The sequence below is a fragment of the Camelina sativa genome, chromosome 11, assembly GCF_030686135.1.
Source record: "Camelina sativa cultivar CO46 ecotype springtype chromosome 11, ASM3068613v1".
In the NCBI taxonomy this organism is placed as follows: domain Eukaryota; kingdom Viridiplantae; phylum Streptophyta; class Magnoliopsida; order Brassicales; family Brassicaceae; genus Camelina; species Camelina sativa.
In genome coordinates, this window is record NC_141890.1 from 31,714,413 (window position 1) to 31,786,501 (window position 72,089).

The 72,089-nt window shown below is 40.9% G+C and overlaps 4 protein-coding genes and 1 long non-coding RNA gene across 7 annotated transcripts; 2 read left to right on the forward strand and 3 right to left on the reverse strand.

The window, feature by feature from the left end:
* The first annotated feature begins 14,327 nt into the window (after nt 1-14,327).
* LOC104724583 (heavy metal-associated isoprenylated plant protein 30) lies at nt 14,328-16,450 on the forward strand. Of its 2 annotated transcripts, none has more exons than XM_010443097.3 (4): nt 14,328-14,539; nt 14,679-14,869; nt 15,582-15,657; nt 15,940-16,450. In XM_010443097.3, exons 2-4 carry the CDS (start codon nt 14,732-14,734, stop codon nt 16,260-16,262), a joined length of 537 nt encoding a protein of 178 aa, XP_010441399.1. In that variant the 5' UTR covers nt 14,328-14,539; nt 14,679-14,731; the 3' UTR covers nt 16,263-16,450. The 2 variants fall into 2 exon arrangements, with proteins under 2 accessions (XP_010441399.1, XP_087327075.1); XM_087470949.1 differs by having other exon boundaries at nt 14,414-14,539; nt 14,684-14,869.
* A 4,494-nt stretch (nt 16,451-20,944) lies between these two features.
* LOC147934681 (uncharacterized) lies at nt 20,945-23,235 on the reverse strand. Its single transcript, XM_087472739.1, has 5 exons — nt 22,613-23,235; nt 22,099-22,228; nt 21,736-22,023; nt 21,432-21,653; nt 20,945-21,349 (listed from the first exon to the last, which is right to left on the reverse strand). The coding sequence occupies exons 1-5, from the start codon at nt 23,233-23,235 to the stop codon at nt 20,945-20,947; spliced, it is 1,668 nt and encodes a 555-aa protein (XP_087328865.1).
* Nucleotides 23,236-26,239: 3,004 nt separating this feature from the next.
* LOC104724585 (heavy metal-associated isoprenylated plant protein 30-like) lies at nt 26,240-33,426 on the forward strand. Of its 2 annotated transcripts, none has more exons than XM_010443099.3 (3): nt 26,240-26,415; nt 26,698-26,865; nt 27,114-27,390. In XM_010443099.3, exons 1-3 carry the CDS (start codon nt 26,361-26,363, stop codon nt 27,116-27,118), a joined length of 228 nt encoding a protein of 75 aa, XP_010441401.1. In that variant the 5' UTR covers nt 26,240-26,360; the 3' UTR covers nt 27,119-27,390. The 2 variants fall into 2 exon arrangements, with proteins under 2 accessions (XP_010441401.1, XP_010441400.1); XM_010443098.3 differs by lacking the exon at nt 27,114-27,390 and adding an exon at nt 33,131-33,426 and having other exon boundaries at nt 26,243-26,415.
* On the reverse strand, nt 29,730-30,681 carry LOC147934682 (uncharacterized). The gene is made up of 2 exons (XR_015570913.1): nt 30,427-30,681; nt 29,730-30,107 (listed from the first exon to the last, which is right to left on the reverse strand). It is a non-coding gene; the product is annotated as an uncharacterized LOC147934682 (long non-coding RNA).
* Nucleotides 33,427-36,632: 3,206 nt separating the features above from the next.
* On the reverse strand, nt 36,633-37,406 carry LOC109127371 (uncharacterized). Its single transcript, XM_019231994.1, has 3 exons — nt 37,207-37,406; nt 36,912-37,103; nt 36,633-36,840 (listed from the first exon to the last, which is right to left on the reverse strand). The coding sequence occupies exons 1-3, from the start codon at nt 37,404-37,406 to the stop codon at nt 36,633-36,635; spliced, it is 600 nt and encodes a 199-aa protein (XP_019087539.1).
* Nucleotides 37,407-72,089: the final 34,683 nt, after the last annotated feature.

Sequence of the window (72,089 nt, forward strand, 5' to 3'; positions counted from 1 at the left end):
GTGGCAATCCATTGCATTTGACTAATTATAAGAGTTTGGGTTGAATTCGGAGTGTTTAGACAACACTTAAACCGGTTTTTTTCCAAAAGAGGCTTAAACCAAGAAAACAAGCTAAAACCGAGAAAACATTGATTCGAAGCAGTAAACAGCTTCGTTACTGTTTATAGGGTCAAAATATGTAACAATCCAATGCATTTGAATAATTGTAAGAGTTCGGGATTACTTTGGAGTGTTTAGATAACATTTACACCCATTTTGTCCCGAAACATGCTAAAACCGAGAAAACATTGATTCGAAGCAGTAAACAGCTTTGTTACTGTTTCTAGGGTCAGAATGTGTGAAAATCCATTGCTCACTAGTTGTAAGAGTTTGGGATGACTTTGGAGTGTTTAGATAACGCTTATACCCATTTTGTCCCAAAACAGGCTAAAACCGAGAAAATATTGATTAGAAGCAGTAAACAGCTTTGTTACTGTTTCTAGGGTCAGAATGTGTGGCAATCCATTGCATTTGACTAATTATAAGAGTTTGGGTTGAATTTGGAGTGTTTAGACAACACTTAAACCGGTTTTTTTCCAAAAGAGGCTTAAACCAAGAAAACAAGCTAAAACCGAGAAAACATTGATTCGAAGCAGTAAACAGCTTCGTTACTGTTTATAGGGTCAAAATATGTAACAATCCAATGCATTAGACTAATTATAAGAGTTCGGATTGAATTTGGAGTGTTTGGACAACACTTATACCCATTTTGTCCACAAACAAGCTTAAAACGAGAAAACAAGCTAAAACCGAGAAAACATTAATTCGAAGCAGTAAAAAGCTTTGTTTGTGTTTCTAGGATCAAAATGTATGACAATCCAATGCATTTGACTAATTGTAAGTTTTCGGGATGAATTTGGAGTGTTTTGACAACACTTATACCCTTTTTTCCCGAAACTGTCTAAAACCGAGAAAACATTGATTCAAAGCCGTAGACAGCTTTGTTTGTGTTTTAGGGTCAAATGTGTGACAATCCAATGCATTTGACTAATTATAAGAGTTTGGGATGAATTTGGAGTGTTTAGACAACACTTAAACCCATTTTATCCCAAAACAAGTTTAAACCGAGAAAACATGCTAAAACCGAGAAAAATTGTTTTGAAGCAGTAATCAGATTTGTTACTATTTCTAGGGTCCAATTATGTAACAATCCAATGCATTTGACTAATTATAAGAATTCGGATTGCATTTGGAGTGTTTAGGCAACACATATACCCATTTTGTCCCAAAACAAGCTTAAAAGAGAAAACAGGCGAAAAACGAGAAAACATTGATTCGAAACAGTAAACAGCTTTTTTTGTGTTTCTAGGGTCAAAATATGTAACGATCTAATGCGTTTTACAAATTAGAAGGGCTAGGGTTGAATTTGGAGTGTTTAGACAACACTTATACCCATTTTGTCCCAAAAACATACTGAAACTGGGAAAACATTGATTCGAAGCTGTAAACAGATTTTTGTGTGTTTCTTGGGTCAAAATGTGTGACAATACAATGCATTAGACTAATTGTAAGAGTTCGGGATGAATTTGGAGTGTTTAGACAACACTTATACCCACTTTGTCCCAAAACAGGCTAAAACAGAGAAAACACTGATTTGAAGCAGTAAACAATTTTTTTTTTTGTGTGACAATCCAATGCATTTGACTACTTTTAAGAATAAGGGATGAATTTGGAGTGTTTAGACAACACTTTTACTCATAATGTCCCGAAACAGGCTAAAACCAAGAAAACATTGGTTCGAAGCAGTAAACAGCTTTGTCACTGTTTCTAGGGTCAAAATGTGTGAAAATCCAATGCATTTGACTAATTGTAAGAGTTTGGGATGAATTTGGAGTTTTTAGACAACACTTATACCCATTTTGTCCCGAAACAGGCTAAAACCGAGAAAACATTGATTTGAAGTAGTAAACAGTTCTTTTTTTGTGTGTATACAATCCAATGCATTTGAATAATTGTAAGAGTTCGGGATTACTTTGGAGTGTTTAGATAACATTTACACCCATTTTGTCCCGAAACATGCTAAAACCGAGAAAACATTGATTCGAAGCAGTAAAGAGCTTTGTTACTGTTTCTAGGGTAAGAATGTGTAACAATCCATTGCTCACTAGTTGTAAGAGTTTGGCATGACTTTGGAGTGTTTAGATAACGCTTATACCCATTTTGTCCCAAAGCAGGCTAAAACCGAGAAAACATTGATTAGAAGCAGTAAACAGCTTTGTTACTGTTTCTAGGGTCAGAATGTGTGACAATCCATTGCATTTGACTAATTATAAGAGTTTGGGTTGAATTTGGAGTGTTTAGACAACACTTAAACCGGTTTTTTCCCAAAAGAGGCTTAAACCGAGAAAACAAGCTAAAACCGAGAAAACATTGATTCAAAGTAGTAAACAGCTTTGTTACTGTTTATAGGGTCAAAATATGTAACAATCCAATGCATTAGACTAATTATAAGAGTTCGGATTGAATTTGGAGTGTTTAGACAACACTTATACCCATTTTGTCCACAAACAAGCTTAAAACAAGAAAACAAGCTAAAACCGAGAAAACATTAATTCGAAGCAGTAAAAAGCTTTGTTTGTGTTTCTAGGATCAAAATGTATGACAATCCAATGCATTTGACTAATTGTAAGTTTTCGGGATGAATTTGGAGTGTTTTGACAACACTTAAACCCATTTTATCCCAAAACAAGCTTAAACCGAGAACACAAGCTAAAACCGTGAAATCATTGTTTTGAAGCAGTAAACAGATTTGTTACTGTTTCTAGAGTCAAAATATGTAACAATCCAACGCATGTGACTAATTATAAGAGTTGGGTTGAATTTGGAGTGTTTAGACAACACTTATAACCATTTTGTCCCTAAACAGGCTAAAAAAGAGAAAACAGGCGAAAACCATGAAAACATTAATTCAAAGCAGTAAACAGCTTTTTCGTGTTTCTAGGGTCAAAATATGTAACAATCCAATGCATTTTACAAATTATAAGGGTCGGGTTGAATTTGGAGTTTTTAGACAACACTTATACCCATTTTGTCCCAAAACAGGCTAAAACCGAGAAAACATTAATTCGAAGCAGTAAACAGTTTTGTTTGTGTTTCTAGGATCACAATGTGTGAAAAACCAATGCATTTGACTAATTGTAAGAGTTCGGGATGAATTTGGAGTGTTTAGACAACACTTATACCCATTTTGTCCCAAAACAGGCTAAGACCGAGAAAACATTGATTTGAAGTAGTAAACAGTTCTTTTTTTGTGTGTATACAATCCAATGCATTTGAATAATTGTAAGAGTTCGGGATTACTTTGGAGTGTTTAGATAACATTTACACCCATTTTGTCCCGAAACATGCTAAAACCGAGAAAACATTGATTCGAAGCAGTAAACAGCTTTGTTACTGTTTCTAGGGTAACAATGTGTGAAAATCCATTGCTCACTAGTTGTAAGAGTTTGGGATGACTTTGGAGTGTTTAGATAACGCTTATACCCATTTTGTCCCAAAACAGGCTAAAACCGAGAAAACATTGATTAGAAGCAGTAAACAGCTTTGTTACTGTTTCTAGGGTCAGAATGTGTGAAAATCCATTGCATTTGACTAATTATAAGAATTTGGGTTGAATTTGGAGTGTTTAGACAACACTTATACCCATTTTGTCCACAAACAAGCTTAAAACGAGAAAACAGGCTAAAACCAAGAAAACATTAATTCGAAGCAGTAAAAAGCTTTGTTTGTGTTTCTAGGATCAAAATGTATGACAATCCAATGCATTTGACTAATTGTAAATTTTCGGGATGAATTTGGAGCGTTTAGACAACACTTAAACCCATTTTATCCCAAAACAGGTTTAAACCGAGAAAACAGGCTAAAACAGAGAAATCATTGTTTTGAAGCAGTAAACAGATTTGTTACTGTTTCTAGAGTCAAAATATGTAACAATCCAACGCGTGTGAGTAATTATAAGAGTTGGGTTGAATTTGGAGTGTTTAGACAACACTTATAACCATTTTGTCCCTAAACAGGCTAAAAAAGAGAAACATTGATTCGAAGTAGTAAACAGCTTTGTCACTGTTTCTAGGGTCAGAATGTGTGAAAATCCAATGCATTTGACTAATTGTAGGAGTTTGAGATGAATTTGGAGTGTTTAGACTACAGTTAAACCCGTTTTATCCCTAAACAGGTTTAAACCGAAAAAACAGGCTTAAACCGAGAAAACATTGTGTTGAAGCAGTAAACAGCTTCGTTACTCTTTCTAGGGTCAAAATATGTAACAATCCAATGCATTTGACTAATTATAAAAGTTCGGGTTGAATTTGGAGTGTTTATACAACACTTATAACCATTTTGTCCCTAAACAGGCTAAAAAAAGAAAAAACAAGCGAAAACCAAGAAAACATTGATGCAAAGAATTAAATAGCTTTGATTGTGTTTCTAGGGTTAAAATATGTATCAATCCAATGCATTTGACTAATTATAAGAGTTCTAGTTGAATTTGGAGTGTTTAGACAACACTTATACCCATTTTGTCCCGAAACAGGCTAAAACCGAGAAAACATTGATTCGAAGCAGTAAACAGCTTTGTTACTGTTTCAAGGGTCAGAATGTGTGAAAATCCAATGCATTTGGCTAATTGTAAGAATTTGGGATGAATTTGGAGTGTTTAGACAACACTTAAACCGGTTTTTTCCCAAAAGAGGCTTAAACCGAGAAAACAAGCTAAAACCGAGAAAACATTGATTCAAAGTAGTAAACAGCTTTGTTTTATCCTAAAACAGACAAGACCGGTGCACCCCATGGTGAACTACTTCTTCTGATAAATCTTTTCTCCAACAATTCTCCCAATTGCTTTAACTCCGCTATTTCTGCCAGTACCATCTGGTAAGGCGCTTTAGATATAGGAGTCATCCCTGGTTCTAGCTCGATGATGAACAGATCTGACTTATCCGGCGGCACTCCCCGTACCGCTTCAAACACATCAACAAATTCTTTAGCTATTGGAATATCGTCCAATTCTGCATTTTCCCTAACTTCATTTGTTGTGATTGTGGCTAAGTATGGCTCACAACCTTTCTCCAGCATCCTTTCCGCCTGGATTGCCGAGATAATTAAACTTCCCAAAGTTGATCTTATTCCCTGGAATCTCAATGTTCCTTCCTTCCTCTCAAAACTTACTAGCCTTGGGTGACAGTTAATGTGAGCCTTGTACTTTCCCAACCAGTCCATCCCCAAGATAACATTGTGTTTCATGAGTGGAACAATGATCAGCACCATTGATGATGACCGAGATTTTGTGAACCATACCAGACGGGTACATCGCCTGCCCGCCGGCTGCTAGGACCATTGCATATCCGGTGTTTGGTTCTTGCCTGAACCCACCTTTCCCTATCATTTCAGGGCTCACAAAACAGTGTGTGGCCCCTGAATCAAACAAGTTGTGCGTTTCCACACCCCCTATACTTAAGGTCCCTACACATTCCTCTAGAATACTAAGTACCCATGTCCCCCTTTCACATGCATTATGATGCTATGTAATGCACAAATTGAACGTAGAAAAGTTTTCGTAGCATACAAGTAATCATCCTGAAATCCCCAGTAGCACTTTTCTCGGACAGCTCATACACGCGTGGTGCAACGGTATGTGTCTTTGGTGGTGGCGGTAGGGAATTCTTGCCACGGTTCCCACGTTGGTGGGTCTGTCTTTCCACATCATGCTTCAGACATTTCCTCCTAAAATGTCCCTCTTATCTGCATAGGTAGCAAGACCTAGGCCCATCGCCATTTTCCATACTCGGACAGTTCCGGATCGCTTGATCCTTGCTTCCACAGCGACAACATGCACCCACGGCCATCCAGGAAGAACCGCCATTGTGTTTTCCGCAAGTCTTACACTCACCATACTTGGCGTGAGACCTTGCGTGAGTCGAACGCAAAGAAACCCTCTCGCGTCTAAGTTGTTTCTCTTCCTCCAGCCCAGCTTCAATCATGGCCGCCCTTTCCACCACCACAACGACCGAGTTAAAGACACCGTTCACGCAATAGTTGCGGATATCCACCCTTAACTCACAGATAAAATGACGGACTTGTGCTTTCTCATTCCCGATTTCCTTTCCAATAAAGCGCCTACGGCGGCTGAATACAACATCATATGCATGTACCGTCATATCACCTTGTACCAGGTTCAGGTACGCACTTTCCAGTCAGTCCTGAGCCTCCGCGGGAAAGAATTTCTTGTTGGATTCCTACTCAAAGTCCGCAAAGGTTAGGACTTGACTACCTTTCCATTTCTCAACCGTCACCCACCAGTCAGGTGCTTCCTCTTCAAGGAAATGGACGGGAATGTCCTTTTGATACTCCTTCGGGAAGCGAGTGGAATTGAAATTTCTTACAAATGGACTCATCCACTCGTCAGCCATGATCGGATCCAAACTTCTCAGAAAATGTTTTGTCCTCAGTCTCGAGACTTGCTCCAACGCATCCAAGTAGTCCCTTCTCTTTCTGGGAGAATCTTCAGGACTCACTTCGATGGTCTCCGTAACAATCTTGCTACGTACCGCTGGTACCACAGGATCCAGTACCAACTCCTTTGTGAGTATGTCCAACTGCGCCATCATTGCCTTCATTGAGTCCCACTGTTCCTAGGACGATGGTACGGCATTTGGTTGCCCATTCACGTCCGTAGCACCGCTACTCTCCGGCTTATCATGATCCGGCTATTTCTCTCCAGCCACAGGTCCGGCTGGATTCTTGGTGTCCTTGTTCCTTGCCTCCACGTCGACTAGTGTCTCTGCGGCATCAATGGTCTCATCGGCCACTTCCTTTCCCTTCTTTTTCTTTTCCTCGTTGCTCTTACCCATCTGCAAAACTTAGGCATTTTAGTCACGATTAAGTTTTAAAAAACTGCAAACAGTAAGAAAAACTACCGCGAAATCCCAATAAGCCGATGAGTGGTGATACCCAAAACCCGCATTACCGGTCCTGTAACCAAGCATGCTCTGGTACCAACTTGAAAGACCCCGACCCCGGACCATCCATGGCTGGTGTTCATTGTCTAGGGATAGTTTGCTTGTGGCATGTTAAACATTCTGTAGACTAGGAGACGCCTCTGACATCAATTACTCCCATCCTTAGGACTTCTATCTTTCTGATTGTTATTTACATTTCTGAGACCGTTTCTGATCTTGCTGTCTAGTTCATGCCTAGAATCGTTTTTGCTTTTACTTATTCATGTTCGCTTCTTGTCATGCATTTTCGTTTCTAGTTCTGTAGTTCATTTCCGTTTTGCATTCTGATCATTCTAGGATTGTTAGACAAACACTCTATTTGAATTGGCTTAACTTGTGATACTTTGATTGCATCTCAATTGTTAGTAAAATTTCCCAACTGGATTGACACCTTAAGTATTACAACTGCATAAGGTTAATTGAACCTGCTAGGACATAAAAAAATCCTAGTATCATCTATCAACCTAATAGAAGCCAAACCCCAAACAATCGAGCCACTAGAACATCCTCATCTTCATCGCTCTTATTCCATGATCACACTTTGCTTTTACCCGCGGAACAACACAAACAAAGTATTACCAGAAATACATAGTTAGGCTATCTGAAAGACCCCGACCCGAACGTCCAAGCGTCCGCGATCATGGCTTCCGTTCGGCCCCATTCCCGGCCAAATATCGATTGACTCGCTCACTTAGCTTTGGCCTGCAGCCTTGCCTTGTAATTTATGCGCAGCGGAATATACTTTTGCCCTTGACCCATCCCTTTGTGACTTAGCCATACAACCAACCAACCCCATAGGCTTTGCACATATTAGAGATGGGGACTTATAGTCCCTTCGGTTCACGGTGAACGGTTGCGTTATCGGCTTTCCAAACCACTCGTATTCCCGAAGCTTGGCACCGGAGGTACCGTTAGTTGACCCATCGGTCATACCATTGAAATCAGTCGACTTGCCGGTCTTGGTATCAGAGCTAGGTCCGATCGAATGATCCGACCACATAATCGAATCACGGATCAACCACCAACCAGGCCAATATTTCCGAACGACTTGTCGACCACCCGTCCAATCAATCCAACCAACGGCTCATATCATTTATCATTTGATCACCCAATCCGACTAGCGATTGAATCCGACCATTGGAGCGGATCGTCGCTGACCTTTTGATCAGTTCGACGCTATGATCAAATCGTCGATCATCGTGCGATCAGTTCGGCTCTATGATCGAACCGTAACTTATCCTTTGATCGTTTCGACCCGATTGTCGAACCGTTTCTCATCTCATCGTACCTTCGATTTAGAGGTAGCATGCGCATCAGTTTGGACGAGTATCGAAGTACTCGCCGAGCCGCACCCCCTTTTCTTCTTAGGCATAGATGGACAAATGGATGGATGATGGTGTGTTGGAGTGAAGGCTATACCCTTTATTTATAGGGTCCTAACTGAAGTCTAGGCCCCAAAAGGCACATGTCCGACAAGTCCCTTTGATCGCTCTCGTTCGATCATGCACGTTCGGCCGTGCCTGTTCGATCACCGCGTCCCTCCATCCCAACCGCTCAAGAGCTCCCCAGCTGACCTGAACACTGTCCACCGTTGTCCAGCTGACCGACCCTGATCGAGCTCCTTGGCAGCTGGTCGAGCTAGTGGTAGTTGTCTGCCAGCTTGCCCAGGTGAGCTAGCTAGTATACCAGCTGGTTTAGCTCAGCTGAGCTAAGCTAGCTTGTTCATTGAACTCGTTGAGCTTGTTCAGCTCATATTCCAGCTGGTTGAGCTAGTAAATTAGCTACTGAAGCTCATCTAACTATCATTTTCCTTAGAGGAAATTGTCCTCCTTTAGGATCGCGGGACACGGGCGTTACAAGTCTACCTAATTAAAATGAATTTGTCTTGAATTCGGTGGGTGTAGGATTTCCCGACCTTTGTTCACTCGAGACTTGATCTACTCCTGATCCATCTATTTTTGGGACTTGGTCATTTTCCTTGATCTACGTCTTTCCTGACGTAATCTATTTCCCTTGATCTTGTTCAGTCTCTGAATAGATCAAGTATTTTTCCGTCCTAGTTCCATCCCTACTAGAACAATTTCCCAACAATGGTCCTTCCCGGACTCGATCGTCATTCCCGATCTTTGGTCGTATTTTCCCCGACCTTTGGTCGATATTTCCCTGACCTTTTGGTCGATAATTCATGTTCTCCTGACCTTCTAGTCGATATACTATGTGTTCGATGTTTTGAACAATCGCTCGATTCACGAGCGCATCTTGGCGAATATTTTCCCGTTCCCAAGCATGTTTTCAATCTTATCAGAGATTTCAATTTTGTCCTAACACATAGCACAATTGCATACGTCCTTATAGGATCGTGCATGCTCTGATACCAACTTGAAAGATCCCGACCTGGATGTCCCAGCGTCCGTGATCACGGCTTCCGTTCGGCCCCATTCCCCGTCGAATATCCATTGACTCGTTTACTTAGCTTTGGCCCGCGGCCTTGTCTTGTAAACCTTTATACGCAGGGAAATATAACTTTACCCTCAACACATCCCTTTGTGACTTAGTCATACAACCAAGCAACCCGATAGGCTTTGCAAATATTATAGATGGGGACTTATAGTACCTTCGATTCATAGTGAACGGTTGCGTTATCGGCTTCCCGAACTACTCGTGTTCCCGAAGCTTGGCACCGATGGTACCGTTAGTTGACCCATCGGTCATACCATTGAACTATGTCGACTTTCCGGTCTTGGTATCAGAGCTAGGTCCGATCGAACGATTCGACCCCATAATCGAATCGTCGATCCACCACTGACCAGGCCGATACTTCCGAACGACTTGTCGACCACCCGACCAATCAATCCAACCTACGGCTCGTATCATTGATCATTTGATCACCCGATCTGACTAGCGCTTGAATCATCAATCAACCCTCGATCGATCCGACCATTGGATCGGGTCGTCGCTGACCTTTCGATCAGTTCGACGCTATGATCGAACCAACGATCAAACTGTGATCATTTCGATTTTATGACCGAACCGTTACCTATCCTTTGGTCGTTTCGACCCGATTGTCGAACCGTCGCTTGTCTTATCGTACCTTTGATAAAGAGGTAGCATGCGCATCAGTTCGGACGAGTATCGAAGTACCCGCCGAGCCGCACCCCCTTTTCTTCTTAGGCATAGATGGACAAATTGATGGATCATGGTGTGTTGGAATGAAGGCCACACTCTCTATTTATAGGGTCATAGCCGAAGTCTAGGCCCCAAAAGGCACCTGTCCGACAAGACCCTTCGATCGCTACCGTTCGATGGTGCACGTTCGGCTGTGCCTGTCCGGCCATGCCTATTCGATCACCGCGTCCATCCATCTCAACCGCTCATGAGGTCCCCAGCTGACCTGCACACTGTCCACCATCGTCCAGCTGGCTGAGCTTGATTGAGCTCCTTCATCTCATATTCCAGCTGAGCTCTTTCAGCTCATAGTGATCGAGCTCCTTCAGCTCATAGTGTACCAGCTAGTTTATCTCAGCTGAGCTGAGCTAGCTTGTTCATCGAACTCGTTGAGCTCCTTCAGCTCATATTCCAGCTGTTTGAGCTAGTAGCTTAGCTACTTAAGCTCATCTAGCTATCATTTTCCTTAAAACAAATTGCCCCCTTTTAGGATCGCGGGACGCGGGCGTTACACTATTCTCCCTTGTATTGGGCTATACACACAAGCAATAAGATCTTCAAGCACAAAAAATAATCACAAACAATTCGCAATCAACCAAACCACAAAGCCCACATAACAGTCATCGGCTGTGAACAAATGTCGACCAACCCACAACTCGTGTTGATCGATGCAACTTCCCCTGTATCGACCGATGCAACTCCACTGCGTCGACCGATGCACACCTTGCATCGACTGATGAAACTTTACTGCATCGACTGATGCACTCCTTGCATCGATTGCTCGCGAATCCTCGCGACTGCGTCGATCGACGACTACCTGGCATCGATCGATACAATTGCCCTTGCATCGATTACAGACGTTGTCATCGACCTAGATTCGTCTTACAACACCTCCATTCGACATGAACATCACACTAACCAAAAAAGCCATAGAAACAACGAAAAACACAAACAAACAAGGAATCAATCCACCAAATCACAGAGAAACACAAAAAACTCAGAGATCTCTTGCTCAGATAGGTCATGGTCATGCACTCACCCTGAAAATGACGAATCTGATTCTAAAAGCACGAAATCATACCATATTAAGCCCCAACAAGCTCTCAAAACTCGGATCTCAATTCCCACAGAAGAACATCTCAAGAAACGGCACCAAAATCTCACAAAACTCAAAGGAAAACCTTTCTCTCTTTTTTCTATCTCTTAAGAACAACAAAGAACGGCCAAAACCCTCAATGATATCGAGTCTTTTCCTTTTATACTCGGCTTTGGGGTTTTCCAACCCCAAAACACAACAAAAAAGATTGTTTTCTTTACTCGTTCCTCAAAAACGAAACTTGCATCGATCAATGCACACTCTAAGCCGGAATTCCGGTTTATGGGCGTTATAAAATTAAACTATTTTAAAATATATCTAATTAATATATTTTAATAGTTTATTTCATTGTATAAATATTTAAAAATAGACTTGCTACTCAGTCAAAATTATTATTTAATATATATTATTCAGTTAGAATTTTAGATTTGTTATAGTATAAATGTATAATAATATAAAATATGTCACTAGCGAAACACGTGAAATGATAAATATATATTTTATACACTTTTTGTGAATTGCATATGATTGTAAATGAGTATTTAATGTTAAATAATAATTTAAAGTGTTGATATTTATTTGTAAACATAAATATATTACAAATAATAACTTCAAATTTTGATATTTATTTAAATTATAAAAATTAATTGTGTAAATCTTACAAATAAAATGTTACTTTGATAAATGTATTTTTAGATTAATAATAGGGGATAGGTGTATGAGGAGAAGAAAGAAGAGAATAATTATTATCATTATTCTAATATTAATAATAATATAAGGGAATTTAAGAATAAAGGAATAAGGAATAATATAAATAGAGATGAGACGAGATAGTGGTTTCTTAATCAGGGCCATGCAGCAGAAGCAGGAGCAGCACATGCTCCATTTCTCTAACTCATCCACCTTTATCAACATTGATTCTCTAAGATCATCCATCAATATAGATATGTCTTTTCAAGTTTACAATATGTGCGTGGGAATATCGCGTTCCCCCTCCTGATATTTTCTCTAGTTCGGACGATGCTGACACATATGAGATTTGACATGTCCATATGTATATGTTCTTCAAATAAAATAAAAAAGGTTTTGTTTATATCTACCGACGATAAGGATTTATGAGAATATATAATATCATCTAAATAGCATCGATGGATTACTGTCCGTCTAGATTAAATGGAAGCTGTACTATAATTGTCTATTTTTAAAGTATTGTATAAAAACATGCATTTATATATTCATTTTTTTTCAAATTAACATTTCCTTACATAAAGATACAATATCAAGATTTAAATATAATTGCTAATTTAAAATTATGAAATTCTCCTAAAAAAGACAAAGTCATTACACCACTAATCTCGGAATATCGTTTCATCTGTTTCAATTCTTGGAGTGATTAGAACAAAACATCATCAATCATATTATATATATACTCTCCTAGAACATGAGCTGTGAAGTCCAGGATGTTGAATGCAGGTAAGCGACAAGACATGGTGATCGAAATTACAAACAAATGAAAAGAAAAAAATTGTATATATCAGTACTTTAATTTTCTATTTCATTATTTTTATTTTTAAACATAGCTTTATACATCTATATATATATTCTAAACGACTTACATTTAAAAAGTATCTATCTTATAAAACTTACTTAATATCTTTACTATAATCTTATTTATAGCAATGTGTACTGGATAATGCGGTTACGGCCACTTTATTAGAGATGATTAATTAAGCCTTAAACCCGGAAAATTATATTCTTTTGATTTGATTATATATCATGCTAAAAATATAGAGCTACATTTCTTTAGAATTGCATTTTTTTAAACATTTGATACCATCAGTGAAAAAAACAAAATTTGATACCATCACACTATGTCTTGACTCAAGACTAACGCTTTTCAATAAATTACTGGATTAATATCCGGGCTAGAACACAGGTTAAAATAAATTTTATTTATATTATAATTTTTATATAAAATATAATTTTATGTGATTGTTTTTAAAAGTTTTTTGGACAAAACATTATACAATAAAATCATATGCTAAATATGATAGCTTGAAAAAACACACAAATTTTGTAAGTTTTATAAGTACCCGTGCTATAACACTAGTTAAATATTATTTTATACAAAATTTGTATATTGTATATTTAAAAATAAAATTTTAATATATTGTATTAGGTTATATATGTGAAATTATTTCAACAATGTATATTCTACATCATGACTTGAATGTCATTATAAGACATACTTTTGTAAATTTGGTTTTTAAAAAGCTAATTATTATATTATGAGTAATTTAATATATTATTATACTTTTTGTTTTAATATATTTGGTTTCTTGAAATTCTTTCATATTATAGACATATTATTGACATTGCTATAACAAATCAATTTAGAGTGATAGTTTCTAACTTTTATATCAAGTTTCAATATATTAAAAGTATTTCAAAATAAATTATTTAAAGTTTATTTTATTATATAAAATTATAAAATTCAACAAAAAAAATATGAAATTGAATTTAAATATTCAAATTTTGACCTGTTACGCAGTAAATTTATTAATTCAATAGATATTATTTTTAAAGAATAATATTACTAAAGTTTGAATATTTTATAGATTGAACCATTTATATTTGTTTTTAAAAATTCAACTTATGGTATATCCGAAAATAAAACTATTTTTTAATTATAATAAATAATATGATAATTTATTTATTTCACAAAATAGACTCATATATAAAAATAAGAGGTGAAGTATAATGATAATTAACAAATAAATATGTTAAGTTAGATATCAAAAGATTTTATTTGATGAATAATTTAATAAATGAAATTAATATGGTTAGTTAGATGATATGATTTTTTACAATATTCTTTTTAAGACTTTCGCTATAACCTATTTGTAACTAATTAATTTATGAATTAATGTATAACCTATTTGTAACCAACTTATTAAAATTATATAGTCTACAAAATAATGGGGTGTACTTTAGTTTTATTATAAAGGAGATTACTTGAACAAACTTTAATTATGACAATTGTTACTATATGATATCCAAAATAGTTCGCCAACTCATCATATATCTTCATCAACTTGCCTTGCATATAAAACTCATTATACGTGTTGAGTCACATATCTACAAGTAAATGACTTTGGAATATACAAAATAAATATTACCTTGGAGATCACATCTTTTCTATTTTTTTGGGAGGGTAAAGAACAGATCACAACTTCTTACAAAGGTAAGTGATTCCAAAGGCATATCTCCCGTTCTGTATAATCTTATCATTTGTTTAAAACCCCTCTCCATGCATTCATTTTGTTTCTATATTTATTGGTTCCTTTGTAAGTTTCTTGACTATTAATCATCTCTCTATCTAGCAAAGTGAGTTTGTACGTACGTATAAATATAGAGAGAGCATCCAAGCAGAAAAATGGGTTTGCGCTCCTTCATATCCACCATCACATACTGTTTGTTCCTACGCTATCCACACAGGAAGCCAAAACTCAAAAGTGTGAGCCACCTCAACTATTACCACACCATGCCAATGGCTCACCCACTTTCTTTACAGGTATTCTCTTCTTATACCTCTTTTTATCAACCACAATTTTCATGTATATATATAGTTTTGTCTCAAGTTGACCCTATGATCACAGTTTAGATTTTCATAATTAATATGGTAACTATATGTCTAGTGAAACGAAGAGTGCAACTGATTTTTGCTTTTAGGGAAACAGAGGTATGAATTTGTTTAGTTTGTGGTGAGGCATGGTATTGGTAGAGGAGCGCTATGTATAGTTCCCTAGCTATGTTGTTTTAACCAATTAAGGAAAACGGCTAGATAAGAAAAAAGACTTGGCAAATCAATTATGGTGTGATTTACTTTTTGTCACCAATTAAGTTGTTTTAACGAAACATATGTATATTAAAAGTTCAAACACGATAGCTAATCTCCTTAACTATTTTTATCTATCGTTTATAAGGAAAACGGCTAGACAAGGAAAAAAACTTGGCAAATCAGATTCTCGCAAAAAGAATATTTTTCCTTTGGCTGTATAAATTTTACTTTTTGATTTTGAGTGATTCGTTAATGGGAATCGGACAAAGCTGAAACGAAGTGTCATAAGTTTGTCTCACTAGTGGATGTTGCTATGATTATATATATCCTCTGGCTGATTCAGCAGGGAGTTGGTCGTTTAAATAATTGTTCATCTAATTACCCTATTTCTTTGATCATAGATATTAGTACTAATTAGTTTCTAATATATGAATGGTGCTAACAGACGATAGACCTGAAAGTAAGGATGTGCTGCAGTGGATGCGAGAGGGTGGTCAAGCATGCCATTTACAAGCTGAGAGGTATTGTCATTATAATTTAATGTTCTATTCAAAAATAACTTATTAATTATTACTTTTTCTTCTATTAGATGTTTTCGTTAAATACACGAGTATTAGAAAAAATTATGTGATACTGTATAGTATAAATTATGGTCATAGAATAATTACTTTAAATTTTCCAGAAATTTTATAATATAGAAAAAAAATTGCTAAAACATGAGCATCCTATATATATAAAAGATGAAGTAACATTGTCAATATCAAAATAGTAACTAAACGGGCGTTGTGTTTGTTGTGGTGAAGGGGTGGACTCGGTGGAGGTGAACCTGGAGATGGAGAGAGTAACGGTGGTTGGGTACGTAGAGAGGAAGAAGGTGCTCAAGGCGGTGAGAAGAGCTGGTAAGCGAGCCGAGTTCTGGCCGTACCCGGACATGCCTCGCTACTTCACTTCCTCCGACCATTACTTCAAAGATACCACCCGTGAGTTCAGGGAGAGCTACAACTACTATCGCCATGGCTACAATCTTAGCGACCGTCATGGTCATATCCATGTTACCAACCGTGGCGACGACAAAGTGAGCAACTTTTTCAATGACGACAACGTTCACGCCTGTCGCCTTATGTGATCTTCCTCTATTTTTAGGGTATCTACGGGTTTATGCATGTTGTATCGTCTATAGGGTTGATCAATTAGTTTTTTAATGCATAAGCATATAAAAGCTAGAGTAAAAGAAACTTGCATACATGATATACTCAACTTATTCCTAGAGCTATTCTTCAGATTAAGAAATCGATATAGTATTTAGTGGTCAAATTCACAAAGACTCACTATCACACAATAGATTATCAGTATTAAAATTAAGCTAAACAAAATTGATTATAATTAAAAATAGTAAAGAAAATAAAACCGTTAGTAAACCGATTGGAAAAAGAGCTAAGGTTTAGGAATTTAATTTGTGACACCCCTGTTTCAGAGACATTCGGAGATATTTAAAAGAATTGATTTGGCCACCTATATCACGAAAATGCACTTATATTTCTGTCAATTATATTATCGAACCTCAATATTCAATGATCAACACACTAGGAATGCACAAAACTACTTAATCTAAACTTAAACAAAGATTTGATTTATGTAACAAACTTAACTAAGCAAGGCAAACAAATTGTAAAAAGCTCAACAAATAAACCAAGAAAGAAATAGAAAATCAACTCAACAGTAACTAAAGGAGAATGTCAGGGTTAAGGTAATTGATTAGGAGTGAGATAAGAGATGGATTATGGAGTATCAAACAACTTAAACTAAGCAAGATCCCTAGGCAATAGAACAATAGCAAGACTAACACATTTCCATGCAATTAATCTCTTTACTAATCAATCAATCATCAACTTCTTCCAAAGGAAATTAAATGATCAATAAGCATTACAATCAAGTCTATCTAGCCACTAAGTACCCTAGTCAACAATTTCTAAAGGTAAGGAATGCAAAGCACTTAAAAGTTTTGGTTAATATCAATTACCTTAACCGTTATTTCCTTTGTGTATAGAGATCATGTGCCCGGGTGTAGACAGGAGGTTTGGGACAAACTAATTCAAATTGTCTCTCTTAGGCAAGATCATTGGTTTATGATTGGTGATTTTAATGAACTAACAGGTAATCACGAAAAAACAGGAGGCGCAATAAGACCAGTTTCGTCTTTTCTTCCGTTTATTTCAATGATCTGTGAGTGTAGTATGTTAAAATTTCCGTGTTATGGGGATTTACTTTCCTGGCGAGGTAATCGCTGTAATAACCAGGTGGTACGGTGCAGGTTGGATCGCACTCTAGGGAATGAAGATTGGCATTTGTTTTTCCCTTGTTCGCGTGTGGATTACCTAGAAATGATAGGTTCTGATCATCGCCCTATTCTAGCCTCTTGTGCGAAGTCTGGGGGACGGAGCTTTCGTCAATTTCGTTTTGATAAGCGTTGGATGGGGAAAGAGGGGTTTTCTGGGGCCGTGGAATCGGGGTGGAATCGTACCAAAAATTTCAGAACCTCGGTGTTTGTGGATAAAATTAGAAATTGTAGGAATTCTATTTCATGGCAGAATGTTCTGAATAGTAGAACACTTATATCTTCCCTTAAGACGGCTTTGGAGGATGCTAAAAACGATGATTCTATTTCGACAGCGGAGATTCATATTATTGAGAAGAAGTTAAAAGATGCCTATCATGATGAGGAATTGTATTGGCAACAGAAAAGTCGAAAATTTTGGCTGCGGGTTGGTGACAAAAATACTAGCTTCTTTCATGCTTCTACTAAGCAAAGGAGGGTTATGAATAAGATTGTAGGGCTGTTCAATTCAGAGGATGTTTGGGATGAATCGAGTGTGGGTATGGAGAGGATTGCGACTGATTATTTCAATAAGCTTTTTGCACATTCGGATGTGTGTGGTATTTCAGAGATGGTACAGGCGGTTAATCCATTTGTTACAGAGCGTATGAATAGGGAATTAACTAAGGATATCTCAGAGATGGAAGTTCGTAAGGCTTTATTTGCAATGCACCCGGAGAAAACTCCAGGACCGGATGGGATGACAACACTTTTCTTTCAGAGGTTTTGGCCTCATCTTTAAGGAGATCTGGGTTGCTCTGGTTAGGGATTTCTTTCGGACTGGGAAGTTTGATCGCAGGATTAATGAAACTAATATTTGTCTGATTCCAAAGGTTGAAGTGCCTAAAAGAATGACAGAATTCAGGCCTATTAGTTTGTGTAATGTGAGTTATAAGATCATTTCAAAAATTCTTTGCTTCTGGTTAAAGAAGATTCTGCCCTCTATTATATCAGAAACACAATCGGCTTTCGTTTCTGGTCGGTTAATCACAAATAATATTCTGGTGGCCCAAGAGATGTTCCATGGTTTACAGACCAATAGGATGTGCACTTCGGATTTCTTGGCTTTCAAAACGGATATGAGCAAGGCCTATGACCGAGTTGAATGGGATTTTTTGAAGGCGGTCTTAATTAGGTTAGGCTTTGACTCTTAGTGGATTTCTTGGATAATGTGGTGTGTCAGTTTGGTTTCCTATCAAGTTTTGCTTAATGGTCAACCCCGTGGCTCCATTTCGCCAAACCGGGGTTTGCGACAGGGGATCCTTTATCCCCATACTTGTTTATTCTTTGTACTGAGGTGTTGATAGCTAATATCAAAAAGGCAGAAAGGGAGGAAAAAATATTGGGTATTAAGATTGCCCGAGATTCTCCCCCTATCTCTCATTTGCTTTTTGCTGATGATAGTCTTTTTTTTTGTAAAGCGGATGAAGAACAATGTTCAACGGTCATGAATATCATAGGCAATTATGGTAAAGCATCCGGCCAAGAGGTAAATTTGGATAAGTCCTCTATTATGTTTTGAAAAAAGGTGACTTCAAAGGTCAAGGACAAGGTAAAATCTGTTATTGGAATATCCACAGAAGGGGGCATGTGTTCCTATTTGGGTATTCCTGAGAATCTTGGAGGTTTACGCACTCAAGTCTTCGGTTACGTTCGAGATAGGCTGAAGGACCGGGTGAATGGTTGGACAGAAAAATTTTTATCTAAGGGAGGGAAGGAAGTTTTACTAAAGTCGGTGGCTTTGGCCCTTCCTACGCATGTTATGTCCTGCTTCAAACTTCGTCAAGGGTTAACAACCAATTTGACGAGTGCAATTTCAAATTTTTGGTGGAGCTCGGATGGAAAAGACCGGGGGCTTCATTGGGTGGCTTGGGATAAGATGTGTAGGGATAAATCTGAGGGTGGTTTGGTTTTTCGGGATTTGGAGACGTTTAATGACGCTTTATTGGCTAAACAGTATTGGCGTTTAATACAGTTTCCGAATTCTCTGTTTGCTCAGGTGTTTAGAGGTCGATATTTCAGAAATAAGCATCTATTGATGGCAAAACAACTGTATTCGCCCTCGTTTGGGTGGAGAAGCATTTATTCAACTAAGGGTTTAATTGAACAAGGCGCTCGGTGGACGATTGGGTCAGGGTTTAATATTTCGGTTTGGCGTGATCCTTGGATCCCTGATCAACATCCTCGCCCTGCAGACGGTAGGGGACGGCACATGCTTCCAAGTTTAATGGTAAATCATTTGATTAATCCACAGACTAAAGAGTGGCACGTACCTATTCTCCAGGAATTCATGGATCCGGCGGATATTCAAACTATTCAGAGTTTGCTTATTAGCAAATATTTTAAGCCAGATCGATTGGTGTGGCATTATACACAATCTGGTCGGTACACGGTTAAATCGGGATATAAGGTAGCTCAAGCCATGAAGGCTGACATTGAATTTGGTCCCAACTGCAATGTACTGAGGGCTCAGGCTTGGGATCTTCCGGTACCACCTAAAATCAAACATTTCTTCTGGCAGATCGCATCTGGCTCTCTTCCGGTGATGACGCGATTAGCCTCTCGGGGAGTTAATTGTAACACGATATGCAAGAGATGTGAAATAGAGGAAGAGTCTATTAATCATACTTTATTTGAGTGTCCTCATTCCCGACAGGTTTGGGAGAGGGTTTTTAATGAATCAGACAAGGATAAGTTCCCTTTTGGATCGATCTATTCAAACTTAGATTTTATATATGGTAAAGGGTCAGGCCCTATGGCTTTTGGAACTACTCACATACTACAAGAAAACAGGCCATTTGCGACTCCAGTAATCGTTGCTGAATAGTCGCAAAAAAGGGTTTTGCGACTCCTTAGCAACTATTTGCGATGGTCGCTAAAAAACGGTCGCAAAATTTGTTGGTCGCAACATGGTCGCTTATTTGCGACGGATTTAGGACTCTGTAATATAGTCGTATATTAGCGATGTTTGTGTGACCGTATATGGTAGTTGCAGTTTCCGACTAAACTGCAACCAAGTCTATTTGGGGACATTTTTGTGACTGTATAGAACAGTCCTGACATTTTTGTGATTGTATAGAATTAGGACGGTTTTGGGACTAATGTAAGAGTCTGAGTTTAGCAACTATTTTTGTAATTTGGATTAGTCACGAAGTGGTCACATTTTTTGAATTGGTTTGGTCACAAAGTAGTTACATTTTTGAATTGGTTTGGTCACAAAGTAGTTACATTTTTGAATTGATTTGGTCACAAATTAGTCACGGTTTAGCAATCCTAAATCTGATTAATTTCGGGTTTTAAAATGATATTAACCAAAAGGAATGATGATTTAAGGTACTAATCATGCAAACTTATCATCCTAAACAAAAAGATCCTCCAAAAAGTATTCAAAAGCAAAACAAGTTCATTAAAAAAAACAGGGAATTGCAACACATTCAGTTGAAAGCAGTATTAGAAGAAGGGGAATTGGCAGCTGGACTGGAGGCTGGTGTGGTGCCTCCGTCATTGGGTTGTGCATTGGTTGCAGGTGCGGTATCTGGATGGGTGGTTGCGGGTGTGGATGATTTAGGAGGAGAAACCATAAAAGTTTCAAACTCAGGATTTTTTTCTTTCATGAAGAGGAAAAGCCTCTTCAGCTCAGCTTGAGACTCTCGGTGTTCCTGATCACGTCGTGCATTCTCAGCCTCGTGTTCAGAAATCTTGCGCCGAAGTTGATCTTGAAGCTCCCCAAGAGTTGATGGAGAAGCGCTTGCATAACTCTCTGTCCTTTTCCTTTTCTTTAGTGTCTCCACAAGTGATCCAAGTCCAAATGGGTTGCCTTTGTGGTCTGTATGAGTACACTAAACCAAGAGATAAACATTCAGTAATCATCACAGACTAAATGGAACCAGATTTAAAAAAAACAGACAAAAACGAATTTACCCGAAGGAAGATTTCATTTCTTTCATCAAGGAAAAGATTATGATGTGTTGAACTCTCTGAACCATCTGGACCATCTTCCTCCGTTTCAGCTTGTCTCTCTTCTATGGTCCTCTCATACGTCTCAGCAACTTGTTTGGCTTTTTGATCCACAAATGTTCCATCCGAACGAGTGTGTGTTTTAAGAAACACTTCCACCAGTGACACAGGACGCCCCAACTCTTCCTCCCACAATGAAGTGAAACAGATTAAATCATGGAAATATCAGAAAAACTTTGAGCTGAATTCGACAAAAGAGAAGTCTTACCATCTCTTGATGAATTTGCACAAATGATTTCTGACCAGCTAAGTGTTTGTGCACTCCAAGACCTCCACGATCAGAGTTTCTGCACTGTGAAGCATTCTCACTCTTCTCAATGGCATCAGGGGTGTTCCAATATTCGCACATAAGAGGCCATAATTTTTCACCAATCCATGGTGGTTGTACACCACTCCTCTTAGCTTGACTGACAATGCCTTTCATCCTTTTCTTGGTTATCTTCAAGAAACCTGCTTTAACGAGCTCAGTAATGCCGATATCCCAATTGTACTTCCGCTACAATAACACAAAGTTTAGTTAGAAACAATACCAATTAATATATAGAGTACAGAAATAAGGAGTAAACCTTACCACAAATGTGCTGAAATATCGCTCTTGAATGGACAGTGGAGTAACCTTGCAACTGTAGTAAGGCCCATCAAACTTTCTCCTCAAGATTCCAGAAATCGCTCGAGACAGCTGGCCTTTCTGCCTGTTAAACCTGTTACATAAACTGAGTAAGTCTACTACTAAATATGGACTTGAAACTGTTGAAATAAACTAATGAATATCAAACAACAAATGAGTAGTGAATCTATTACCGCAACCTAGTGAACTCTAGTGAATATCAAACAACAAATGAGTAGTAAAGACATTAAAGCAACCAAGTAGCAACCGAGTAACAACCACAACAACCAAGCAAGCAACCTAATGAACAATTATAGACAGGACATTTTCGGTTAGCAACCTAGTTAACACTTATAGCCAGGACACCGAGTAAGCAACCTAGTGAACACTTATAGACAGGACACCAAAACAACCGAGTAACAACTACACTTCTACAGTTCAAGAAACTTAAAGCAAACCAAAGGGGAGAGTTTTATACCATAGAGTTTCGACTCCAGGGATAGGATGCTCAGACATGAGTGGTAGACGTTCTCGGCCTCGAAGAGCTAGCAAACCATCCAAAAGCTCTTGGTAGTAATCGACATTTGGATCAGGGTTTTGTTGCTCTTGGTTTCCTTCTTCACCATTATCTTCCTCTTCATGATTAGGGTTTTGTTGCGGCAAACCAAACTGATCATTTGGAACTTGCACCGGTTGACAAGGAGGCAGTTGGTGAGGATTCGAAGGCGGTGTAAGTGTCCTCCGCGGTGGATGTGTAGGATTTGTCCTCCGCAGAGGATGTGTACACGGTTCAGGATCTTCCCTCGACGGTGGATGGGTACTCGGCAATGGATTTGTCCTCCGCGGTGGATGTGTACTCGGTTCAGGATCTTCCCTCGACGGTGGATGGGTACTCGATGATGGACTCGTTGGAATTGTCCTCGGCGGAAAGTGAGAAGGACGACTTTGGTGTGAATGGGTTGCCGAATGTGTCCCAAACTGTGTCCGTTCAGAGGGGCTCGACGAATGAGAAGACGATCTGTTATTACCATTGAAGATTCGGACACCTGTGGCGGTTCTGGCACCGCGACCTCTGGAAGAACCGTTACCCTTAGGAGGCATTAGATCGAGAACGGAGGAGAAATCAATTTAGAAAAGAAGAAGGAGAGGAAGGAGAGGAAGGAGAGGAAGAAGAGTTGAGAGATTGGATTGAGGAAGGAGAGGGAAAGATTAGATTGAATCGGAAAAGAAAGGTTTGAGGGATTGAGGAAGGAGAGTTGAGAGGTTTTTTGAGAGAGAACCCTAGATCGAATCGGAAAAGAAAAAACTCTGTCGCACTTTAGTCGCAAATCAGTCACATACAAAATAATTGGGGGGAAAAAAATGCCAAAACAATTTAGAGAAATTCCACTAATTAAGTGGTGGGAAGATAAACCGCCAAAACACGGTAGCAAAACTGTCGCAAAAGTAGTAACAAAGCAGTCTCTAATTAGTAGCAAAAAGAGTGACAAATAGAGATAGTCGTAACATAGTGGCAAATTAATAGCAATATGTGAACATTTTAAGACTACCATATATACGTCACACAATAAAAATATTGAATTCTACACATTATGAACAAAACTATTGATATAAAACACTAAAGAGAACTCATATTAGTAGTATAAAATACATGTAATAGTAAGATTTAGTAAAACAATGTTTACTTCACTTAGTTTTGAATTTTTCTTTCATTGCAACACATTCTCATATAAAAGAACATGTAACACTTAAGATAAATTTTGAACTTATGGATGTTTAGTTTATAGTCATGGAAATTTAATACTTTGAGAAAGTTATTATTGATAAGGTGAGCAAAACAAAACATAAACTTCAACCTAAACATGTAAATGAATCTCAAATGTGAAATTTTAAAATAAAAAATATTTAGAGTGGCTAAACAGTCTTAAAAGAGTAGCTAAATCAGGTGTTAGTCGCAAAGTCTTCAGATATCAGTCACAATATCGTTGCAATTTGTGACGTCTTTGTTACTAAATAGGGGTATAAAATGTGGACGCAAATAAGTCCTCAATCTGCGACGTTTTTGCGATTCTCTTTACCGACTATATAGTTTGTCACAGAGTAGTCGCAAAATTGTGACCATTATGAGACAAATTTAGTTTCGATGCAAATTACTCCTAATGTAGTCGCTAATTTAAGACAATTTTGTGACTTTTATGTTTTGTCGTTAATAAGCGACGTTTTTCTCTCCAATTTTTGTGTAGTCGTTTAGTCGTCGCAAATTAGTCTCAAAAGCGTTGCTATATTTTGCGACTGAATAAGTAGTCACAAAATGTAGTCCCAAAATGCATGTTTTCTTGTAGTGACAGTTCGATACCGTAGTTGCTCTGGTTCTTATGGAAGGATAGGAATAAAAAAGTTTTCCAAGGGTTACAGTCAGAGCCAATAGATATCATTAATCAGGCTTTACGTGAACAATTGTGGTGGGCGGAAACCCAAATAGCTGCAAGGGTTGGTTCCGTTTCGACGGAATCCTTGCATACTCTAGAGATGATAATTCATTGTCAAGTTGATGGCTCGTGGAAAGCTACGGAACCAAATTCAGGTTTAGGATGTTGGTGTGGAGATGGTGAAATCAGACTTTTGTTATGGGTGCCAGATGTCAACGTCGCAGTGCATCCCCACTTCATTCAGAGCTAGAAGCATTATTATGGGGGATGGAGTGTATCCTGTCCAGAGGAATAGATTGTCGGAGGTTTGAGACGGATTCCGCAAAATTACTAGCGATGGTGCAAGATCCGGAAGAGTGGCCGGTTTTCTCAACGCTTCTTGATGAGTTCCAGGTGCTTAGTGTCTCCTTGCCTCCTTTTACCTTTTCCAAGATCCCAATAATGTCAAATGTGAAGGCTGATTGTTTAGCTCGTTCTTCGAGAAAGCTAGTGTCTGAAACGATTTTTGTAAACTATTATCCTCCAGTTTGGGCAACCAATCTAGCATTTTTATTTTAATTAATGTTAGGTTGAAATATATATATATATATATATTTATTTATTTATTTATTTATATGACTAATATGTTTTAAGTACAAATGAGCATGAAGCTTGATTTATCAGGTATCCAAATTTAACAGTTTAATTTGATTCTATTATGAGCATATTTAAAAGTTTAAAAAGTAAACATATTATAATATATTTACGTTTTTTTTTTAAGTTTAAGATATTATAAATATTTTAATTTTTATAGAATGATTAAATTATTATAAATATTTGAACTCCGTCAAAAGTTTAAAATATTATAATATATTTAAAGTCTATAAAATATTTAACTAATATTAATATTTTTACTCTTAAAAATTTTTAAATATAAAAAAAGTTTGAGTTAAACCCGTTAAAACATGTATTTTTATCAAACTATAAATTAAATTGGTTTCTTACAATTTTTTTCACTTCAACATGTAGAAATTTAACAAGCAACTTCTCCTCTTTTGACGACATACCAAAATAAAGAAAAACCCATCTTCTTACAAAACTACTATCCGATATTTCGGTGTGTCTATTCTCTTACAAAACTAATACGATATTGCGGAGTGTCTATTCTCTTACAAAACTACTATCCAATATTGTGGTGTGTCTGTTTCCGTGAAAACTACTTACTCTATTAGGATTTCCAATTTACCGTATAACCCCAAATATACAAATAAACACTATATAAACAAAGAAAATAAGTCTAAATAAAAAACTACATTACAAAAATACAAATTACAAAAAAAGTAACTAACAAAATATATAATCCTGTGTTTTAGCATGTGGTATCACCTAACAAAATATATAATTCTGTGTTGTAGCACGTGGTATCACCTAGTATGTATATTAAAAGTTCAAACACGATAGCTAATCTCCTTAACTATTTTTATTTATCGTTTATAAGGAAAACGGTAGACAAGGAAAAAAACTTGGCAAATCAGATTCTCGCAAAAAGAATAGTTTTCCTTTGGCTGTATAAATTTTACTTTTTGATTTTGAGTGATTCGTTAATGGGAATCGGACAAAGCTGAAACGAAGTGTCATAAGTTTGTCTCACTAGTGGATGTTGCTATGATTATATATATCCTCTGGCTGATTCAGCAGGGAGTTGGTCGTTTAAATAATTGTTCATCTAATTACCCTATTTCTTTGATCATAGATATTAGTACTAATTAGTTTCTAATATATGAATGGTGCTAAGAGACGATAGACCTGAAAGTAAGGATGTGCTGCAGTGGATGCGAGAGGGTGGTCAAGCATGCCATTTACAAGCTGAGAGGTATTGTCATTATAATTTAATGTTCTATTCAAAAATAACTTATTAATTATTACTTTTTCTTCTATTAGATGTTTTCGTTAAATACACGAGTATTAGAAAAAATTATGTGATACTGTATAGTATAAATTATGGTCATAGAATAATTACTTTAAATTTTCCAGAAATTTTATAATATAGAAAAAAAATTGCTAAAACATGAGCATCCTATATATATAAAAGATGAAGTAACATTGTCAATATCAAAATAGTAACTAAACGGGCGTTGTGTTTGTTGTGGTGAAGGGGTGGACTCGGTGGAGGTGAACCTGGAGATGGAGAGAGTAACGGTGGTTGAGTACGTGCAGAGGAAGAAAGTGCTCAAGGCGGTGAGAAGAGCTGGTAAGCGAGCCGAGTTCTGGCCGTACCCGGACATGCCTCGCTACTTCACTTCCTCCGACCATTACTTCAAAGGTACTGCTGGGAAAAATAAATTCACTTTCGGTTATACTTCGGTTAGGTAAGCTTAAACCGATGTTAGTCATCTTAATAGAACGTATATCATATTGATAAGACCATATGTCATATTGATAAGTCTTATATTATATTGATAAGATTATATATCATGTGGAGGGTCGTATATATTATGGATATTCACTACAAAGATATAAATAAGTTATATTATCAATATACAATCATCGTATAACCGACCTATATTGAAGGCTAACCCATGAGGTTGCAATAGAGAAGACTAAGCCCAACCCAACTAGGACTAGGGTTTGGTGGCAGCTATCAAGAAAGAATCCCTAAACCGTAAAAGAGGGGAGGTGAAGAACCCAAAAATACTCAAGCTACAACCCTATTAAGCGACAGATCTAACGAGGACTAAATATTATTCATGAAGGAAGAGCCATGGCTTATAATATCATCCCACAATGGATGTTGATATTGATTTATTGTAATCTTGAGCATTAATCAGTAAAGATCTCTTTATGTTCATTCCGTGGAACTGTTCACGTACGAAACATTTAAAATTTGCCCAAACAATTGGCGCTAGGAGGGGCAGTTTTAACTACGTGAGTATGAACGACCGATGAGTTAATCTTGAGATGGAAGATAATTTGATCAACTCATGGATCTACTACGACGCTGGAAAAAATCTAATGATTGGGGGCAGAGCTACCAACGCTATAAGATCACCATTACTTGTCATTAAAAGGAAGGAAACTTCAAAAAATAATTGGGGGCAGATCGAGCTACCAACGCTTTATCGTTCGACTCATGGTAAACACTAGTGCACTACCATGAAGCATGGTGGATCACACTAAAGCCTTTGAGTATATTGATGGTGGCTTGACATATGGAGAAGTTATCCGATCGATTTCTTTGAGTCCTGAAATTGAATAGAACACAACCCAAAGATTTGGGGTTTTTCAATTTGGTCACGACTAAGGATCATTTTCATGTTTTAATTATTTTTTTTTTTTTTAAAAAGATGGGTGAGGAGATAGAGAATGGTAATCACTATGAAGAACTAAACACGGTACCGGAGCCTAATCACTGGAATGTTTCACAAGAGCAAATTCACGTTGGAGTTTCAGAAAAAACAACCTGCTTCAGTAACAAAATCTACTTGTCGAGCAATATAAATACATAATATCAGAATTATGCACATCAACGAAGTTACTATGAAGGAAGAAATTTGGTAGAGAGCAAAAATCACCAAACTAAGATAAATACCACCTTTTATTACGGGTTTTGGTTTCATTATATTAAAAGATGTTGTGATTCTCATTAAAAGAAAACGAACATCAGGTTGATAACTATTTGATGCAGTGGCTACATGAGTTCTGACAAACGCAAACAACAAAGGTTTCGCAATGCAACTATGCAAGCATGGCAACACAACATGACATCACCAGAGGCGAGAGCAGTTGTATTCTGAAACTAATACACAGTCTCGTACATAAAACCAGGGTTCTCTTATTAGAGCAGTGACCACGGTCACTCCAACATTCAAGCATCCATCATGATGATATTAAGAAGAATTTTGAGGATGGCCAGTCGATCCCCGTTCATAATAAGACTTGTCTTACCATGGAGATCAAATTGAAGTTTGTTTTGCATTAGCAAGAAGAGGATCCACGAAAATTGTCACTCCGGCTCGGAAACTTCAACGTAAACACGACAATTATGACACAAATCAAGATAAGTTTTCTAATGACCATTCATAAAGTATCATGGTTGTTTTAGATCTAGAATCTAGATCCTTTCTTTGTGCTCTATCAGATAACTAGGAAAGTCACGCCCATACCACTTATAAGTATCTAGTTGGTTAGCTATTTGTATGTCAATACATATAAGACTATCTATTAAGAACTAAGCATCCATGCACAAAAGAGAACATATTGATGTATCCAGAAAAAACTTGATAAAATTTAAGTTCTTAAGCACAGTGGTCTCTAAGATCACATAAAATTTTAGTAATAAGCATCTGTGATAAATAAATATAGATGTGTTTCTAAAGGTAGCAGAAGCTACCTGCTCATCTAAGATATTCTAGAAGACTTGTTCATCTACGGTAAAGGCTAAGTGCCTTGTAACAGAGGTCTAAGCACCCCGAGTAACTTGAACCAATACGTTTGTCTTTTAAGTTACTTGAAAAGGAGCTGGCTAAAACAATGTATCTACCGCAATTACTAACAGGAAATCAAACACGACTGTCAACGGGAAAAAAATGACAGGTTTAGAATGATGTGGCTACGGTCGCGTAAGGATAATTTGACTACAATCGCTACACAGAAAGACATGGTTACGTTTGCGTAAAGGATAAGTTGGCCAATAGAGGCAGTAGAAGTGAAAGGGAACGTATGCTATGCCTCCTAGAAAATAGAAGTGACTATGGTCGCTTAAAAAAGACTTATTAGCGAGACGTCTCTGCAATAGTTGGCAAAGCCGTAACATGCATGGAATTATGACGACATTCAACTACTGAAAAAAAAAATCAAGAGTAACTGCTTCAAAAGAAAACAAAAACAAGAAAAAAAGTTGTGATCAACGATCACTACTGAAAAAAGTAAAGGAAAAGGCCTGCCTGCAGACCATGGCCAATGCTAATCGAATAAGAGGAAACACCTCTTACAAGCATGACAAGCAGCAACCTTGGTTGATGATGTTGGTATAGATGACTGCGATGGATGTCATTGCCAGAAAAAAATCACAAACTTAGTGGAAATGAAGTAACTACGGTTGCTAAAAATTAAACAAAGGTGCAAAGCATCCTAAAACATAAGAAGCATAGAATGCTCACTATTAAAATTCGGAGGCAATGTCTCCCATTATAGAAAGTGACAATAGTCACTAGCTAAAATAAAACAGAAGGGGTAAAGTCTATACAGATGTAATAAGCATAAAGAAAAGAAAAAGTGATGATGATCACTTAAAACAAAAGCTGAGGCAATGCCTCGTAAGGTATAAGAAGCATTGAATGCTCATTATATAAAAGAAATCAGAGGCTATGTCTCCCAACAAAGATAAGTGAAGAGGAAGCATACTCTGATAAACTGGAAGTTGCTTACACATAGAGGGAGCAAACTTAAGAATACATAAACTTGGTAGTTGCTGATCCATCGAGATAGTAGACTCTGAGACACAAAGATGTTTACCCATTGAGGAAGCATACTCAAATACAGGGCCGGACCGAATATATTTGCTGCCTAAAGCAAAAAATCCCATAAACAAACTGAAATAAAATTAAAATTGGCAAAATGCATATTTCAGTACTCGAACTCGACACCTATGAAGTACTAAGCATATACTTCAACAGTGTGCTAAAAGAATTTTCTTGCTAAATGATGCCCTCAAACTATTAATATATTTTTGATTCCTAAAGCATCTGCTTGTTGGGCTTTAGCCCCGGGCCGGCTCTGCTCAAATATATTGTAGTTGCTTACCCATTGAGTAAGCAAACTCCATTAAATAAAAACGTACTTACCCGTTGAGGAAGTCTACTCTAACAAAATAAAAGTAGCTTACCTATGGAGGAAGCAGACTTCAAATTGCAGTGAGGAAAAACTTCATGAAGTGGCCACGATGCCCAATACTACAAAAATAATTGGCAAAGCCATAACGTGAAACAACCACGTTCAATACGTTTCAAATAAGAGGGACACCTCAAAATAAAGAGCACCAGAAACTGGTGACAGTCAAAAATAGAAGGGACAACCCTCATTATAGAACACACTAAAAGGGGGCAATCTCTGAAAGAAAAACAACTACCACTGTTGCTTTAAAATTAAAGAGACATAAAGCTCTCTCATAAGGACGTGAATACGGTCACTAACCAATAAAAAATAATTGTGGTTGTTGGTTAAGAAAGGACGAAAGGTAGTGACGGAAACTACACAGAATTATTTGAGAGAGAAAAGCTCTCATGAAAAATGATTTGGCTACGGTTACATAGTTTAAAGAGAGAGTAACAAACGGACACTAGAACTCCCAAGTACTTTATTGGCGACAGTTACTAAGCAACATATAAAGTGATTATGGTCACGCAAAGCCTCCTAGTTAAGAAACAAGGAGCATTGAATGATCATTACAAACATGCTAAGGCATGACCTCCGTAATTTATAGGCATGACCAACATATAAATGCTCATTACCAACATCATTGTGATAAAGAAATGACCATTTATGTTACTTTTGAAGATCTCATGTGTAGCTCCATATGGTTGGGTAAGATACACAAAGAAAAGTAAAGCTCTGTATCCTCCGCTAAGTAAGCGAGAGGCTAAGAAAGCTCCAAAAGCGAATAAGCAAGTAATTTTAACAAAAGAGTATAAGGCACTGCCTTTGAAAATGATCAAGTATGTTGTACTGATGAAAATCATAGTGAGATTTTGTATTCAGAGTTCTACCACACTAATTGCTACATGCCATGCCACCTTTGGCGATAATTTAGCTGCAAGATCGATGAGAGACCTTCTCATATGAAGATAATTATCAAAAGTATGTTGCACTTAGTGGTTAAGTAGCAGCTAATCGAGGCAAAGTATATTTTTCGGAGCTGAAACGTAGGTGCAGCCATGTCGCGAATGTCCTAAAGAAAGAGAAATCCTGATGACGAAAAAATACGAAGTAAGGTACGTACGTTACATACGGAATCCCTTGAAAAAAAAAACAACAACAACAAACGTAGATAAGAATAGAAGTCATTACTCATATCAGGAGCAGCTTATGGTTACTTGAATTCTACACATAGACAAGAGACAGATATGGGAGAACAACTCCCCAATAACTCAAATAGAACTACGGAACCCCAAGTTGGTGGATGAATTGGCTAAGGAGGTGGAAAATAAGATTTCACCGTAGCAATCAGAGCAGCAGAGGCCTCAAAGCCATGGATGATGGTAAACCATATTTTCTAGATTCAAGCAACATCGATAGATTCGGTGCCATAACAGTATCTGGATTCTTCTTCCGAAATATCGACTAAAGAAATCCACAAAACCCACTCGACAAAAATAGATGACTATTAAGAATTTTCTGTGGAATGACTTACCCCGTATGCGGAGAGTCACGCAAACAAGATGTATACAACTTCAAAAAGACATCAAAGAACAATGACATCTACGGAAGCCACGTGAAGCCAAGTGATATCGACTAATCAAAGCTTGTGCAAATTAGTCTGGTTATTGAGAAAAAGATTCAAAAGTAAACGTTACACAAAGAAAATATCTTTAATTTGTGGCTGGGGCAAAATCATTATCAAGTCGATGAGAGACTTAAAATACACGAGTGACAACAATTTTCAGCTCCAGAAGCTGGACACATGAAACCAAATGTAATCGCTCCATGTTTGAGAGTTGGTTTAGAAGCGTTTGCTTATCACTAGAGAAGCCAACGTCGGGGGGAAAATACAAAAAGGCAAGACAATGTGCGAACTACAAAAGAAGGTTGACGGTTATGTTACTTATTGCCACGCTGCAAAACAAGACATAAGTGCTCTTCTCCAATGCAAAAGCTGGCTAGAATGAGCAATCAATCAAAAGCCGCCTCATGTCAAAATGACACCATTCAGTCAAAAGACGTTCATAGTAACGACCGATTCAAGCTTACCAAATAGACATGCTACTCTTCAAATTCTAAATTAGAAAGTAAAGAGTATGGGAGTATGGGGCAAACTGTTGGGAAAAATAAATTCACTTTCGGTTATACTTCGGTTAGGTAAGCTTAAACCGATGTTAGTCATCTTAATAGAACGTATATCATATTGATAAGACCAGATGTCATATTGATAAGTTTTATATTATATTGATAAGATTATATATATCATGTGGAGGGTCGTATATATTATGGATATTCACTACAAAGATAGAAATAAGTTATATTATCAATATACAATCATCGTATGACCGACTTATATTGAAGGCTAACCCATAAGGTTACAATAGAGAAGACTAAGCCCAACCCAACTAGGACTAGGGTTTGGTGGCAGCTATAAAGAAAGAATCTCTAAACTGTAGAAGAGGGGAGGTGAAGAACCCAAGAATACTCAAGCTACAACCCTATTAAGCGACAGATCTAACGAGGACTAAATATTATTCATGAAAGAAGAGATCATCGCACAATGGATGTTGATATTGATTTATTGTAATCTTGAGGGTTAATCAATAAAGATCTGTTTATGTTCATTCCTTAGAACTGTTCACGTACGAATCGGTTAAAATTTGCCCAAACAGATACCACCCGTGAGTTCAGGGAGAGCTACAACTACTATCGCCATGGCTACAATCTTAGCGACCGTCATGGTCATATCCATGTTACCAACCGTGGCGACGACAAAGTGAGCAACTTTTTCAATGACGACAACGTCCACGCCTGTCGCCTTATGTGATCTTCCTCTTTTTTTAGGGTATCTACGGGTTTATGCATGTTGTATCGTCTATAGGGTTGATTAATTAGTTTTTTAATGCATAAGCATATAAAAGCTAGAGTAAAAGAAACTTGCATACATGATATACTAAACTTATTCCTAGAGCTATTCTTCACATTAAGAAATCGATATAGTATTTAATGGTCAAATTCACAAATACTCACAATCACACAATAGATTATCAGTATTAAAATTAAGCTAAACAAAATTGATTATAATTAAAAATAGTAAAGAAAATAAAACCGTTAGTAAACGGATTGGAAAAAGAGCTAAGGTTTAGGAATTTAATTTGTGACACCCCTGTTTCAGGGACATTCAGAGAGATTTAAAAGAATTGATTTGACCACCTATATCACGAAAGTGCACTTATATTTCTGTCAATTATATTATCGAACCTCAATTTTCAATGATCAACACACTAGGAATGCACAAAACTACTTAATCTAAATTTAAACAAAGATTTGATTTATGTAACAAACTTAACTAAGCAAGGCAAACAAATTGTAAAAAGATCAACAAATAAACCAAGAAAGAAATAGAAAATCAACTCAACAATAACTAAAGGAGAATCTCAGGGTTAAGGTAATTGATTAGGAGTGAGATAAGAGATGAATTATGGAGTATCAAACAACTTAAACTAAGCAAGATCCCTAGGCAATAGAACAATAGCAAGACTAACACATTTCCATGCAATTAATCTCTTTACTAATCAATCAATCATCAACTTCTTCCAAAGGCAATTAAATGATCAATAAGCATTACAATCAAGTCTATCTAGCCACTAAGTACCCTAGTCAACAATTTCCAAAGGTAAGGAATGCAAAGCACTTAAAAGTTTTGGTTCAGGAATTTCTTCAAACACCTTCTGGGCATGAAATTCCTAAAGTCTAGAATCAATATGATCAAGGCTGATCTAACTTTATTAGCAACCAATAAGCAAATATCTGAAACAACCCGACTCATTATACATATATATATATATCCTAATATCTAGTGATCTCATACTCACTATCAAACTAACCCAATCAACAACAACAGCGGATAACAGCAATAAATCCAATAACCAATAACGATTAACGAAATAACATCAAATCGATTTCAACAATAAACCAGAACACAAAACAATCATAAAATCAACAATCCTGACATCCGTTCTAGACAACTACGTTCCATTCTAGGATCCTAACATAGACACAGAGCAAACAACCGATCCTCTAGAACATCCTCCTCTTCATAGACTTGATTCCACGATAACACTTTGCCTTTACATGCGCCACAACACAAAAGAGAGACGTAAGTATTACCAGAAATACTTAGTGAGGCAATCCTTCCATCTACTGGGCTATACACACAAGCAATAAGATCTTCCACGCCACAATCAACAAACAATAAAACAAACCAAGCAATGCATAAAGCAACATGACGTAACCGGTTGCTGCTGAAGGGTGTCAACCGACACCAGAAGGTGTTGACCAACACTAGTCATCTGGTGTTGACCGACACCACTACTGGTTTCGACCGACACCACTACTGGTTTCGACCGACACCACTACTGGTGTCGACCGACACCCGACATTCCCAAATCCATAACAGTATCGACCGGCACCTCCACATGGTGTCAACCGACACTCATCAAGTCCCCAAGTCGTCCTCGCGTTGGTGTCGACCGACACCATCTTGGTGTCGACCGACACTGATGCCGAGCATCGATTCCCTTCGAACAGAACCTTCGAATCTCACCTCCAAGCTTCTCTTATCTGTCCCACACGATCCCAGGAACAGATCTAAGCCTCAGGAGCTACGAAAACCACAAGGAACTCACAAGAAAACAACAACACATCACACAAATTACAGAAACAGAGATTTTAGCTTAGATAAGTCATGGTCATGCACTCACTTTTGCCAATCAACGAGATCTATACCCAAATGACAAAGCTAGCACCACATCAACCTTCCCACCACATTCCTAGCCTTGGATCCACACTCTCCATGAAGAAAATCACCCCATTGATACAAAGAACTCACCAAAACCTCAAGCACTCTCACAAAGACTTTGTTCCCTTCTCTTTTCTGAGATGTGAAAAACGGCTAAAGGACTTGGGAAGTCGAGTTTTCCCTAATAAAATTGAGTCTTAGGGTTCTCCTAAACCAACCACGCAAACCAGAGGATTATAAGCAAACCGATTAACCCATCCGGACATGGTGTCGACCGACATAACAAGTAGTGTCGATCAACACCCCTACCAAAAATCCAATTTTTGGTTTGCGGGTTTTATAATTCTCCCCCACTAGAATAGATTCGTCCTCGAATCTAGCACCAAGACCAACAACCAAGGATCTTCCGTGCAGCCAACACCATGTCATAATAACCCGCATCTCCGACATTATCTGCTCTCAACTCATGCATCTCCCCCGCTCTCAGGCCTCAGCCTTCGAGACTTGCCGGCTTGCTATCGGGCCTCAGCCCTCAAGCTACGGGCCTCAACTCATCCATCTCCCCTGCGTCTTTCGAGCTATCTCCCTACAGCGTGCCTTCGGATCGTCACCCAAAGTCGATATACCAATTATACCCTTAGGCCACAAAGTCCTTCAAGATAACGGTACATAGGAACCTAACCATCCCCTCATGAGTTGTTCGAGATCTCATATCCATAGAGCAATAATTCTGAGCTCGACCGAGTACCACGCTGACCAGAACTACCTCTATGGCTCTCACAGGAACATCGCAATGTCCTACGGCCAACACTCGCCACTAAGGCTACCAAAACATCACAAAGACCCTAACGTCACAAAGACTCTAAAAACGTCACAAAGATCCCAAAAACGTCACAAGGACCACATAACGTCCCGCATGACCACCACCAAGGCCACAAAATGTCTAAATGGACCTCCACAAATACCAAAAATGTCACCGGGTCCGCCACCATGGTATTTTGCTTCACTAAGACCACCACCAAGGTATCTAGCGACACCATGACCACGGTCCGGGTACAAAACACTACCACTGACAAGCGTCACCAAGATCTCTATCACCAATACCACTATCATGATACCACACTTTCCATAAAACTTTCCACTTTTAGAAACTTTCTAATTATGGAAACCTCCTTTTTAAGGAAACTTTCTATTTATGGAAACTTTCCAAAAATAGAAACCCCGAGCTATTTTCTTTTCCCCATGACACAAATAAAGAAATACTCATCTTATTAATCACAAAATGTCATAATCGTTACAACCTCAACGAAAATACATAATGAAAAATAAGATACATCAGCACCGAGCCAATGGCCCGCATCTTGAGGACCACCTCATCTTGGTACTTCAATCGCAAAACCAACCACCCCTAAGCGACAAAGTATCAACAAAGATGGGCTGGAATACTCCGTCCACTCCAGCCACGGTCTTCTAACCATAACGACATTGGGACCAAGGTTAGACAAGCTCGGGCCTCGACCTGCTTCTCGAACCATTTCTGGAACCTTGCCTTCATCCTCACCTCGGATTCCCAAGTCTCCTCTAACACACCATCACAGTCCCACGAGACTCTCATCAAAGGAATCTTCTTCCGCCGAAGTTCCTTGATTCACCTCTTCAGAACCCTCACTGGTCTCATCTCAAGAGTCATGTTGAGCTGAAGATCTACAAGAATCTTAGGCAACACCTCGTCATCCTTGTGAAGACACTTCCTTAACATCGACACATGGAAGACCTTATGGAATGCATGCATAACTTCAGGCAACTCAAACCTATATGCAACCGGTCCCACCCTCTCCATAATACTGAAAGGACCCATATATCTCACTCAACTTAGTCTATGAGATAGACATGTTCAGACCCTGCAACACGGCCATCTTGAGGTACACTTTATCATCGACCTAAAACTCAATGTCCTTTCTCCTTGGATCATCATAACTCCTCTGTCGATCCTGAGCCTCCCTCATGTTCAGCTTGAGCACCCGGATCTTTTTCGTGGTCTTCTGAACAAAACTTGCATCTAGTGTGCTCCTCTTCCAAACCAGAGTCCAGCATAAAGGTGTGCGACATGGCCTCCCATACAACGCCTCATAAGGAACCATCCCCATATTCGTCTGGTAGCTGTTATGGTAAGTAAGCTCTACCACGCTCGAGTGATCTGCTTAATGACCACCCCAATCCAGCACACACATCTTTAGTAAATCCTCCAACATCTGAATAGTCCTCTCCGACTGCCTATATGTCTAAGGATGGTAAGCTGTACTTATATGCACCTTAGTTCCCATCTCAGCCTGAAATGTCCTCCAAAACACCGAAGTGAACTTAGAATCTCATCTGACTATCCCCTTCACATACTTTTTAGCCAGGACCGCTGCTCCATCAGTCTTCTTAATGACCAGAAAATGTGCTGACTTAGTCACCCAGTCCATGAAACGACCCGACCCGTTTTTTTTTTGTTTTTTTAAAAAATAAATAACAATAATAACAATAACAATAATAATAATAATAATAATAATAATAATAATAATAATAATAATAATAATAATAATATTAATAATAATAATAATAATAATAATAATAAATAAACTACAACTAGTGGTCCCATATCCACTAGTGACCTAACCACAATCACAACCAACGGCGGAAATAACCAATACCAATATCCAATAAATATCCAATAATAAATACCAATATTATAACATAAACAATATCCAATAATCAACCCATAGGAAACATAGAACCAGCAACCTAGCAATGTTTCTAATTACCAAACTTTAGCAACCTAACAATGCTAGACAACAACCAATCGAGTCCCTAGAACATCCTCCTCTTCATTGCCTTGATTTCACGATCACACTTTGCCTTTACCTGCACCCTAAACACAAATTGCAATGCATGAGTATTTTATAAACACTCAGTAAGGCAATCCTCCCGTCTACTGGGCTATACACACAAGCAATAGAGACATCTCTAACCATCAACCAACAATAAACTATCAACAATAACAAGCCAGGACCCTGCATCGACCGACACCAAGCATGCATCAACCGACACCAGTTGGGGTTACGTTGACCGACGCATGATATGCATCGACAGATACTCCCATTGCATCGACCGACGCATGCTTGAGATAGCATGCATCGACCGATGCACATGCTGAGCATCCCGAAGCTTCTCGCCGGATCTTTGTTCCTACAACCACAAAACTCGATCCCAAGCCACAAGAAAACTTCCTAACGTCCTAAATACATTCAAACGAGCCAAAAAAACATAAACAAGCAGATCAGACAAATCTCCAGCTCATATAAGCCATGGTCATGCACTTACCTTTGCCAAGACGAATGTGAACCTCAAACAAGCAAGAAAACACTTCCAGGAAGCTCCTACAACGATTCCAGCTACAGATCTCTACAGGAACAACCTCAAACTTCCAAAATCTCACCAAGAACACTTAGAACTCTTTTCCTCTCTTCTTTTCTCTGGCTAAAGTCGTCGAATGAGACAAAACACTCGAGTTAATGATTTTCCCTAACCCAAAACGCAGCGTTTACCCTAAACTTTGGTTCGCGGATGTTACAATTCTCCCCCACCAACATAGATTCGTCCTCGAATCTCGAACAACCATCAGCCAAGGACTCCCATGCAACCGTCTCCACGGTCCGCACTCCTCCGACCGATCTACAAAAAGTCACCTCTAGGCGATAGAATCACGTTTCAGGCATTATTTGCTCTTGACTTTTGGACTTTCCTTTACCCACATGCCTAAACCTTGAGTTTTTATTGGCTCCTCATCAAGCCTAAGCCTACATGCCATAATATTGGCTCCTCATCGGGCCTAAGCCCGCATGCCATAATATATAAGGAAGTCCAATACTCGTCTCTCGGGTTGCCACCCTACAGCGTGCCCCCGGATCGTCATCCGAAGTCGATATATCAACCATACTCCCAAGCCATAAAGTCTCAGAATATGGCGGTACTAGGAGAACCAAAGTCCCCCAAGAGTTGCGAGCAAACAATTCTGAACACGTCTGAGTCCTATCCCTATCCAGGTTTCCTTCCCGTGGCTCGCGTAAAACATCACAATGTCCTACCAACCACATATCCCTTCACTGGAATACCTCATGACCACACAAGGATCATATACATGCCACAAGGGTCGCCACCAAAGCCAAACAAAATGTCCTAAAAAGGACCGCCACCAAGGCCAAACAAACGTCCTAAACAGGACCGCCACCAAGGCCAAACCAATGTCCTAAACAGGATCGCCACCAAGGCCAAACAAATGTCCTAAACAGGACCGCCACCAAGGCCAAACAAATGTCCTAAACAGGACCGCCACCAAGGCCAAACAAATGTCCTAAACAGGACCGTCACAAAGACCACTTGTTCCGAAGGACCGTCACAAAGACCACTCGTCCCAAAGGACCATCACAAAGACCACTTGTCCCGAAGGATCGTCACGAAGACCATACATCCCGAAGGACCGCCTAAACAGGCACATTGGCTAAACAACCCGCCACAAAGGCCACACAATTGGCTAAAGAGCCCGCCAAAAAGGCCACACAATTAGCTAAACAGCCCGCCACAAAGGCCACACAATTGGCTAAACAGCCCGCCACAAAGGCCACACAATGTCTGAAAAAACCGCCACACAGGGGCAGAATGACTCAAAAGTCCGCCACGAAGGCCACAGTAGCCCCTCGAAGGCTCACAACCACTAAAAATGGACAATTCTAACTCCCATAAGACTTCCATTTCTAGAACTTTCCACTTTTGGAAACTTCCTCTTTTAGAAACTTATATTTCAGGAAACTTTCCTTCAATACCATCACAGTCCCAAAGGACTCTCATCAAAGAAACCTTCTTCCTCCGAAGTTCCTTGATCCTCCTGTCGAGAACCCTCACTGGTCTCGCCTCCAAACTCATGTTAGGCTGAAGATCCTCAGGTATCTTAGCCAACAACTGATCATCCTCACAGAGACACTTCCGCAACATCGACACATTGAAAACCTTGTGGAACGCACACATAACCTCAGGCATCTTCAGCCTATATGCTACTAGTCCCACCTGCTCAATCACTCTAAACAGACCCATATACCTCGGACTCAACTTAGTCTCTGTCAATGACCTGTTCGGACCCCGCAACATAGCCATCTTGAGGTACACTCTGTCTCCTACCTGAAACTCAAGATCTAACCTCCTCTTGTCGGCATAACTCCTCTGCCTATCCTGAGCTTCGTTCATGTTCAGCTTGAGAACCCAAATCTTCTCTGAGGTCTCCTGAACAAAACTAGCACCATACATGCTCCTCTCCCCCACCTGAATCCAGCACAACGGTGTACGACATGGCCTCCCATACAATGCCTCATAAGGCGCCATCCCAATACTCGCCTGATAGCTGTTGTTATAAACAAACTCTACCAGGTTCAGGTGATCTGCCCAAAGGCCATCCCAATCCAACACACACATCCTTAGCAAATCCTCCAGCGTCCGGATTGTCCTCTCCGACTGTCCATCTGGCTGGGGATGATAAGCTGTACTCATATGCACCTTAGTGCCCATCTCTGCCTGAAACACTCTCCAGAACACCAAAGTGAACTTAGAATCCCTATCAGACACAATGCTCGCTGGCACCCCATGCAACCTGACTATCTCCTTCACATACTTCTTAGCCAAGACCGCTGCTCCATCAGTCTTCTTAATGGTAAGAAAATGTGCCAACTTAGTCAACCTGTCCACAATGACCCAAATAGCATCAAACGTCCTGGACACTGGCAAACCCACCACGAAGAACATAGTAATTATATCCCACTTCCACTCTGGAATGGGAAGACTCTTTAGTAACCCTCCTAGAACCTGATGCTCAGCCTTCACTTGCTGACACACATCACACCTCGCGATCCAACTAGCTACATCCTTCTTCATCCCGACCCAGTGATAGTACCTCTTGAGATCATAGTACATCTTAGTTGCTCCTGGATGAATAGAGAACTTGCTCGCATGAGCCTCCCTCAAGATCTCCTGTCTCAGCTCCTCATCCTTGGGCACACAAATCCGCCCATGCACCAAAATAGTTCCATTAGCCGAAACCTCATACTCAGAACCAACATCCTTTGAGGCATCCACCAGCCCCAAATCCCTTTCATGTGTCAACCACACTTTACTCAACAGATCTGCTCTGTCAGCCGCCTTCAAACCCAACGGATCCTGCGAAACAGCACACAAACTCAAAGCTCTGATCTCTCCTATTAGAGACTCCATAACCTGCTCCTTAGCCAAAGCTACCCTCTTCCGACTCAGAGCATCTGAAACCAAGTTAGCCTTACCAGGGTGATAAGCTATCTCTAAATCATAATTTGCCACAAGCTCTATCCACCACCTCTGTCTCAAATTCAGCTTGGGCTGAGTGATTATATACTTCATGCTCTTATGATCTATAAACACCTGTACCTTTGCACCATAAAGATAAGATCTCCAAATCTTCAGGGCAAAAACTACAGCAGCCAGCTCCAAATCATGAGTAGAATAGTTGCCCTCCTGCTTCCACAACTATCGCAAAGCATACGCAATCACCTTCCCATGCTGCATCAACACACACCCCAAACCAACTCTGGATGCATCAGTATAAACCACATAGGGTTCTACCTGCTCAGGCAAAGCCAACACTGGCGTAGTAGCCAACATCTCTTTCAGGCTTGCAAAGCCTTCCTCACACTCCTGTGACCAAACAAAAGGAACATCCTTCCCTGTCAACTTAGTCATAAGACGTGCTCTGCTCGCAAACCCCTGCACAAACCTCTTGTAGTAACCTGCCAAACCAAGGAAACTCCTGATCTCTGTGGTATTCTGCGACTAGGCCAATCTCTGATCGCCTGAATCTTCTCCGGATCTACAGAAACCCCCACTGCATAAAAAATATGACCCAAAAAAACCCATCTCCCGCTGCCAAAAACTACACTTGCTCAGCTTAGCAAACAACTTCTGCTCACGCAGCTTCTTCAGAACTGCTCTCAAATGCACTGCATGCTCCTCAGGACTCTTAGAGTAAACCAAGATATCGTCGATGAAAATGATGACATACACGTCCAGAAACTCCTGAAACACGCTATTCATCAATCTCATAAACGCTGCTGGTGCGTTAGTAAACCCAAACGGCATCACCACAAACTCATAATGCCCATACCTCGTCATGAATGCAGTCTGCTTCACACCTGCCTCATCTATCGGGATATGATGATAACCCGACGCAAGATCTATCTTGGAGAACCAAGTAGCACCTCTCAACTGATCCAACAACTCAACAATCCTGGGAAGAGGGTACTTGTTCTTCACAATGACCCGGTTCAAACCTCTGTAGTCTATGCACAAACAGAAACTTCCATCCTTCTTCTTAACGAATAACACCGACGCTGCCCACGGTGATACACTAGGATGAATGAATCCCCTGCTCAATAAATCCTCTGGTTACTTCCTCAGCTCTACTAGACTAATAATCAAGTATGCCGACATCAACTCACCACCACCCGAATATCAACTCCTCTTGCCTGTTTAAGAGCCTCTAGTAACTTGTCTCTTCAGGAAACTTTCACAAGATAGCTTATTCCGAAAATAGCTTTTCCGCTTGGCAATTTTCCCCAGCAAATCATCACTACGAGTGTAATAAAAAAAACAAGTACCATATGTTCGCATATTTTGATTCAACGCATCAAATGCTTTGCAGGCCGCTAACTCAAACCACTTGACTTATTTCCTCCAACAAGCTTACCAAAACCTTGAATCTAGTAACCCAGTCCATCTCCCATGAACTACATCCAACATCGTCGCAACAATTAGTTTATCCTGCCATGAAGTTTTCTCTTGAACTTATGTATCTGGCAAACATGCCTTTCCTGGCTCATACCTGCTGCCACTCCTCTTCCCAGGACTCCAGCACCACCGGCCGCCCAATCCTGGGGCAACAGCCACACATTCATGACCGCTCCGGTCATAAAACCCTGACCCACTAGTCAACACATCCAAAACCCGAGATTAAACCACCATCACTCTCTCTAGGTCTACATTCAGTCTATGCTTATACTCACGTCCTAGGCATTGCTTGCTCCCATCTCTTCCACCCTTAGGTCGCAACCTTTGAGCCATACTGATGTCACTCTCAGACTACTGTCTTCGAGTTATACCGTCTCACTCTTGGACTATAATCCTCAAGATCTCAGTTTCAGAGGAACTAATCATGCCCTCAGGAGAACATCCCCTCTGTCACTCTTGGAGCCCACAACCTCTCGAGCTATCAGTATTCAGGGAAATCACCACCCCCCTCAGGAGCAACAATCCTTAACGACTATAAATATCTCCCGACCAAAAGTACCTACCGTGGTCCGAGTATAAAATTGCAATGTTATACCTACCCATTCAAGTTCCAATATCCAACTGGATTACCCACCAAACATAGAAAAATATGAACCAGCTGCATATGTCCATCAATCCGCCTCTCTAGGCCCGATACCTCTCGCGAAGAATCTCGCACCGGTCATCTACCACTACTCCATCCTCCTAACATAAGATGGAAAGTCCTCAACATCCTTAGCCCTCGGCTGCATCCCGCCACATGCGGTACAACTGGAGCCTACACTGGTACCCCTCTCGGTAACCGCTCCAACAGTACGCCAACAGATCCGCCAAGCGATCATCTCGACCCTGGGCTCCACCTGCTGCAACCCCACACCTGGGTTCCCAGGACCCCAGGCACGCTCACTGGCTAACACCCTCTGGTCCCTCCTGATACGTTTGCGACCCTCTGACGTATCTCCCTGATGTTCATATATTTCACCTTGTTTTACCTTAGTTTATATACACATTTTGCATGATTTTCTAGCATGTTTGGCCATTATTGATTAGCTTTAGGACTGTTTATGCATTAGAGTAGAATTGCATTGCATTTGCATAGGTTTCAGCATGAACAAGTGATTCTGGATCCTAAGGAGCATGGAAGGATGCTGAGGAGGATTTGAGCTATCAAATGAGGAAGACAAAGGAGCTAGAGCAGAAGAATCAAGGTCCGAAAGTCTACTCGACCATCACACTCGACCAGACACTCGACCGTGTGCGGAGAGAGACTCGACCATTTGGAGGAACCAAAGGAAGAGGCCACTCGACCATGCAATCGACCGAGCACCTGGTCAAGCTGACCGAGCCACCTTCCTATTTTGTTTTTTAGGCGTTTTAGGGCTTTCCCTCTCTCCTATATAAGTCCCTATGGCCGCAAAAGAGAGCACTTTAGAGAGAAAAATCTTATCAACCTAGTTTTTACCCTTTTGGGAATATTAGCCTTTTGTTTTTGCATCATCAACCATTTTTAAGCTTTTTTTCTCTAAGATTTTCATACTTTGTTGGTTTTGTAACTTTCTGGGTATTGAGAATCTGAGTTTACTTCTTTGTTTAATATTGTAGATCTTTGTCTTATCTTTCTAATCATGCAAGTTTCATTACTTTCTGGGTTTATGATTTTGTTCATCATGTTTAGTGATTCTGAGTAGTGTGTTTAGATCTTAGGGATGGATAAGGCTGGATAAGGGTTATAGTTGCTTAGGCTGATCAAGATTGACTGTTTAAATATCTCTTCTAGATTAGATATGCTCTATGGTGTTCTTATATCTGAGAGGGTAAGAATAGATCTTAAGCTTCTTAGCATCATACCAATGTCTAAGTTGTTAGATAAAACTAATGCTAGAGATTATCATGCTTAACCTGAGAGATTGGATGTTTAAGGTAATTTTTGACATTAATGATCTGATTCTTAATGCCTGTTTTTATATGTCTTAGCTAGTGAGAACTAGTTCTAGGAGTATCTAAGTTTGATTGTTATTGTCATGAGAATGGATTAACAAGTAATGGAAGATCATTGTCTAGAGATATCTCACTGTTGATTGAGATTTGTTGGTCAGTTTAGGTGATTATAACTCAAGTCCAGCCCATGAACCCATCCCTATGACCTTCTTTGTTTATTGATTTCTCTGTTTGAATACTGTTAATCGCTTACTGTTTGATTTGCCTTCATCTTGCTCTGTTTGATTGTCAAGTTTTGGTTCTGTTCTTCGTAGCTTCCCACTCGACCTGGTACTCGATCGAGTGCTTGCTCGAGTTCACTTTCCAGTTCTTGTTTTATGTTCTGCATTTATTTGTTTCATTTCCTGTTTCATTACTTGTCTTGCATTAGTGTATCACTTGTTCTTGTTTAGTATCATTACTGCTTTGTTTTCACTATTTACTTTGCATTTAGTATCTTGTCTTAGTAGCTTTACATTCTGCATTTTATCATTATCACTAGGTTGTTAGTTAAAAACATTCATCATATTTGGTTTGACTTAGATAAGTGTTCACATCCTGATTGCTTGCATCATACTCATTATGGATTGACATCTCTTATACTGCAACTGCATAAGAGTACTTGAAACCTCTTGCATTCCACCTGATCATATATCTTTGGTCTTAGCTTGAGTCTATTGTCTGATTGCATCATTCATTCATCCATGAGTTAAGAACCCACAGAAAAAGTCATGTTTCACTCCCCGTGGAACTCTGGACCACACACTCACTGGCCTCGGGACCTGTCTGACTATGACCACGAAAATGTCCCCGTCCACGACCAACAACTCAAACACCTTTAGCCACTGCACTTCCAAGAACAGAGACTAACAAGCAATCTTAACATAATACAAAAACACAAAAACCAAAACTCACCATGGAATTACACTGTAGGCTCGAAGAGGATGTTTTAGGACTCCATGCCATACACAATTGACTAAGTCACATAATCAATCAAGACATGCAATTCCAAACATCTACAGCACAAAGCCTAGTGAACCCAAACCTATAACCGTAAGGGCTCTAATATTAAACTGAAACGACCCGACCCGTTTTTTTTTTAAATAAATAAATAATAAATAATAAGTAATAATTATAATAATAATAAATAAATAAACTATAACTAGTGGTCCCATATCCACTAGCCACCAAACCACAATCACAACCAACAGCGGAAATAACCAATACCAATATCCAATAAATATCCAATAATAAATACCAATATTATCACATAAACAATATCCAATAATCAACCAATAGGAAACATAGAACCAGCAACCTAGCAATGTTTCTAATGACCCAACTCTAGAAACCTAACAATGCAAGACAACAACCAATCGAGTCCCTAGAACATCCTCCTCTTCATTGCCTTGATTCCACGATCACACTTTGCCTTTACCTGCACCACAAACACAAATTGCAATGCATGAGTATTTTATAAACACTCACTAAGGCAATCATACCATCTACTGGGCTATACACACAAGCAATAGAGACATATCTAACCATCAACCAACAATCAACAATCAACAATAACAAACCAGGACCCTACATCGACTGACACCAAGCATGCATCGACCGACACTAGTTGGGGTTGCGTCAACCAGGACCCTACATCGACCGACGCATGATCGACATAGCATGAAAACCCTAAGGTTTTACACGTCGTCCTCGCACTTGCATCGACCGACGCACATAGTGCATCGACCGATGCACATGCCAAGCATCGTTTTCCCCCGAAGCTTCTCACCGGATCTTTGTTCCTACAACCACAAAACTCAATCGCAATCGACAACAAAGCTTCTTAACGTCCCAAATACATTCTAACGAGCCAAAAAAAACAGAAACAAGCATATCAGAGAAATCTCCAGCTTAGATAAGCCATGGTCATGCACTTACCTTTGCCAAGACGAATCTGAACGTCAAACAAGCAAGAAAACACTTCTAGGAAGCTCCTACAACGATTCCAGCTACAGATCTCTACAGGAACAGTCTCAAACTTCCAAAATCTCACCAAAAACACTTAGAACTCTTTTCATCTCTTCTTTTCTCTCAGAAACGGCTAAGGTTGTCGAATGAGACAAAACACTCGAGTTAAGGGTTTTCCCTAACCCAAAATGCAGCGTTTAACTTAAACTCGTCCGCACTAAATCGGCTATGCATCGACTGATGCACATAGTGCATCGGCCGATGCAATCCCTAAACCGGGCTTTCAGTTCGCGGATGTTACAGTCCACAATGATACAAATAGCATCAAAGGTCCACAACACCGACAATCCTACCAAAAAATCCATCGTGATCATGTCCCATTTCCACTCTGGAATGAGAAGACTCTTCAGCAAATCGCCTGGAACCTGATGCTCAGCCTTCACTAGCTGGCAAATATCGCACTTCGCGACCCAACTAGCTACATCCTTCTTCGTTCTGATCCAGTGATAGTACCGCTTGAGGTCACGGTACATCTTGGTCGCTACAGAATGAACAGAGAACTTACTTGAATGAGCCTCCCTAAGAATCTCCTGCCTAAGGCCCTCATCCTTGGGCACACAAACGCGACCGTACACCAAGATAGTCCCATTAGCAGAGACCTGATACTCAGAACCCACAACCTTAGAGGCATTCATCAGCCCCACATCACTCTCCTAGGCCAACCGCAATCTACTCAGAAGATCCTCTCTGTTAGCTGCTTCCAGTCCCAATGGCTCTTGAGCAATAACACATCACCTCAAAGTACAGATTATACTCACCATAGACTCCATATCCTGCTCCTAAGAACCGCTCGCTTTCTGCTCAAAGCATCTGCCACAAGGTTAGCCTTACTAGGGTGGTAGGCTATCTCCAGATCATAATCCGACACTAGCTCCATCCACAACCTCTGCCCTAAATTCAGCTCAGGCCGAATGAAGATATACTTCAAACTTTTATGATCTGTGTACACATTTACCTTTCCGCCATAAAGATAAGATATCCAAATCTTCAAAGCAAAAACCACAGCTGCCCTCTCCAGATCATGAGTAGGAAAAACGTCCTCATTATTCCTGAGCTGCCCCAAAGCATAGGCAAACACCTTCCCATGCTGCATCAACACACACCCCTAACAATCTCTAGATGCAACTGTATAAACCATATATGGCTTATCCTGCTCCGGCAAGGCCAATACTGGTCTACTCGTCAACATCTCCTCCAAGCTTGCGAAAACGTCCTCGCACTCCTGTGACCAAATAAAAGGGGCATCCTTCCCTGTCAACTTAGTCATCAGTTGTGCCCTGCTCGCAAAAACCTACACAAACCTCCTGTAGTAACCTGCCAACCTGAGAAAACTTCTGATCTCCAAGATATTCTATTGTCTAGACTAGTCCCTGATGGCCTCAATCTTCTCCGGATCTACAGAACTCCTCCTGCGGACACAAAGTGACCCAGGAAACCCATCTCTTGCTGCTATATTTACTTTTGCTCCCACAGCTTCACCAACACTACTCTTAGATGCATTGCATGCTCTTCAGGACTCTTAGAATACACTAGGATGTCGTCAATAAAAATGATGACAATTTCATCCAGAAACTCCTGGAACATGGTATTCATCACCCTCATAAACACAGCTGGTGGGTTGGTCAAACCAAAAGGCATCACCACGAACTCATAGTGCCCATACCTCATCCTAAAAACTATCTTCCCGACATCCAGCTCATCTACCGGTATCTGATGATAACCCAACGCCAGAACAATCTTGGAGAACCAAGTCGCACCTCTCAGCTGATCCAACAACTCACCGATCCTGGGAAGAGGGTACTTGTTCTCCACAGTGACCCGGTTCAAACCCCGATAATCAATACACAAGCGGAAACTCTCGTCCTTCTACTTAACAAATAACACCAGCGCTCCCCACGCAGATACACTAGGACGAATGAATCCCTTATTCAATAAGTTCTCTAACTGGTTATTCAGCTCTACTGGACTGATAATCGAGTATCTTCGCATCAACTCACTCGCCACATGAATATCAACCCTCGTGCCCGTCCATGAACCTCTAGTAACTTGCCTCTAAGAGAAACTTCCACAAGACAGCTTATTCCAACCTAGCTTTCCCGCTTGGCAATTCCCCACAGCAAATTGTCAATTCTACGTAATAAAACAAACAAGTACCATACGTTCACATATTCTGATTCACCACATCAAACAATATGCACAACGCCAACTCAAACCACTTGACATACTTTCCCCCAGCAAGTTTACCAAATCCTTTAACCTATCAACCCTGTCCATCTCCAATGAACTTCAACTACCATCGTCGCAACCATTAGGTTATCCTACCATAAAGGCTTTTCTTGAGCTTATGCATCTCACAACCATGCCTTTGTCAGCTGATACCTGCTGCAGCTCCCCTTCCTGAGACTCCAACACCATCGGCCGCACAATCCTAGAGCAACAACAACACATTCATGACCACGCCGGTCATAAAACCCTGTCCCACCGGCCGACACATCTAAAATCCAAGATTAAACCACCATTAACTCTCGAGGTCTACATTTCGTCGTTATGTTTATACTCATGTCCTAGGCATTGCTTGATCCCAACTCCTCCACTTTTAGGTCGCAACCTTCGAGCCATATCGATCTCACTCTTAGACCACCGTCTCCGAGTTATACCGTCTCACTCTTGGACCACAATCCACAAGATCTAGGTATCAGGGGAACTAATTATCCCCTCAGTGGAACATCATCCCCTCTGCCACTCTCAAAGCCCACAACCCCTCGAGCTATCGGTATTTAGGGAAATCACCATCCCCTCAGGAGCAACAATCCTTAATGATTATAAACATCACCCGACTAAAAGTAACTCATGTGGTACGAGTACCTGCCCACTCATAATTCCACACTAGAATGTCCACGCATTAACCAGCTATCATCCTCTCCAGGCTTAGCACTTCTCAGGAAGAAACCGGCCACCAATTAACAGCTACACACCAGCCACAGGTGGCACAACTGGAGCCTTTGCTAGAACCGCTACCACTAACCGCTCGAACAACTGTGTCGACAGGTTTGTCAGATGATCATCACAACTTGGGCACCGCTCGCTGCAACCCCCATAACTGGGACAAAACCGGCACCGACGCCGAGCCCACCAGCCCCGTTGGCCCTCTACCAGCCAAGCCGCCAAGTGTAACATCCGCGAACCAGAAATTCAATTTCTGGTAGGGGTGTCGATCGACACTCCTAGTGGTGTCGGTCGACACCATTCGCGGTTGTCAAATCGCTTCGATTTCAATTCTCCGGTTCGCGTGGCTGGTTTAAGGAAGCCTTATCCTCGATTTTATAAGGGAAAACTCGACGAATTCCACTTCTTTTAGCCGTTTCTGCACATCTAAGAGAGAAAGAAGAGGGAATAAATTCTCTGTGAGAGTTCTTGAGGTTTTGGTGGATTCTCTGTCTCTGCAAGGTGAGTTTTCTTCTGGAGGGTGTGGATCCAAGTCTAGGAACGTGGTGGAAAGCTTGTGGTGGTGTGGTTTCCTCGTGTGTTTGTGAGATCTCGTTGTTTGGCTAAGGTGAGTGCATGACCATAGCTGATCTAATCCTGAAAATTTTTTGTTTTGCTTGTTTTGTGGCTGTTTGTGTTGTTTTCTTGTATGTTTGTGGTTGGGATGTGATTCCCATGTGTTTCCAGGGATTTTGAATGAGTTTCAGACGATTTAGAGGTTTTGGGAAGCGGTTCTTCGACTTTCGGCTTTGTGCAGATCGTGTTGCAGAGTCGTTGTCGATCAACACCAAGTAGGTGTCGGTCCACACCATGTTGGAGCCAGTGTCGATCGACACCACTCTGGTGTCAGTCGACACCAACTTGTTTGTTGCGTGTTTTCCCGGTTTGTTGTGTTTGTTTGTTATTTGTTAAACATTGGAATCTCAGTCGCTTGTGTGTATAGTCCAGTAAATGGGATGATTCCCTCACTAAGTATTTGTGATAATACTTATGCATCTTAATTGATGTTTGTGGTGTGCAGGTATGTGACGTGGAATCATGGCGATGAGCAGGAGAATGATCTAGGGTCTCGTTTGTGTGTTGGTGGTCTTCGTTATATTGTATATGTTGGAACGTTGGATAGAGTTATGCTAGGTTGCTGGATAGAATGGTTAGGAATGTTTATTGTATTGATGTTATATTGGTTTTGTATTATTGGTATGTTTCCGATGTGCTTAATGGTTATTGCTGGTTTAATGTTGAATTGTGGTTTGGGTTGGTTTAATTAAGTAGTATGGGATGCTTATTATAAGTTGTATTTATTATTAAAAAAAAATGGGTCGGGTTGTTTCGCCAAGCCTTCCCGGATGATCCTGCAACTCTGCCACGCTCTCACCCATGACCCTCTGGTCCACGCTAACTCAAACCGCAGGGACTCGACCATGCCCATAACGACAACGACCGCGTCCAAGATCATGACCGCGTCAAACAACAACACAACCTCTAACCAGCTACACTACCAAGAAAAAAGGCTAACAACAAGTCAAACCACAACAAAACACAACTTACCGTGGAATCTCATTGAAGGCTCGAAGATGATGTTCTATGACCCCATGCGACACACAAGCATTCAATCCAACATCCACAACTGAAACAACAAACCCGTACCTAGAACCGTACGGGCTTTGATACCAAACTGAAACAACCCGACCCGTTTTTTATATTTATATATCCTAATAACTAAGGACAGCTAGCCACCTTGTGATCCATGCTCCCACACCCGAAGCACCCTGCTCAACTCGGCCTCTGTATAGCCTCCCACTTCCTCTTGGTTCCCTGAGCAGGACATTTGAGAGAATGGAAGTTACGTTCCACTCTCGTCCTTCACGCATCAATACCAGTAGGATCAGTACCACCCAAAAACCGCTCAGTACCAATGCAGTTCATCTCCCTCAGCATACTAACATAACGAGAATGAACTCTTACATCCGCAGACACTGGCTAGTATACTCCGTCGCCACTGGCGGTACTACCTGAGCTTGAGCGGTACCACTCCCGGTATCTGCTCCAACAGCTGTGTCAACAAGCGTGCAAGATCAACACCTCCTCCAGGGGCTCCACCTGCCGGGACTCCTGCACCCGAAACCCTTGCATCACTGGCCAACCCAGCACCAACACCGCCCACAGCGACTCCCTCAGCGCCTACGGTCCTATCAGTACCCTGGGACCACTCTCATAGACCCCTCCTGGAAGCCCTGCGACTCGCCAACACCCTCACCTGTTACACTCTGATCCACAGTATCACTAACTGTTGGGCCTCTACCCCAACCACGACCACGTTCGTGTCCACCACCACGCCCGCGTCCACGACCAGCAACAGCACCACCTCTAACCATCTGGACTACCATGAACAGAAGGCTAAGCAAGCAAACTCAACAGATCACAAAAACATAGGCTCACCGTTGAATCACACTATAGGCTCGAAGAGGATGTTCTAGGACTCTATGCCACACACAATTGACTAACTCACATAATCAACCAAAGCATGCAAATCCACAACATCTACATCACAAAGCCTAGTGAATCCTAACCTAGAACCGTAAGAGCTCTGATACCAAACTGAAATGACCCGACCAGATTTTTTTTAATAGTAAATAATAAATAGTAATAATAATAATAATAATATTCTAAACTAGTGGTCCCATATCCACTAGCTACGTTGATGTTCATATATTTCACCTTGTTTTACCTTAGTATATTTACATCTTTTGGTTGATTTACTATCTAATTTGGCCAATATTGAGTAGCTTTAGGACTGTTTATGTATTAGTGTAGAATTGCATTGCATTTGCAAAGTTTTTAGCATCGAAGAGTGCTGAGGAGGATTGGAGCTATCAAGTGAAGAAGACAAGGGAGCTAGAGCAGAATAATCAAGATCCGGAAGTCCACTCGACCATCACACTCGACCGTGTGCGGAGAAGGAGTCGACCGGATGGAAGAAACAGAAGAAGAGGTCACTTGACCAAGCACTCGACTGAGCACCTGGTCGAGTTGACCGAGCCGCCTGCCTATTTTTTCTTCTAACCATTTTAGGGCTTCCCCTCTCTCCTATATAAACTCCTTGTACCTCATGGCCGCAAAAGAGAGTACTTTTTAGAGAAATAATATCTAGACCTAGTATTTACCCTTTTGGGAATTATCTACATTTTGCTCTTATTTGGGTTTGATTTCTTCTTCAATATTGTAGATCTTTATCTTATCTTTCTAATCATGCAAGTTTCATCTATTTCTTGGTTTATAATTTTGTTCATCATGTTTACTGGTTGTGAGTAGTGGTTTAGGATCTTAAGGATGAATTAGGATGGATAAGGGTTATGGTTGTTTAGATTGGTCAAGATTGATTGTTTAATATCTCTTCTGGGTTAGATGCACTCTATGCTATTCTTATCTTGAGAGGGTAAGGGTAGATCGTAAGCTTCTTAGCGTCACACCAATGTCTAAGTTGTTAGATAAGGCTAATACTAGAGATCATCATGAAACATGCTAAGAGATTAGATGTTTTAAGTGATTTTTGATATTGATGATCTGGTTGTTTAATGCCTACTTTGATATGTAATAGCTAGTGAGAACTAGGTCTAAGAGTATCTAAGATTGATTGTTATTGTCATGAGAATGAATTAATAAGTATTAGAAGATCATTGTCTAGAGATAGCTCGTTGTTGATTGAGGTTTGTTGATCAGTTTAGATAACCATAGCTTGAGTCCAGCCCATGAATCCATCCTTAGGACCTTTCTTTGTCTATTGATTTCCCTGTTTAGTTCCTGTTAATTGCTTGCCGTTTAATTTTCTTTTGTTTGCTCCGTTTTCATTGTTTGCTCTGTTTTTGTTCTTCGTTTGTCAACTCGACCTCCCACTCGATCGCACATCCGATCGAGTGCTTGCTCGAGCTTGTTCCAGAGTTTGTTGTTTATGTTTTGCAACTTCCTGTTTCATTTCCTGTTTAATTCTAGTTTCATTCCTGTTGCATTCATTTCATTTTTGTTAATCCTGTTTCATTACTTGTCTTGCATTAGTTTAGTTCATGTTCTTGTTTAGCATCATTATTGCCTTGTTTACATTGTTTACTTTGCATTTAGTTTCTTGTCTTAAGTAGTTTTACATTTTGCATTTCATTATTGTCATTAGGTTGCTAGTTAAAAACAATCATCATATTTGGCTTGACTTAGATATATTCACATCCTGATTGCTTGCATCACACTCATTATGATTTGACATCCTTTATGCTACAACATCATAAGGGTAATTGAAACACCTTGCATCCACCTGTCCATTCATCATCTCTATCTTCATTCACATCCATCACCAACACAAGAAAAACCAAGTTTCATAAGTAACCACAATTACACAGCAGCGGATAACATAACAATACACAACAGACTCAACTTAGTCTCAGTCGATGACATGTTCAGACCCCGCAACATGGCCATTTTGAGTTACACTCTATCTCCAACCTAAAACTCAAGATCTCTCCTCCTCCTATTTGGATGCTCAGCTTGAGAACCCAAATCTTCTCTGAGGTCTCCTGAACAAAATCTGCCTCTGTAAATGCTCCTCTCCCCCACCTGAGTCCACCATAACGGTGTACGACACGACCTCCCATACAAAGCCTCATAAGGAGCCATCCCAATACTCGCCTTGTAACTGTTGTTGTAAGTAAACTCTACCAAGCTCAAGTGATCTGCCCAATGGCCACCCCAATCCAACACACACATCCTCAGCAAATTCTCCAGCGTCTGGATCGTCCTCTCTGACTGTCCATCTGTCTGGGGATGATAAGCTGTACTCATATGCACTTTAGTGCCCATCTCTGCCTGAAATGCCTTCCAGAACACTGAAGTGAACTTGGAATCCCTATCAGACACAATGCTCGCAGGCACCCCATGCAACCTGATTATCTCTCTCACATACTGCTTAGCCAAGACCGCTGCTCCATCAGTCTTCTTAATGGCCAGAAAATGTGTCGACTTAGTCAACCGGTCCCCAATGACCCAAATAGCATCAAACGTCATGGACACTGACAAACCCACCACGAAGTCCATAGTAATCATATCCCACTTCCACTCTGAAATGGGAAGACTCTTCAGTAATCCTCCTGGAACCTGATGCTCAGCCTTCACTAGCTGACATACATCACACCTCGCAACCCAACTAGCTACATTCTTATTCATCCCGACCCAGTGATAGTACCTCTTGAGATCACGGTACATCTTAGTCGCTCCTGGATGAATAGAAAACTTGCTTGCATGAGCCTCTCTCAGAATCTCCTGCCTCAACTCCTCATCCTTGGGCACACAAATCCGACCGTGCACAAAGATAGTACCATTATTTGAGACATGATACTCTGAATCCACATCCTTTGAGGCATTCACCAGCCCAAAGTCCTTCTCCTGAGCCAACCGCACCCTGCTCAGAAGATCTGCTCTATCAACCGCCTCCAAACCCAATGGTTCCTGAGAAATAACACATAATCTAAATGCACCGATCTCTCCTACTAGAGACTCCATCTCCTGCTCATGAGCTGAAGCTACCCTCTTCCGGCTCTAAGCATCTGCAACCGAGTTAGCCTTACCAGGGTGGTAAGCTATCTCAAAATCATAATCTGCCACCAGCTCCATCCACCGCCTCGGCCTCAAGTTCAGCTCAGGCTGAGTGAATATATACTGCAGGCTCTTATGATCTGTAAACACTTGCACCTTTGCACCATAAAGATAAGATCTCCACATCTTCAAGGCAAAAACTACATCACCCTTCTCCAAATCATGAGTAGGATAGTTTCCCTCATGCTTCCGCAATTTCCACGAAGCGTAGGCAATCACCTTCCCATGCTGCATCAACACATATCCCAAACCAACTCTAGATGCATCTGTATAAACCACATAGGGTTCTCCCTGCTCAGGAAAAGCCAACACTGGCGCAGTAGTCAACATCTCCTTCATGCTTGCAAAGCCTTCCTCACACTCCTGTGACCAAACAAAAGGAACATCCTTCCCTGTCAACTTAGTCATAGGATGTGCTCTGCTTCCAAACCCCTGCACAAACTTCCTGTAGTAACCTGCCAAACCAAGGAAACTCCTGATCTCTGTGGCATTATGCGGTCTAGGCCAACCTCGGATAGCCTGAATCCTCTCCGGATCTATGGAAACCCCTCTGCAGACACAATGTGACCCAGAAAACTCATCTCACGTCGCAAGAAACTACACTTGCTCAACTTAGCAAACAACTTCTGCTCCCTCAGCTTCTGCATAACTGCCCTGAAATACACTGCATGCTCCACATGACTCTTGGAATAAAACAGGATATCGTCGATGAAAATGATGACAAACACGTCCAAAAACTCCTGAAACACGCTATTCATCAATCTCATAAATGCTGCTGGCACGTTAGTCAACCCAAAAGGCATTACCACGAACTCATAAACTTCCTACCTCGTCCTTCTACTTGACGAACAGCACCGACGCTCCCTACGGTGAAATGATAAGACGAATGAATCCCCTGCTCAACAAATCCTCTGGTCACTTCCTCAGCTCTACTAGACTAATAATCAAGTACGCCGACATCAACTCACCACCACCCGAATATCAACCCCTCTTGCTTGTCCAAGAGCCTCTAGTAACTTTTCTCTTAAGAAAACTTCCACAAGATAGCTTATTCCAAAAATAGCTTTTCCGCTTGGCAATTCTCCACAGAAAATCATCAATACGAGCGTAATAAAACAAACAAGTACCATACGTTCGCATATTCTGATTCACCGCATCAAATGCTTTGCAGGTCGCTAACTCAAACCACTTGACTTATTCCCTCCAAGAAGCTTACCAAAACCTTGAATCTAGCAACCCTGTCCATCTCCAATGAATTTCATCCAACATCGTCGCAATGATTAGTTTATACTGTCATGAAGACTTCTCGTGAACTTATGTATCTGACAACCATGCCTTTCGCGGCTTATACCTGCTGCAACTCCCCTTCCTGGGACTCCAGCACCGCCGGCCGCACAATCCTGGCGCAACAGCCACACATTCATGACCGCTCCAGTCATAAAACCCTGACCCACTGGACAACACATCCAAAACCCGAGATTAAACCACCAGCACTCTCTTGAGGTCTACATTTAGTCGTTATGTTTATACTCACGTCCTAGGCATTGCTTGCTCCCAACACTTCCACCCTTAGGTAGCAACCTTCGAGCCATACTGATCTCACTCTCAGACCTCCGTCTTCGAGTTATAACGTCTCACTCTTGGACCATAATCCTCAAGATCTCGGTATCAGAGGAACTAATCATCCCCTCAGGAGAACATCATCCCCTCTACTACTCTCGGAGCCCATAACCCCTCGAGCTATCAGTATTTTGGGAAAACCACCATCCCTTCAGGAGCAACAATCCTTAAAGACTATAAACATCTTTTGAAAAAAGGTACTTCCCATGGTACGAGTATAACATTACAATGTTACACCTACCCACACAACTTCTAATATCTAACTGGATTACCCACCAAACAGAGAAATATCTGCTCCAACTACATATGTCCATCTATCCGCCTCCCTAGGCTCGATACCTCTCGCAAAGAATCTCGCACCGGTCATCTACCACTGCTCCATCCTTCTAATATAAGATGGAAAGTCGTCAATATTCACAGCCCTTGGCCGCACCCCGCCACATGCGGCACAACTAGAGCCTACACTGGTACTGTAATGACCCTCACCAAGAGTAAAAATCCAAATTAAAATTTTGGAGGAAAGGGCCCGGAAAAGACTTAGCAAGAAGGAGAGGAGAAAAATAAGAAGAACGACCGAAGGAAGTCCGAAGGAGAAATCAACAAGTCGAAATATAGCCAATGGCCGCTGGTTGAGAGGCTAAGTCCAAAAGGAAGTCGGAGAAGAAGAATGGCCAAGTCAAAAACCTGAAAATGGCCAAGGTATGGTTACATCAGAGGTACACAGACGGAAATGGTATGGACGGATGTACATGTTTGTAGGCGGTATGGACGGACGTACAGGCATAGAGGCGGTACGGTTACATCAGACGTACGCGGACAGAGACGGTACACCCAGGCCGGACATAATCGGACAAAAACGGTACGGACCGAGTATAGACGAGAAGGACGGATGCATGGCAGAATGAGGACGGTACGCACTTGGTAGATGAGCGCATGCGGTACTGACGATAGATATGTGATACGGACGGAGAATGTACAAGCAGGACCAAGGACGCGCAAACGTGGCGGACGAAGCGTACGGGAAACACAGACAGCGGTCTGGAAATTAAGGAGCGATTGTCTAGCGATTCAAGAAGGTTTTTATCTCACAAAATCAACCAATGGGCTTTCATGCAAATGTGAGGAATAATCATTGTGTTGTTGACACAAAAATAAGACATAATCATTATGTCTTAGGAAAGTGGCCAATAGGAATTCATGCACAAATGTGGGAGACAAAGTGGAGATTCTCTTAATCCATCAACCAATCCACACACATGCAAGAGAAGAGGAGAGATTCTTTTCACATAGGAAACTTGCTCACCAAGTCTCGCAAATGAGTGGAAGAGAAGCGACCGTGTGCTCGCCATGCACTGGCGAGTTGCACCGCCCATAAATCCCTATAAAAGGGAGGCTTACCCTTCACATTTTTGCCATTCTCTCAACTCAAAGAAAGACATAAAATTTTCGCTAAGTGTTGCTCTCTCAAAGGCGGAGAGAGAGAGAGAGAGAGAAACCGGAGGGAGGTGCTGTCGGAGGTGCGGTTCGGGAAGAGGCGAGACGCTGTTCGGGGCAAGGCGGGAAGATGTTTGGAGGAGCTGTTAAGCGCGAGAGGGAGCTCTCTGATCCGCGGTGCTGTAAAGTCCGATCATCAATCTGCTAAATCAATGTGAGTCCTGTGGTGAGTTCTGTGGTAGTTTTCGTGGGGTGCTGCAAGGTTCTTATGGACCTTGTACGTACCTATTGTGTGTTGCATTTAGACTAGGTTCATGTTAGGACTAGTTGATGTTGCATGCGTAATATGGTAGGATTCATGCTAGAATATATGTTGATCACATAGAATTATGCTAGGAATCACCATGCATGTTGAGAATTGAACCGAATATTTTCATGATGAATTTGATGCGTTTTTAACAATTTGGACCACAGATTTGCAGGACTGTTAGAACCGATAGATTTTTATTTGCATTAATTCTTGCATAAAAATTAGTTAAATCGGTTGCATGCATGATTAAATTGGTAGATTTTTACTTGCAATATTTTCTTGCATAAAAATCGGTTAGGGAGGTTGCATGCATGTAGAACAATCTAGGTTGCTTGAATTTTTATTCTTGTTCCTTGCTTGATTTCTTGCTTGCTTTGCTTGATTTTCTTGCTTGAATTGCTTTTGTTATAATACAAGATTCTTAGAGTTATATTCACTAACCCTTTGAATTTGAAGTACTTGTCTTAGCTAGTCTCTTGAATTACGTTAGTATTCTTCTCGAGTCGTAGCTAGGATAGAGTGGTCGATCTTCTGTTTTCGAATATTATTGGTTGTCTCGCAAGAGTTCTCAATGACCACTCATGCGGGACAAAAGTCGTGTCTAGCTAGCTACTAGAATGACATCTACTTGACGTCATAGCATGGATGGCACATGCGGGTTACCTTTGTGGTTTCCGCATGGGCAGAGGTGAAGAGTCTAGGGTAGTTGAGTAATCCTTAATTATTCTAGTTATCTTTGTGTTGTTTAGGTGAAAGAGTCTGGAGTATCCAAGTTACCCTTGTTCCACTCTATTCGTCTTGTTCATCGTGCAGAAGTAAAGAGTCTAGGTCAATCGAGTCAAGTCTTGCTTGTACTAACCCTCTTTGCTTGCTTGTTTGTTTTGCTTCCGCTATAGTTTATGTTGCATAGCTTTGATTGCTTGCTTGTTTGTTTCCTTCCTTGTTGGGGTAGTCGGGGTGGGGAAATTAGAAGCATGTTTAGAAAAGGGGTACCCAGGATCACTGAGTAATCTTAGATTACTCATGATAAAATTTTGTCTTGCAGGAAGTCTAGGAAGAGTCTAGAGCTGGAGCAAACTTTAGGGTGCCGGATAGGGATTGATTTCTGTGTTTTTGTAAAACCCTATATTTTCCTAAGATGTATTCTTGAAAGTATCCGACTATTTATGTGTATTGCTTGATAACTTATTTTCGATGTAATAATTTATAAAAGTAATATATTCGGTTTTTGGGGGAAACATGGCAAGTTGCATCTGATACATTGGCCTTGTCCGGGCCAACACAACGCGCCAGGGCCGCGAGGGTTGCAAAGCCTAAACGAACCTTGGCCGCGGGCGGAGTCGCGTCCAGGAGGACTGGTCGAGAAGCTGCAGCTTTCGTCCTTCGATCGGACCACTAGGGTGCGATTCCCATACGTGACGTTCCGCGGGTGGTCCGTGCCCTTGTCCGGGGCATAGGATGGTTCGGGGGTGTTAAAAGTGTGGTATCAGAGCGGTGTTTTCAAACCCGCGAGCACTTGTGGTTTTCAATGTTTTATCGAGTAAATGCGTCGCAAAAATACAAATTAGATTCCGGTTGTTTGCTTGTCTAGTTTGTGTGTAAACCTTAGACTTGATTAGCAACTTACCTACCCTTGTGTGTGTGTTTAGATGTCTTCAGGTGAATCAGGTTGCGGGGATGGTTCAGGAGCATGGTGGCCGAGACATGGAGATGGTTTAGGAGGAGAGTGGCCGAGACATGGTGATTACGAGAATCATAATGGTTATTTGTAAACCGAATCAGAAGTCAGTCACTAGCCTATTGATCCAGATACTTGGAGTGTTAACGGACTACTGGATGAGAATGATGCTGGCCCGTCTATTGAGACCGATCCATCAGAATACCTGGAAGGGTCGGAGGAGGTGAAAGTGGATCAAGATGATCAGACCATAGTGTTGGAGATTGGATAGTCGAGTCGTATCCAAGTCAGAATGGATGCGCAAGGAAATTTTCAAACCGTTCCAAGGTGAGACCATAAAGAAGAAGATGCCGAGATCGCTGACAGGTTGCAGCATCTGCTGTTGAACCTTGTAGAAGACCAGATTGACGATGTTAATGCCTTTGATTACATGAGAGAACATCCAGAGGCGATAGATAGAATTCTCAATTTTCTGTTCGAAGTTTACCCAACAAATGAAGCTGGTGGTGATGAAGTGGTACCGGAGACCGAGAGAGATTGGAACTCAAGCGATGGAGATTCTGAGTTATATCAGATAACATCGGAAGAGGAAGAATATGTGGAGGTGATCGAAATATTATCGGACGAAGAAGATGACATACCGACCCTAGTGATTGAGCTGAGGAATGATCAGGACTATGTGCCGCAAGACCCAGTACCGGAGACCGAACCAACTATGGAGCCAAGGGACAATGTTAGTCCAATACGCAAATCAGACCAAGTTGTGCCGGAGCAAGACCTTTCAGACCGAGAGGTGCAGGAGCGAAGCAGTTCAGACCGAGTTGTACCATAGCAAATCAGTCTGATTCGAGCCATACCATTGCGGATGGTGTTGCCACAGCCATAAACCGACCAAGAGGAAGGAGAGTTGCCGAGTTATGGAAGGTGGGATACGAGGATGTTGGAGGAGGACCTAAGTAACGAGAGGTCACTAAACCGCTTAAGGGAGATGGAGGAAGTACCAAGAGACCCAATGATAGAGATGACCGACAAGATGGATGAAGCAAGGAGGCTTAACCGAGAGTGTGTCAGATTTGAAGACGGAGAGAGTAGTACCAAGAGGCCAAGGAAAGTTGACCATGGAGCGCAGACCGTGACTACGCAGCCAAGAGGTCGTCTAAGGACCAGAGCTACCGCTCAGAAGAGAGTGAATTACCCAGATCGTGTCCAGATCAGGAACAGTTACTACTGTGACATGTGTGAAGGAGTAGGACACCAAACCAAGGATTGTTGGAGAACGACGCTGCCACAGCTGTTATCTCTGGAGCATATCGTGTGCATTGAGTGTGGAGTACGTGGGCACTTTGCCTATCTCTGTCCAAACCAAGTTGTCCAAGAGGAAGTGAACCCGAATGACCAAGTCGTGTATGAGAGAGAAGACCCGTCAGTTCAGGATGTTCGAGCCGAGAACCAGTCCAACCAAGCCGGAACCTTATCGTCTGTTGCCCTTGCCTCAACCGAGTCTCCCGCTGAACCGCAATCTGAGAAGCTGACTAGGATGTGTGTGTGCACTAGTGGGGAGTGTAGGAGCCATCAAGACCAATAGGATAGTTGGGGAAAAAGGGAAGTTTTCTTTTGGGGCTTTTTGTAAGGGTCGGATAGGTTTTTCTTTTTGCTTAACCGCTAGACTTAACCTTAGTTGTGTATCTTGTCTAGGATCCAAATCCTGTGTAGTAGAAGGCTAGGTGGAGGAAGAACTCATCTATTTTTCCCTTATGGGTGTAAAATATTTGTGTTAACTTCTAGCCGCGGTTATCTACTTGTTTGTGTGTTGCTTACTAATCTTGCTTGTTTAATTGCTTGCTTTGATTGTTTAGCATCTTGTAGGTTTGCATAGTTAATTAACCATAATTATCTTGCAATGAATTAGCATGATTGATTGAGGATTCACGTAAGACACCACAAAGCACGATCAGAAAAATGAAGAATTTCGAAGACGGTTCGACCAAGGAGTGACAAGTCAGTTCAGTTTGAAAGAGTGCAAGAGAGAGCAGTAATAAAAAGGATTAGGGCAAATCCTTAGAGAAGATTAATCAAAATGGGCGAGACCAAACAAAGGAGCGTTGCGAGCCAACCAAAAATGGCAAAACTAGTGAGGTTATATCGGGCCAAACTAGTGGATGGACTAAGGAGCTAGACAAAGTCTTGAGGATGACCAAGGAGCTCGGAGATGGAGACAAACGATGAAGAATAAGAAGTCGTTGACTTTTACCAAGATCATTTGATCAAGTCCAAGATAAAGCTAATCAAGAGCATGGAGGCTATGAGTGGGGAGACGGAGATCAAGTAGACCGAAGGAGATAATTATTCGGACAAGGACATGGAAGCTAAAGGAGTCGGAGAAGTTAAGTCCTACAGATTATGAAGTTTAACGAGTCGGAGAGGACCTATGGAGTATGAAATTAAGAAAGCCGGAGAAGTTAAGTCGTATGGAGTATTAAATCGAAGAAGGTCAAAGAAGTAAGCCTTATGGAGTGTGGAGCCAAGATTCGGTGGATATGACATCGCGAGATAAACCTACCAAGACTTTGGAGTAAATCAAGTCGCATAATAAAGAAGAGAAGTCAAGAAAAGATGAAGAAAGAGAAGAACCAAGTCGAGGAGATTCTCAAAAACAAGAAAAGAAGAGGAAGTTCAAGATCACCGCAGCGGAGTAGCAAAGTATCGGTAGTAACAGTGATAGTAAGATGAAGACGCGGATGACAAGAGGCATCAGCACCATATAGAAAGGAGGAGGAGAATTCAGAATTAAAGGACAAATTCTAATAAGGGGGGGGAGAATGTAATGACCCGCACCAAGAGTAAAATCCAAATTAAAATTTTAGAGAAAAAGGCCCGGAAAAGACTTAGCAAGAAGGAGAGGAGAAAAATAAGAAGAACGACCGAAGGAAGTCCGAAGGAAAAATCAACAAGTCGAAAGATAGCCAATGGCCGGTGGTCGAGAGGCTAAGTCCAAAAAGAAGTCGGAGAAGAAGAATGGCCAAGTCAAAAACCTGAAAAACGCTAAGGTACGGTTACATCGGACGTACGCGAACAGAAACGGTACGAACAGATGTACATGTTTGGAGGTGGTACGGACAGACGTATAGGCATAGAGGCTGTACGGTTACATTGGACCTACGCGGACAGAGACGGTACGCCCAGGCCAGACATAATCGGACAAAGACGGTACAGACCGAGTATAGACGAGAAGGACGGACGCATGACAGAATGAGGATGGTACGCACCTGGTAGATGAGCGCATGCGGTACTGATGAAAGAGATGCGATACGGACGGAGAACGTATGAGCAGGACCAAGGACGCGCAGACGTAGCGGACGAAGCGTACGGCAAACGCAGTTTTGCGCAGACACGCTGTACCGACCAGACAGCAGGCCGAAAATTAAGGAGCGATTGTCTAGCGATTCAAGACGATTTTTCCTCACAAAATCAACCAATGGGCTTTCATGCAAATGTGAGGAATAATCATTGTGTTGTTGACACAAAAATAAGACATAATCATTATGTCTTAGGAAAGTGGCCAATAGGAATTCATGCGCAAATGTGGGAGACAAAGTGGATATGCTCTTAATCCATCAACCAATCCGCACGCATGCAAGAGAAGAGGAGAGATTCTTTTCACATAGGAAACTTGCCCACCAAGTCTCGCAAATGAGTGGAAGAGAAGCGACCGTGTGCTCGCCATGCACTGGCGAGTTGCACCGCCCATAAATCTCTATAAAAGGGAGGCTCACCCTTTACATTTTCGCCATTCTCTCAACTCAAAGAAAGACATAAAAGGCGGGGAGAGAGAGAGAGAGAGAGAGAAACCGGAGGGAGGTGCTGTCAGAGGTGCGGTTCGGGAAGAGGCGAGACGCTGTTCGGGGCAAGGCGAGAAGCTGTTCGGAGGAGCTGTTAAGCGCAAGAGGGAGCTGTCTGATCCGCGGTGTTGTGAAGTCCGATCATCAATCTGCTAAATCGCTGTGAGTCCTGTGGTGAGTTCTGTGGGGTGCTGCAAGGTTCTTATGGACCTTGTACGTACCTATTGTGTGTTGCATTTAGACTAGGTTCATGTTAGGACTAGTAGATGTTGCATGCATAATAAGGTAGGATTCATGCTAGAATTTATGTTGATCAGATAGAATTATGCTAGGAATCACCATGCATGTTGGGAATTGAACCGCATATTTTCATGATGAATTTGATGCGTTTTAACAATTTGGACCTGTTAAAATTTGGACGACAGATTTGCAGGACTGTTAGAACTGATAGATTTTTATTTGCATTAATTCTTGCATAAAAATTGGTTAAATCGGTTGCATGCATGATTAAATTGGTAGATTTTTCTTGCTTAAAAATCGGTTAGGGAGGCTGCATGCATGTAGAAAAATCTAGGTTGCTTGAATTTTTATTCATGTTTCCTGTTGATTGTTGTGTGTTTTTCTTGCTTGATTTCTTGCTTGATTTTCTTGCTTGAATTGCTTGTGTTATAGTACTAGATTCTTAGAGTTATATTCACTAACCCTTTGAATTTGTAGTACTTGTCTTAGCTAGTCTCTTGAATTATGTTAGTATTCTTCTCGAGTCGTAGCTAGGATAGAGTAGTTGATCTTCTGTTTCCGAATATAGTTGGTTGTCTCGCGAGAGTTCTCATTGACCACTCGCGCGGGACAAAAGTCGTGTCTAGCTAGCTACTAGAACGACAGCTACTAGACGTCGTAGCAAGGATGGCACATGCAGGTTACCTTTGTGGTTTCCGCATGGGCAGAGGTAAGGAACGGAACAGATTATCGAGGGCCCATAGGTGAAGAGTCTAGGGTAGTTGAGTAATCCTAATTATTCTACTCGTCATTGTGTTGTTTAGGTGAAAGGGTCTAGAGTATCCAAGTTACCCTTGTTCCACTCTAGTCGTCTTGTTCATCATGCAGAAGTAAAGAGTCTAGGTCAATCGAGTCAAGTCTTGCTTGTACTAACCCTCTTTGCTTGCTTGTTTGTTGTGCTTCCGCTATCGTTTATGTTGCGTAGCTTTGATTGCTTGCTTGTTTGTTTCCTTCCTTGTTGGGGTAGTCGGGGTGGGGAAATTAGAAGCATGTTTAGGAAAGGGGTACCCAGGCTCACTGAGTAATCTTAGATTACTCATGATAAAATTTTGTCTTGCAGGAAGTCTAGGAATAGTCTAGAGCTGGAGCAAACTTTAGGGTGCCGGATAGGGATTGTTTTCGGTGTTTTTGTAAAACCCTATATTTTCCTAAGATGTATTCTTGAAACTATCCAACTATTTATGTGTATTGCTTGATAACTTATTTTCAATGCAATAATTTATTAAAGTAATATATTCAGTTTTTGGGGGAAACATGGCAAGTTGCATCCGATACATTGGCCTTGTCCGGGCAAACACAACGTGCCAGGGCCGCGAGGGTTGCAAAGCCTAAGCAAACCTCGGCCGCGGGCGGAGTCGCGTCTAGGAGGACTGGTCGGGAAGCTGCAGCTTCCGTCCCTCGACCGGACCACCTTGGTGTGATTCCCATACGTGGCGTTCCACGGGCAGGTCTTGCCCTTGTCTGGGGCATAAGACGGTTCGGGGGCGTTACATGTACCCCTCTCGCTCACCGCTCCAACAGTACGCCAACAGACCTGCCAAGCGATCATCTCGACCCTGGGCTCCACCTGCTGCAATCCCACACCTGGGTTCCCAGCACCCACGGCACGCTCACTGGCTGAGCCCCTCTGGTCCCTCGTGATACACTTGCGACCCTCTGACGTACCTCCTCATGGAACTCTGGACCACACACTCGCTGGGCTCGGGACCCTCCCGACCATGACCATGACCACGTCCCCGTCCACGACCAACAACTCAAACACCTTTAGCCACTGCACTTCTAGGAACAGAGGCTAACAAGAAATCTTAACATAATACAAAAACACAAAAACCAAAACTCACCGTGGAATCACACTGTAGGCTCGAAGAGGATGGTGTAGGACTCCATGCCACACAAAATTGACTAACTCACATAATCAATCAAGACATGCAATCCCTAACATCTACATCACAAGGCCTAGTGAACCCAAACCTAGAACCGTAAGGGCTCTGATACCAAACTGAAACGACTCGACCCGTTTTTTTTTAAATAAATAACAATAATAATACATAACTACAACTAGTGGTCCCATACCCACTAGCCACCTAACCATAATCACAACCAACAACGGAAATAACCAATACCAATAATCAACAATAATCCAATAATTATAACATAAACAATATCCAAAAAATCAACCAACATAAATAATAGAACCAGCAACCTAACAATGTTTCTAATGACCCAACTCTAGCAACCTAGCAATGCCAGACAACAACCAATCGAGTTCCTAGAACATCCTCCTCTGCATTGCCTTGATTCCACGATCACACTTTGCCTTTACCTGCACCACAAGCACAAATTGCAATGCATGAGTATTTTATAAACACTCAGTAAGGCCATCCTCCCATCTACTGGCCTATACACACAAGAAATAGAGACATCTCTAACCAACAACCAACAATCCACAATCATCAATAACAAACCAGGACTCTGCATCGACAGACACCAAACATGCATCGATCGACACCAGTTGGGGTTGCGTCGACCGACGCAAGATATGCATCGACCGATGCAAGGTTCACTTGCATCGACCGATGCAAGGTGTGCATCGACCGACGCATGCTCAAGACAATTCTAACTCTAAAACGCAAAATCTATACTCCTACAACGTCCTAAGCCTCAGATCTCACCAGGAAACACCAAAAACTTCCAAGAATCTCTTAAAACGCTTAAGAACGGTTAAGAACTCTTTTCTCCCTTGTTTTCTCTCAAACACGGCCACATCCGTCGAATGAAACAAAACTCGAGTTTAAGGGTTTCTCCCTAACCCAAAATGCAGTGTTTAACATAAACTCGTCTGCACTTAACTGGCCTTGCATCGACCGATGAATCCCTAAACCGGGATTTTGGTTCGCGGATCTTACAGGCTAAAACTCGATAAAGATGGGGTTTTGGTTGTCACGGTAAGTAAGCAAATAAACGTAAATAAAAAACAAGTAAAATAAATGAAACAAGCGTTGGGCATCAAGGGAAATCGCAGGGGGTCAATGATCTATCTATCTAGGAAAGTTTAGGGTTAGTCTGTTTATCTAAAACTCGGACTACAAAACACGAATGAACCATTAAATTATAGGTCACAAGCTAACCGTCTAAGATCCCTATACTGCGAGACTCAAATTTCGCAGGCAACGACGCATAGATCAAAGCATTTAAAACAGGTTTGATTCTAATCCATGAAGTTCCATAGGTAAGTGGTCTAATCTAAGCTAGGTCAAGCACACATGCAAGTTTTTGGCGATGCACACACGCTTTAGATCATAGTTAGTTCATGAGGCTAACTTAAAACATTAAGCAAAGACTTAGAATTAAATTATAAAATAAACAGGATATAAATCTAACAAACCCTAAAAATGGCCACCTAAACTAAGATCATCTTCCCCCTTTGATTATCCCTTTAAACCCAACTAGAAAAATACTCAAGCATGTTTAAGGGAATCATCAAAGCAAGGTTTAAAAAAATCATAAACATAAAAGAATAAATAGAGAAAAGAGTTTTAGATATTAGTTCAATGATTGTCAAACAAAGTGTAGGATCTTCTTCCTTTAGAAACAATGAACAAAGCAAATAGCAAACTAAAGAGTTTGGTGGATCTTCAAAGCTTAAAAGAGAGGGATGAGAGAGAGCTTCTTGTCGTTGGCTGCTCCTCTGGTCGTGTCTCTTGGCTGCTCCAAAATGTGCACACTCTAAACCTAGGGTTTTTAAAGGCTTAGGGTTTTGTAAGGGTAGAAACGTCTTTTTTGTTGAGTGCAGGACAAGGGGCGGCTGAAGAAGGTTCTGGACCGTCGTGACTCCTCCGGGCCGTGCCGCCGTGATGGTTGCTAATCGGGCCTTCATTAAAGTCCACTTGGCTTCAAACTTATCTTCTCGTTGGTTTATAACACGTCTCGGTAAATCAGGCATATCTTCCTGATGAGTGAACGGATTGACTTGATTCCACTTTTAGGAGAAATATGACTCTTTCAGCTTTCCATAGACACCAAGTACGTAAAAATGTGAATTCTGGAAGTTCTTCGAAAGTATCCCGTCTGAATCTGTCCTGAAACGTATTTTCCTTGTCTTTTGGTCCTTTTTGCTATAAAATCTGTAAAACCTTCTTGAAACCTAAAATACTTGATAATAGACATTAAAGCCTTAAAATCATGTCAAACTTTACATACTAAAACTATAGCTAAAATAGGTAAAATAATGATGTCATCAACTCCCCCAGACTTAGACTTTACTTGTCCTCTTTAGGGAATCCACTTATCTTTAGGGATATCGTCTTTGCACTCTTCTTCACCTTGACATTAGGAACTTACATTTGTAATCGTCCATGAGAATCATCAACGCTCCTTGATCCCACAATTCTTCGGAGTTTCCGGAATCTCTATTGTCATCTCTTTACATAAATTAAGCAATAATAAAAAGTGAAATCTTACCAAGGGAAGATCGATCAATGGCTTGTCGACTCTCTTCAAGCCAAGAATTTCTTCGTATGATTCCTTTTCTCTCCCTTTTCTCACTTCCAAGGAATCTATTTTTCTCTAATTTTCTAGGGTATCATTTTATTTTTTTTTAGATCCTTTGCAAACACAAATTGCAATGCATGAGTATTTTGTAAACACTCAGTAAGGCAATCCTCCCATCTATTGGGCTATACACACAAGCAATAGAGACATCTCTAACAATCAACCAACAATCCAGAATCATCAATAACAAACCAGGACTCTGCATAGACTGACACCAGTTGGGGTTGCGTCGACCGACGCAAGATATGCATCGACCGATGCAAGATATGCATCGACCGATGCAAGATATGCATCGACCGATGCAAGGTTCACTTGCATCGACCGACGCAAGGTATGCTTTGACCGACGCATGCTCGACATAGCACGAAAACCCTAGGTTTTACGCGTCGTCCTCGCACTTGCATTGACCGACGCACAAAGTGCATCGACCGATGCACATGCCGAGCATCGTTTTCCCCCGAAGCATCTCGCCGGATCTTCGTTCCTACAACTACAAAACTCAATCCCAAGCCACAAGAAAGCTTCCTAACGTCCCAAATAACAATCTAACAAGCTAAACAACACATAACCTGCACTTACCTTTGCCCAAGACGATTCTGACTCTAAAACGCAAGATCTATACTTCTAGCAAGGTCCTACAACGTCCTAAGCCTCAGATCTCACCAGGAAACACCAAAAGCTTCCACGAATCTCCCATAATGCTTAAGAACGGTTAAGAAATCTTTTCTCCCTTGATTTCTCTCACAAACGACCAAATCCGTCGAATGAGACAAAACTCGAGTTTAAGGGTTTTTCCCTAACCCAAAACGTAGCGTTTAACTTAAACTCGTCCGCACTTAATTGGCCTTGCATCGACCGATTTTGGTTCGCGGATGTTACAATTCTCCCCCACCAACATAAATTCGTCCTCGAATCTCGAACATCTATCAGCCAAGAACTCCCGTGCAACCGTCTCCACGACCTGCACTCCTCTGACCGATCTATGGAAGGTCACCTCTAGGCGATAGACTCACGCTCCAGGCATTATATGCTCTCGACTTTTGGACTTTCCTTTACTCGTTGGCCTAAACCTTGAGTTTTTATTGGCTCCTCATCAGACCTAAGTCTACATGCCATAATATTGGCTCCTCATCAGACCTAAGTCTGCATGCCATAATATTAGCTCTTCATCGGGCATAAGCCCGCATGCCATAATATATAAGAAAGTCCAATATTCGTCTCTTGGGTTGCCACACTACAGCGCGCCCCCGGATCGTCATCCGAAGTCGATATACCAACCATACTCCCAAGCCACAAAGTCTCAGAATATGGCAGTACTAGGAGAACCAAAGTTCCCCAAGAGTCGCGAGCAAACAATTCTGAACACGTTTGAGTCCTATCCCTATCCAGGTATCCTTCCCGTGGCTCGCGTAAAACATCACAATGTCCTACCAACCACATATTCCTCTCACTAGAATACCTCATGACCACACATGGATCATGTCACTGCCACTAAGGCCACCACTAAGGCCAACGAATGTCCTAAACAGGACCGCCACCAAGGCCAAACAAATATCCTAAACATGACCGCCACAAAGGCCAAACAGATGTCCAAAACAGGACCGCCACCAAGGCCAAACAAATGTCCTAAACAGGACCGCCACCAAGGTCACACATCTGGCTAAACAGCCCGCCACAAAGGCCACACATCTAGCTAAACAGACCGCCACAAAGGCCACGCATCTGGCTAAACAGCCCGCCACAAAGGCCACACATCTGGCTAAACAGCCCGCCACAAAGGCCACACAACTGGCTAAACAGCCCGCCACAAAGGCCACACAATGACTCAAAGGACTGCCACACACGGCAAAATGACTCAAAAGTCCACCAATAAGGCCACACAAGCCCCTCCAACGCTCTCCACCACTAAAATGGACAAATTCCAACTCATATAAACTTTCCATTTTTAGAATGTTCCACTTCTAAAAACTTTCTACTTTTAGAAACTTCTATTTCAGGAAACTTTCCCTCAAACCACCGCCTAAAGGAAATTTCGTACTCTGAGCACCACCTCATCTTGTTACTTAGTCGCACAACCAACCACCGCTAAGCGACCAAGTAAACAAGAGAGATGGACTGGAATACTCCATTCCCGCTCCAGCCACGGACTACAACTCGGTCCAGGCTAGACAAGTTCAAGTCGCGACCTGCTTCTCGAACCACTTCTTGAACCTTGCCTTCATCCTCGCCTCTGGCTCCCAAGTCTGCTCCTCAACACCATCACAGTCCCATAGGACTTTCATCAAAGGAATCTTCTTCTTCCGAAGTTCTTTGATCCTCCTCTCGAGAACCCTCACTGGTCTCGCCTCCAAAGTCATGTTAGGCTGAAGATCCTCAGGAATCTTAGCTAACAACTGATCATTCTCACGGAGACACTTCCGCAACATAGACACATGGAAAACCTTGTGGCATGCATGCATAACCTCAGGTAATTCCAGTCTATACGCCACTAGTCCAACACGCTCAATCACTCTAAACGGACCCATATACCTTGGGCTCAACTTAGTCTCAATCAATGACCTGTTCGGACCCTGCAACATCGCCATCATGAAGTACACTCTATCTCCAA

What these genes read in the sequence shown, in the direction of transcription:
- LOC104724583 (XM_010443097.3), top strand. Translation starts at nt 14,732, where the DNA reads ATGGGTTTGCGCTCCTTCATATCCACCATCACATACTGTTTGTTCCTA. An exon ending in CTCACCCACTTTCTTTACAG is followed by an intron (nt 14,870 to 15,581) that starts GTATTCTCTTCT and finishes TGGTGCTAACAG; the next exon opens with ACGATAGACCTGAAAGTAAG. An exon ending in TGCCATTTACAAGCTGAGAG is followed by an intron (nt 15,658 to 15,939) that starts GTATTGTCATTA and finishes GTTGTGGTGAAG; the next exon opens with GGGTGGACTCGGTGGAGGTG.
- LOC147934681 (XM_087472739.1), bottom strand. Translation starts at nt 23,235, where the DNA reads ATGCCTCCTAAGGGTAACGGTTCTTCCAGAGGTCGCGGTGCCAGAACC. An exon ending in CCTGGAGTCGAAACTCTATG is followed by an intron (nt 22,229 to 22,612) that starts GTATAAAACTCT and finishes TTTATGTAACAG; the next exon opens with GTTTAACAGGCAGAAAGGCC. An exon ending in GAAATGAAATCTTCCTTCGG is followed by an intron (nt 21,350 to 21,431) that starts GTAAATTCGTTT and finishes CTCTTGGTTTAG; the next exon opens with TGTACTCATACAGACCACAA.
- LOC104724585 (XM_010443098.3), top strand. Translation starts at nt 26,361, where the DNA reads ATGTGCTGCAGTGGATGCGAGAGGGTGGTCAAGCATGCCATTTACAAG. An exon ending in TGCCATTTACAAGCTGAGAG is followed by an intron (nt 26,416 to 26,697) that starts GTATTGTCATTA and finishes GTTGTGGTGAAG; the next exon opens with GGGTGGACTCGGTGGAGGTG. An exon ending in CTCCGACCATTACTTCAAAG is followed by an intron (nt 26,866 to 33,130) that starts GTACTGCTGGGA and finishes TTGCCCAAACAG; the next exon opens with ATACCACCCGTGAGTTCAGG.
- LOC109127371 (XM_019231994.1), bottom strand. Translation starts at nt 37,406, where the DNA reads ATGGGGATGGTTCCTTATGAGGCGTTGTATGGGAGGCCATGTCGCACA. An exon ending in CCAAGGAGAAAGGACATTGA is followed by an intron (nt 37,104 to 37,206) that starts GTTTTAGGTCGA and finishes GGGTCCTTTCAG; the next exon opens with TATTATGGAGAGGGTGGGAC. An exon ending in CCAGTGAGGGTTCTGAAGAG is followed by an intron (nt 36,841 to 36,911) that starts GTGAATCAAGGA and finishes ATGGTGTGTTAG; the next exon opens with AGGAGACTTGGGAATCCGAG.